This window comes from Moschus berezovskii, chromosome 23 (genome assembly GCF_049115385.1).
Source record: "Moschus berezovskii isolate FMDL1 chromosome 23, NW_MosBer_1.0, whole genome shotgun sequence".
NCBI lineage: Eukaryota > Metazoa > Chordata > Mammalia > Artiodactyla > Moschidae > Moschus > Moschus berezovskii.
The window spans coordinates 46,099,328-46,171,416 of NC_142482.1; the positions used below are offsets into that span (position 1 = coordinate 46,099,328).

The 72,089-nt window shown below is 39.3% G+C and overlaps 2 protein-coding genes and 1 non-coding gene across 3 annotated transcripts in view; 1 reads left to right on the forward strand and 2 right to left on the reverse strand.

The window, feature by feature from the left end:
- Nucleotides 1-763: 763 nt before the first annotated feature.
- On the reverse strand, nucleotides 764-12,351 carry LOC129543462 (placental prolactin-related protein 3-like). Its single transcript, XM_088831505.1, has 5 exons — nucleotides 12,297-12,351; nucleotides 5,789-5,970; nucleotides 3,513-3,620; nucleotides 1,578-1,757; nucleotides 764-949 (listed from the first exon to the last, which is right to left on the reverse strand). The coding sequence occupies exons 1-5, from the start codon at nucleotides 12,349-12,351 to the stop codon at nucleotides 764-766; spliced, it is 711 nt and encodes a 236-aa protein (XP_088687631.1).
- On the forward strand, nucleotides 7,930-8,036 carry LOC129543911 (U6 spliceosomal RNA). Its single transcript, XR_008683367.1, has one exon. It is a non-coding gene; the product is annotated as a U6 spliceosomal RNA (small nuclear RNA).
- Nucleotides 12,352-68,177: 55,826 nt separating the features above from the next.
- Nucleotides 68,178-72,089, reverse strand: part of LOC129543436 (placental prolactin-related protein 3-like) — a 15,040-nt gene continuing 11,128 nt past the window's right edge. The window contains exons 3-5 of the mRNA XM_088831408.1: nucleotides 70,932-71,039; nucleotides 69,000-69,179; nucleotides 68,178-68,369 (exon numbers count right to left, since the gene is read on the reverse strand). Of these exons, the coding sequence (XP_088687534.1) occupies nucleotides 68,178-68,369; nucleotides 69,000-69,179; nucleotides 70,932-71,039 (480 nt within the window). The remainder of the gene's footprint in view (nucleotides 68,370-68,999; nucleotides 69,180-70,931; nucleotides 71,040-72,089) is intronic.

Sequence of the window (72,089 nt, forward strand, 5' to 3'; positions counted from 1 at the left end):
TCCATAAGTGGGGCCTTTGTGAGGTGACGGAGTTATAAGGATGGAGCCTCTTCAATGAGGTGAGAGCTTTTATATATAAGCGACACACAGAGCTCCCGAACCCTCCCCCGTGTGAGGATACAGTAAGAAGTGTGTGACCAGAGAGGACCCTGCATGACCACGCTGTGGAACTCCATTTCCATTGTTTTTAAGCCTGCGATATTTTGTTACAGCAACACAGAAGGACTAAGACAGCATCCTAACACTCTTTAGACAGTTCAGTAAACCTCATGCTATTTATACAAAGGTGCGAAGCACTTATATTGCCTGGTGTAACACTGTGATCGTTGGCTGACAGTTCATGGATGGATTTCATGAGGAATCCTGAGAATTCAGTCTTCTTGGTAGCATGACCAGAACCATGAAGAAATGTCTAAGTCTTTGACTCTAATATTCTGACCCAGAATAATTGGTTGTGATTCTTAAGTAATCTCTTAAATGTTTTCTTTATAATGCAGATTCTGCTATTTGTGACTAATTTTAATAGGAGCTTCATTCTCTCGAATGTAGGGGTGGATTCTCTTTTGATTTTCTATAAAATGAAGACAAGAAATGTTAACAAATTGCCCGTTTAGATTTGTCATCTCTACAGTCTGTGTTTATTTTTTTTTTTTTAAGAGGAGACCTGTTTCACAGAGCATGCATTAAAAGCTGTACATTGTACGAAGTCTGCTATGGGTAGATCGTTATGACCACCTCAGAGCTGGATGGGATCGATGTGGATTCAGCACAATTTCTGGATTCGACACAGCAGGATCTTGCTGTACATGTCAAGTAAACTTGAATCCCTGTGCAGGCACTTGAACAGGTTATAAAATGCAGAAGGATGCACATCGTCGCTGGATTTCAGGTATTCGAGTCCTGACCAGGTAATGCGTTCCCTGTACATCTTCCTTACTGGAAAAATAATCTGAATACCCAAAAGATAATGACTTCTTATGTGTTTTATTAGGATTTGCTTATCTTATTTGCTTCTAATTATCAAAATAATATTTGAGGAAGACACACCAATATAAACTCCTCTAGATATGGATTTTGGAGCCAGCCTATGAGAAGACTATTAGGAATCTTAAAAGTAGAAACATAACTCAAGGTTAGTTTTAACTTTCTCTTTTCTTCCTTCCCACCCTCATCCTTTGATTTGAGGAGAACAGAAAAGAAAGACAAGTGAAACTTCAATAGCAGATAACCTGGGATACTTTGAAGAAAATGCTGATCTTGGAAATTCTGCTCTCTAGTCTCTGACTCTTGAAAATATTTCAACCACCTGTGCCCAGGAAGAGGCAAGCTTTTGGTGGAATTGTGTGCAATGCAGGGAAGCTGCACATGTCAAAAACTGCAGTGAAATGCTGATTCCTTTACAGTAGAATCTATCACTATGAATGACTAGGCTCCTGCTTTATGTAGTAGCAGTCTAGCATATGGAAGTCATGAATATTTTTCTTACAAAATGAGATATTTCCAAACACCTTACGCATTACAGAGGTCACCTCTTTCATTCATGAACAAAGCAAGAAAGCCCTCTGCAGGATGCTCACCTGGCTGAATTGCCTCTCTATGACTACTTTCAATTCTTCTATTTTTTCCACCATCTCTCCGGCTTTTGATAGGATAGAATCTGAGAGTTCTTTCTCATTCCTCTTGATTGTGATTAGAAGAAACAGAGGTCTCTCCCAGGAGTACAGTAACAGGAGTATCCACTTACTAACGTCTTCATTCTAAGCAACCATAAGAAACAGTCTCATTAAAATAATCATAATTCAGTTGTTTTGGTAACATGTGATCTTTGCTCAGAACAGCTGTCCTAAAAATCTTTTGGTTATTCCTATGTTTATGCGGAGATTTTTGAGGTAGTAAAAGCTGCAAAAATATAAAATGTAAGCTATTAGTTCACACTTTGCTGAATTATCAAAAATCTAGGTTATTTTGGGAACTAATTCTTCTGGTGGGTTCTAATTTATAACATGAAGGATTTTCTTTTTTCCTCTGAAATTCTACCACCACTCAGTGAGTTCTTTTATGTTTCTATATTTGCGAGAGAGAAATCTAAGTGTTTTATGGCAAGTCAGTATATGCCTGCAGTACCTGACCCAGAAAAGAGGGATTCTACCTGTGCCATCATTGTCACCCAGTGATTCATCCATATTAATGAATCAGATGAGTCACATGTATTGATTTTTGATCGGTAATTTCTTTCATGATACTACAACAAAGAGACAATGTAGAAGACATGCATTCCTTAACAGGATTCTCTCCTCAGTTTATCCCAACACCAGGCCCCATACTGATATCAGAACAGTCTGTTTTGTTGACATGTGTCCGGACAGAAAATGGCACAGCATTGTCTTTAGTAACAGCATCAGTGGGATTCACAATGGAGCGTTTTCCCCCCTAGTTCATTATCACTAGCAGAATTGAGCATGAAAATCCCGGGGGCTGAAGATCTCTAGATAATATGCTTGAATTCTTTACAACCATGAACTGTTTTACTGGTAAGGAACAGAGATCTGAATAGGATTAAATATACTAATGCATATAAAGTGCTTATTAAGATGTATGCCACGTCTTAACTCTCAATAAACTTTAAATTTAAGCTTATTGAAAAATCCCTCCTCTTTTTCCTCTTTGACCTTTTTGCTTTACTTGATCATCTTCATTATTAATGACCTGAACAGAGGAAAAGAATGCTGGTATCATTAAGAAAGTTGTAGAGAGAAAAGATAGTATTTTAAGAGGGATGCATGTGAAAATATTTTAAATAATATTAGGATGAAGGATAATGCAGGAAATCAGAAAGTAGAGATTATAACGATGAAAATTTGAGCTGCAATAAATGATTGAGGCTTGATATGTAAACTGTGCTGTCCTCAGAACAGAGGCAATTATTGTGGACATGAGAAGCAAAGCAATGTTTTATAGGCCATTGTGGGGGTGACTTACAAAATAAGAATAAAAGGTGACAGAGAAATCATTGATAATGACCGATGAAGGAGGTGTCAGAGAAGTAGAAGCAGAATCAGGACAGCCTTGAAAGGCAGACACGATGGCTCGAGTGGTGCAGTATAGGACTCCCACGTAGGAGTCACTAGTAACAGGGAGTACTCAAAACTGGGGTTTGTTTCTTACATATTCATGAATTTTGCAGTCTTATATTTTACACATGGAAGTTCTCATTCATTTCCTGTTTTCGTACAGTATAATAGCTGCAATCCTGTGTCTAATGCATTGGTTGAACTAAAGTAGTCTGCATGGACAATTTATAGATCTGTTATTTTTTTACTACTACAGATCTTTAGCCTTCCCTTGATTTTGCTCATGCTTCATCAACTGCATAATATAATTTCTCTTCAATTGTTTATGGTTCCTCCTCCTTTTTCTGCATGTACAGTTACCATTACCTCTAATAATCTGAAGCCTGGTAACCTACATACTCTTTCATTTGATCCAGTGAAAAACTCAGGTGAAAGACTCACGTTGAACCGTAGGGCTTTTTCTCTTTCTTCAGGATTATTGAGGGAATTGGTGTGGCAGCTGTTGGTGGCATTGATATCGTACAGTTTGCCCTGGGCAAATTTTTCTTCCTGAAAGTGATCAGGGAATTAGTTAGGGTTGTTGGGCCTTCAGTAAATGAACGTATTACAGGAACATTAACATGTTTGACAGTCGTGTAATTTTTTTAACGGGAGGCATCACAAAATTTGAAAGTCATTCTTTTCCTATTTTTCTATACATTGTCTCTATGCAAATGATTTTACATCTAACTTTTCTTATTTCAACATTTTCCCTTCTCTATATTATTATTATCTTTTATTTTTTAGTATTTGAACCTAATATAGTACTTTTGTACCAATACTTGGTGCTTCCCAGGTGATGGTGTGGTAAAGAACATTCCTGCCAACGCAGGAGATATAAGAAGACTCAGGTTTGATCCCTAGGTGAGGAGCATCCCTTGCAAGAGGGTACAGCAACATACTCCAGGATACTTGCCTGGTGAATCCTGTGGACAGAAGAGCCTGTTGGGCTACAGTCAGTAGGGTTGCAAAGAGTTGGACACAACTGAAGTGACTCAGATTGCATGCACGCACCTGTATTTCACCACTTAATCTCGTGGTTACAGTGGTTCAGAGCCAATATATTCCCTTATAAGGAATTACACAGTTATGACTCTGACTTATCTCTGAATCCACACACCAAAAAGCTTAGTGTTCATCCCAGGTGCAGAATACAATGTTGTTAATGGTGACAAAATGGTATGTCAGAAAAACATGGCATAAAGTTATAGGAAATACTAAGCAATGGACTGATAATAATAAGAGTAGAAAAATCTAGCTAAGACATTGATAGAGAAAAAATAACCTTTCACAAAAGTTATGAACATTTCAAGAGATTACTTGGAAGAGTTGTAAAAAATGGACAGTCAAACATGAAGGATGAAACAAAAAGAGTAAAAAGAACTGCGTAAATTTAGTGGAACCTTTAGCTCTGCCTTTTATAAGCTTCTACTCTACTGTGGCTCCCTGATTGACCTAAAAGAATTAACATGCAACTTTCAAACCTTCCTCAGAAAGAGAATAACTGTTTCCAATTGTAAACTCCCCTTCTACTGTAGCTCTAAACCTATTCACTGCAAATCTTAAAACAATTTGTAGCATTAAAAAAACTACCATTATTCATTTTTGTGACCAGCATTCAGCTTTGTTTAACATGTTCCGTGCACCCAGTTCACTGCAGAGCAGTTCTCATTTATTGGCTATTTACTCTGAGCCTGGAGAAGAAAGCACAGAGAGACAGTGAAGGACCAGAAAATCAACATGCTTCTCTTTCCCCCGTCCCTCCTAAAAGTGCTTTGTCAGGTAGTATTATGGACTGAATGTGTGTTCTTCAAACTCATGTGTTAGAGCCCTAACTGCCAAAGTACTGTGTTTTGAAAAGCGTTCTGACATTTTGGGAACCCGTGGGCTGTAGCCCACCAGACTCTTCTGTCCATGGGATTTCTCAGGCAAGAATACTGGAGTGGCTTGCAAGTCCCTTCTCCAGGGAATCTTCCAGACCCATGGATAGAACCCAGGCATCTCACATTGTGGGCAGATTCTTTACCATCTGAGCCACCAGTGAAGCCCGTTAAGGTTAAATGAGCTCTTAGGGTGGAACACTGATCCAATAGGTTTAGTGTTTCATGAAGCAAAACACCAGAGAGTTTTTCCATGTCTCTGCGTCTCTGCGTCTTTTCCTCTGTCTCTCTTCCCCACCACCCACCCAGTGTGAGGAAACACGGAGAATCCAGCCTGGGAGGAAATAATTCTTACCAGAACCTGACCTTGCTGGCACCCTGATCTGGGACTTCTAGCCCCAGAACTGTGAGGAAATAAACTTCTGTTATTGATTTGACTGCATCTATTGTGTTCTTTTCTGGCATTGTTGGCTGACAAATACAAAATCATTTATTTGGAAATATTCCAAAGAAAATGAATGAAAGGAAAGTGAAAAAGTTATTGCACTTCTTAAGAATCTTTGAGATTTCACGAAACTAATCCTTTCTTCAATTTCCACATCTTATGAGCTGACGGCTTCTTTGACCTAGAGACTGTGTTATTTGAAGTTTGGCTGATGCAGCCTTCTTGTTTAAAGGATAGTATAGGCCAGTCACTTACGCGAAGGTTCCTTCTGGGAGCCTAGCAGGCTACAGTCCGAGGGGTCACAAGAGTTGGACACGACTTAACAAATAAAACACAACCACCACAGTACTTACAAACTCATTGAACATTATCATGGAAAGGTTATGAATGCCATGGGACATCCAGCCAGCAACGGTAAACTGGTGTGCAAGGGAACTCAGGGGGATGTCAAACACATCAGGACAGCAGGCAGTGTGTAAATTGCCTTGGCACAAGAGCAGATTTGACATGACCAGCAGCAGGAGCAGGCAGGACCCTGTTTAAATAAAAACATGAGCCATTCTGAGATGATTTAGTCACCTGAGCTTATCAAATCCATCCTGTGGAGGGAAGCCTTCACTTTCCCTGTTGCTCTGACCAGGAGTTGGTGCTGTAGTAGCTGGGGTGGGGAAGAATGAGCGCCTTCCGTGTAAATTTAGATGGATGATGATATTTGCACAGATAGTTGGAGAAGTAGATTACTCCCTGTATTCTTGTATTGCTCCCAATACTTCTGTGTGCTGCAAACATTGGGAACTTAATTCTGACCCAGAGTGTTTAGGACATTCTTTTAAGACAGTTTAATGTTGGGATTCTGCAGACTCTCAGCAGTGAGGCCCTCTAGGAGTTTTTAATTTTTTCACTCTACATTGACTAATGCTTGCATTTTAGACACTGAAATGACAAGAAAAGTCCAGTTGATCTGTGTGGTTTACCGTCACGCTGGGTAGAGGTGAACACATGACTGACTGATCGCTACTATTGAGTACAGAGAGAATACTAAGAGAATCTAAGAGAAAAAGGATACTGTACCTTGGATCTGCTAACTCACCTTAGTAACCCCACGCATGTCTTTGATACTTTCCCAAAAGCTTTAAAACATCTTAAAATCTGTGTTTCATAGTAACCCTGTGAGATAGTCTTAACCTTCACTATGATCATCAAGTTGTGATAATGAAGATGCGATGACTTGGAGAAGGCAAGTGATTTTCCCCAGGTCCCATTATTAGCAGATGCAGGTGACTGGGCTCCAATACACTATCTGTCCTGATGTCATCACACATGCCTGTGGGCTCTCGGTCGGCATGCGTGTAACCAGGACCACATCAGGACCTGTGATGACTCTGCTTAAAGAGAAAAATATTTTGTCTTTGACTGCAAAGCAGCAGTGACCCTAGAACACTGGTTTTATCCACTTGTTCTGCTCTGTCTATAAAACACTCACTGTTAAAGTCTTTGACCATTATCAGGGTGGGGGCCTGGTTCTCCTGCCTAGCATTTCTTCTAGGCACCTTGGCAGCTCTTCCACTTTTATGCATCTTTAATCTTCTCATTACGTTTGTTTCTTTGAGAAAAGAGCAAATAAATCTCCAAATGGTAATACAAGAAAATTACCTGGTCAGCACCCAAGACAACATCATTGGCTCTGCAAACAAGGCCTGCCCTTTTTGACTATGACTTTTTAGGGAGAAAATTTATCTGTCTGGTCTGGAGTACATCCTGACAACCCATGGGGCTTAGTTTTTGAACCATCTCCAAACATCTCCTTTTTGATAGTAGAAATAGAACTTCATTATTCCGAGATGTGTTGTAATATTTCAGAAATTTTTCCTGTCACCACCTCTGGCCGACAGAAGCATAAATTCATAGACTCTTGCAAGCGTGATTTTAATATTACTTTTCCTGTCCATCTTTTGCAAGTTAGCAGAATTTAAGACTGATGTGAACAAGAATTGAGCTTGGACAAGAGAACTGACAAAATAGAGATTTTATCCTCCTTAATGTAATCGGAACATGATTCTAAAGAGTGGTAATTTAATTAAGGATAAGACATCAGCATTTACTAGGTTTTCTCTGCTCTTAGTTAGTGTAATGAGGCATGGTATCTAAGAATAAAATGGTTATTTAAAATTAGCTGATGAAAATAAAAGAACAGTCTCTCAAAAGAAAGACATATAATTTGGAGAAATTTGGGACTATCTCTCTCATCAACTAAAGAGCTTATTGTGACAGGCAAGGAGAATATTAGCTTTTATAACATAGACATATTTCTGTGCATATACATGTGTTATGAATAAATATATGCTTAATTCCTTCATGGAACTTTGGACCTTCTAAAATTCAATTTTATAAGAGGTGGTAAATATAGCAGAATACCCTAATTCCTAATGTAATTGATCATTTGTTGGTCGATGACTAACTATATGAATTTTTTTTCTGTTAAATTGTTATCAGTGTGTTCGCTTTGGTAGCACATATATAAAAACTGGAAAAATACTGAGAAGATTAGCATGGCCCCTGCCCAAGGATGACACACAAATTTGTGAAGCCTTTCATATTTTTCTGTAACAACTTCGAGGGTCGAGATGGGAAGGAAGGTGGGAAGGAGGTTCAAGAGAGAGGGGACATAGATATACCTATGGCTGATTCATGTTGATGTTTGGCCAAAAGCAGCACAGTATTGTAAAGCAATCACCCTTCAATTAAACATCAATAAATTCAATTATTAAAACTATTATTGGGGATCATATAACAGGTTCAGATATCCATTGTGTGACTAAATAGGATCTGACTGGAAACGAATGGTGTCTATTACCGTTGGTTAGTGATTCATTAACTTTATAGTTGACTGAGAAAAGTAAACTAACAAAACACTATTGTACTGATTCAGTGTCATAGTGAGCTATAATCCTTGTCTGCATTTGCTTTTAGGTGGTATAGTGCCCTAACATTGAGACTGAGGCTATTCCCAGAAGCGCACAGTCATGAGTCCTGCCCGGGGTTTTTGTTCCTGATGCGGGAGGCTTCTGTTCGCTGGTCCATTAAGTCCAAAATTTTTTTCCCTGAGCACTCTCTTGTTCTATCATGTGCACAAGTCTTTATATTCTGGATTTCTAGTTTGATTCTCTTATTCTTTGATCAGACTAAGAAGTCTCTGTACGATTTATTTTTCAGACCCTTTAGTGCTTTGATCTTTCTGACGCTCATTAGCGTATTTGCTTCCATGTCTACCTCTCTGAGTATTATCAGTATCTACATATACCCCACCCTACTCTCTTACTGTCTGGATTTTGGCGTTTGGCGTGGGCATATTTTCATGAACTTCCTGTCCCTTCTGGTGCAGTGTCTGGTGCACAGCTTAAGCTGGTGGCTCGCATCAGGCTTGTCCGTGTTCTCTCCAAACATTAGAGAGCTCTGCTTCCTTCTAGGCGGCACTGCCCCTTGTTTTGATACCATTGCTAATTTTCTGTGATTTCACTTCCTGCCTCATAAGCTTTGTCTTTCTCAATTTACTGTAACTTGAGTACTATTGTCTCTAGGTTGGTATCACTATTTTAAATAAATATCAACCTAGGGTACCTGAGACGTAAAGGGAATAAAATTACAATAGTATTAGTAATATTACATTCCCCCAAATTATAATCCAGTAATGCTCCCAATTACTGTTGAGGTTCCCTACTCATTTTTCCTTACTAGGTATTTCAATTTTCAAACAAAATGTAGAAAACAATGGAGTGGAAAATTCTGAAAATCACCTTGGATTTTAGATGCCTCGAGATCAAGTATGCAATTATTAGTTTGTTAGAGTTAGTCGGGTATTCTTAGCACATATAGCCCAGTGTCGGGTGATGGCTATGGAGTGAAGGAGGTATACTGTGAACTGCAGTCACCACACAGGTGATTGGAGATAAAGAATGCAATACCAGGAAGACACAGGCTCCTGTTTCGGAAGGAAAAGCTTACAGCGTCTGTCATCTACAGGCTAATCTTCAGATTTTTCAAAACGCTTACTCTTCCTTTGCTCATTTAATAATTTGGGTTGTTTGATTTCTCTTCCTACTGAGTTTCATCAATCTCTTCTATGTACCTGGATATGAAGCTCTTACAAAAATTGGATTTGCAAAGTATCTTTTTTTTTCACTCCATAGGTTGCCATTTCATTGTATTGATGGCTTCTTCTACTATGCAGAAAGTTTTGAGTTTGATGTGGACTCACTAGTTTATTTTTGCAGTTCTTGCCTTTGCTTTTGATGATTGAGTTTTTTGAGCTGTTTGTATTTTGGAAAGCAATCCTTTATCAGTTATTTTGTTTGCTATTATCTTCTCCCATTCTTACTGAAAGACACAGACTGGCTGAATGGATACAAAACAAGAGCCATATATACGCTGTCTACAAGAGACCCACTTCAGTCCTAGGGACACATACAGACTGAAAGTGAGAGGATGGAAAATTTTACATGCAAATAGAGAAAAAAAAAGAAAGCCGGATTGGCTATTCTCATATCAGAAAAAAATAGACCTTAAAATCAAAACTATTATAAGAGATAAAGAAGGACACTAGCAAATGATCAAGGTATCAGTCCAAGAAAAAGACATAACAATTTTAACTATTTATGTACCCAACATAGGAGCACCTCAATACATAAGGTAAACACTATCTGACATAAAAGGGGAAATTGACAGTAACACAATAAGAGTAGGGCATGTTAACACCGCACCTATACCAATGGACAGATCATCAAAACAGAAAATTAATAAGGAAACATAACTCTGAAAGGAAGTATTAGGGCAAACAGACCTAACTGATATCTTCAGCACATTCCTTCCAAATGCAGAAGAATACACTTTCTTCTCAAGTGTGCATGGAACATTTTCCTCATCTTGAGTCACAAATCAGATCTCAGTAAATTTAAGGAAACTGAAATTATATCAAACATTTCCTCTCACCACAACACTATGTGACTAGACATCGATAATAGCAAAAAATAAAATTAAAGAACACTAACACATGGTGATTAAACACACATTTCTAAATAATGAACAGGTTACTGAAGAAATAAGGGAAATCAAAACATTCCTAGAAACAAAGAACAATGAAAATATGATGATCTAAAACCTAGAGGATGCAACAAAAGCAGTTCTAAGAGGGAAATTTAAAGTAATACTTATCCTACCTCAATAAATACATTGAATCGACCACCTAACTTTACAAAGCTTTAACTTTTTTTAAATTTCTCTTTTCAATGTCTTAAAGGTTTTGCATAAAATTTTTCAACACCTTCCTTAAATTTATTTCTAACTGCTTTATCTTTTTGTGATGCAATAGTAAATGGGATTGTTTTCTTTATTCCACTTTATGGTAGTTTGTTGTTGATATATAGGTAAGCAACTGAGTTTCGTATATTGGAATATAGTAAACATAATGTATGCTACATTTTCAAAGAATAGACATTTTCCCACAAATAAGACATATAGATGATCAAGAGGTATATGACAAGATGCTCAGCATCACTAATAATCAAAGGAAATGCAGATCAAAAGCACAAGAGATATCACTTCATACCTGCTTGAATGGCTAGTACCAAAAGTGTAAGAAATGACAAATGTTATTGAGGATGGGGAGAAAAAGGAGTGCTTATGCACTGTTGGTAGGGATGTATACCAGTGCAATTTCCATGGAAACATACTGTGGAGTTTCCTCAATAAATTTAAAAAAGAACAGTTATGTGATCCTTTATCCCACTTGTGGATATATAGTCAAATAAAATGAATCATTGTCTCAAAGAGAGATCTGTATTCCCATGTTCATTACAGCAGTATTCAGAGTAGCCTTGTTATAGAAACAACAATCTTTCAACAGGTGAATGGATTAAAACAATGTGATGTGACATATATAGGTAAATATTATTTAGCTGTTAGAAAAAGAAAGAAATCCTTCCATTTGTGGCAACATGGATGAAACTGGAGGGCATATGCTAAGTGACCTAAGTCAGAGAAAGACAAATACCATATGATCTCAATTATAAGGAGTTTCAAAAAAAAAAAAAAAAGAAATATGGAACTCAGAGTAAAATAATGATTACAAAGACTGGAGGGTAGTACAAATAGGGAGAGATTTTTAAAGGTTACATATTTTCATGTGCAAAAAATTAATACAGTCTGAGGATCTAAGTATGAGCTTCATGATCTAATCATGGGATCTAATCATGAGGTTGAACAAGCTCTGGGAGTTGGTTATGGACAGGGAAGCCTGGGTTGCCCCAGTCCATGGGGTCACAAGGATTGGGACGGGACTGAATGACTGACTTAACTGAAGACAGTGGAACTCACCTGTGTTCTCCTCAAAAAGCATAAGTTAAACATGTGTGGTGATGGCAGTGTTACTTAATACAAAGGGAGACTCGTTTCTAATACATGCACAAATGGGGGTGGACTAGGTGATGGACGGGTAGGTGGAAGTGGGGTACACCTCTCTCCACCGATGAATCTAGAACATCTAAAGATGCAGCAGTTCTCACAGAAGACCAGGTGAACACTGGCAGGACTCCCTGAATACTGAGAAGGAATATCCGGATCCATACAGAGCTCAGTAGGACAAAGGAAAGGGGACAAGAAGGAAGGGGAAAGAAGGAACAGAGCAAGTGGGACCAGCCTGCACCCGGGGGACAGGGAGCTGAAGAGCAGGGGAGAGACCCCCGCGTCCGTGGCCGTCCACTGGGACAGGGGAGTCATTTGAAGCGGTTGGGGAGTGAACTAACTAATCTGTGACAGTCTGAACGGAGAGAGAACCACAGAGACAAGCCATGCTGCAACCTTTCATACCTCGGACAGGGTTGTAAGTCCACTGGTGTCCACGGGAGCTGGGAGCTGGAGCCATGGGGATTGAGGAATGATCCCAGGGTGAGGACTCCTGTTGACCGTGGGGAGTCAGCCCGATGGGATGGGATGGAGAAAATCTGCTGCATGGATGCTTCTTAAGGAAAGCCATGAGGCCATAAAAGCAGGGTTCAACTGCCTGTGGAGTAAAGATATCTCTTTCTGCATGCTGGTACCTGTAGGTTGAGCAATAGAGAAAGACTTCAGTGAGGGTGGTCCTTGAGTGCCTGATGCACTAAGCAATGGAGAATTTTGAGTCTATATACCCTACCCTACCCTATTCTCTGTCTTAATTCTGGGTTTTAGCATCGTTCATGGGGTCACAAAGAGTTGGACACAACTGAGCGACTGAACTGAACTGACCTGAATGTTTTTATGCATTAAATTTCTTCTGGTAGAGTTTCTGGTTTAAAATTAAGCTAATTCTTCACATCTGGCTCATTCTTAGTGTTTCAAGAAACCTTGAGAACCTTCCTTCGTCTCAAGGCAATACTGTCCTTTACTGTACAACCATTGCTGACTTCCCATACTTTCACTTCTTGCATAATATATTCTATGTCTTTCTCTATTCACTATAACTTTATTAGTATGTGTTCCTATGTTTATTTATAATAAAGTATTACCCTGATGCAGCTGAGAATGAAAAAACCACTACAGGTACAACAGTAGTAAATAAATTGCCCCCAAATTATAATCTATTAATGCTCCCATTTAAAACTCATTTTCTATCTATATATTATTCAGGTCTCTTAACTCATTTTCCTGTCTAGGTGGCTCAATTTTGAAATGAAATATAGAAAACAATGGAGTGGTAAACTCTGGAAATAACCGTCCATTTGATATGCCTCATTGGTAAGTATGCAAATATTAGGTTCCCCCCCCCCACAGTGGGGCTGTCTTAATGCATATCATAGCTCACTGTGGGGTGATTGTTATTGACTAAAGAATGAACACTGTGAACTGTAATTGTCAAACAAGTGAGTGGAGATGGAGAAAGTAATGCCAGGAAGGCATAGGCTTTTGTTGTTCTAGAAGGAAAACCTCGCTGTGTCTCTCATCTACAGACTAATCTTCAGATCTATTGAAACTCTTATTTTTATTATGATTCATTAAAATTTTCAATTATTTGGGGTGTTTTGCCCTTGAGTTGTATGTCTCATGTATTTTTGGATATTAAGCCCTTATCAAATATATGATTTGGCAATATCTTCTGTCAATCTGTAAATTGCCATTTGATTTTGTTGATGTTCCTTTGGTTGGAGTTTGATGTGGTCCCACTTGTTTGTTTTTGCAGTTGTTGCCTTTGCTTTTGGTGTGAAATCCAAAAACTCGTTGAAAAGACCGATGGCAAGAAGATTACCTCAATGTTTTCTCCTAGGGGTTTATTCGCTTAAAGTCTTATGTTCAATGTTTTCAACCCTTTTTAGTTGATTTTTGTGTATGGTAAAAGACAGGGGCATGGTTTCATTTTTTCATAGGACTATCCAGTTTTCACAGTGCCATTTTTGAAAGGCTTGTCCTTTCCCCACTGGATATTCTTGGCTCCTTTTTCATAAGCTAACCGACAATATATAGGTGTGCATTTCTTTCGGGCTTCACTGTGCTGCTCTGTTGATCTATGTGTCTATTTTTGTGCCAGAAGCAAATCATTCTGTTTTGATTACTATAGCTTTCTAATACAATTTGAAATCAGCAATCCTAGTCTCAAACTCTGTTCTTCTTTCTCAATATCACTTTGACTCTTTGGTATTTTGTGATTTAATACAGCAGAACAGACCAAGATGAGATGGAAAAAGTACACAGAAGAACTACACAGTAAACTATCTTAATGGCCCAGATAATCACCGTGGTGTAGTTTCTCACTCAGAGCCAGACGTTCTGGAATGTGAGGTCAAGTGGGTCTTAAGAAACACAGCTGCCCATAAAGCTAGAGGAGGTGATTGAATTCCAGCAAAGCTATTTAACATCCTAAAAGATGATGCTATGAAAGTGCATCATGCAATATGTCAGAAAATTTGGAAAAGCCAGCAGTGGCCAGAGGACAGGAAAAGGTCAATCCTCATCCCAGTTCCAGAGAAGGGCAGTACTAAAGAATGTTCAAGCCACTGAACAGTAGCACTCATCTCCAATGCTAGTAAGGTTGTGCTCAGTTTCTCCAGGTTAGACTTCAACATTGTATGAATGCAGAAATTCCAGATGTTCAAGCTGAGTTTAGAAAAGGCAGAGGAACCAGAGATCAAATTGCCAACATTTGCTGGAACATAGAGAAAGCAAGGGAATTCCAGAAAAACATTTTCTTCATTGACTTCAGCAAACTGTGTGGATCACAACAAAGTGGAAAATTCTTAAGGAGATGGTCATACCAGACCAACCTTACCCATCTTCTGAGAAACCTGTATGCAGTTCAAACAGCAACAGTTAGAAGCAGACAAGGAACAATAAACTGGTTCAAAATTAGTGAAGGAGTTCGTCAAGGCTGAATATTGTCACCTTGCTGAGTTAACTTATATGCAGAGCAGTCATGTGAAATGCTGACTTGATGAGTCCTAAAAGCTGGAGTCCTAAATTGCTGGGAGAAATATCAACAACCTCAGATTTGTGAATGATACCACTCTAATGGCAGAAAATGAAGAGGAACTAAAGAGACTCTTGATGAGGGTGAAAAAGGAGAGTGAAAAAGCTGGCTTAAAACTCAATATCAAAAAAGCTAAGATCATGGCATTGGGTCCCATTATAACATTGGGAAACAGAAGGGAAAAAAGTGGAAGCAGTGACAGATTTCCTCTTCTTGGCTCTAAAATCACTGTGGATGGTGACGCAGCCATGAAATTAGAAGATGATTGCTTCTTGGCCAGAAAACTATGACAAACCTAGACAGTGTGTTAAAAGCAAAAAAAACACTTTGCCGACAGAGGTCTGTTTAGTCAAGGCTAGGCTCTTTCTAGTAGTCATGTACACATGTAAGAGCTGGACAGACATTAAAGAAGGCAGAATGCTGAGGAACTGATGTTTTCGAACTGTGGTGCTGTAGAAGACTCTTGAGAGTCCCTTGGGTACCAAGGAGATCAAACCAGTCAACCTTAAAGGAAATCAACCCCAAATATTCTTCGAAAGGACTGATGCTGAAGCTGAAGCTCCAATACTTTGGCCACCTAAAGTGAATAGTTGACTCGTTGGAAAAGACCCTGATGCTTGGAAAGGTTGAAGGTTGAAGGCAGAAGAAAAAGAGGGTGAATTGGATGGCATCACCAATTCAATGGGCATGACCTTGGGCAAATTCTAGGAGATGGTAAGAGACAGGGAAGTCTGGCATGTTGCAGTCTGTGGAGTCACAGAGTCAGACATAACCTGGCAACTGAACAACAATACCAGTTTTATACAAGTTGTAGAATTTTTTTTTCTGTTTTGTGAAAAATGCCTTGGAATTTTGAAAGAGACTGCCGTGACTATGTAAATAGCCTTGGGTAGTATGGATGTATGAGCAATATTAATTCTTCTGGTTAAAAAATATGAAATATGTTTCCTTTTGTGTCTTTTAAACATTTCTTTCATGAGTGTCTTGAATGTTTTCATTCATAGATCTTTCAACACCTTGCTTAAATTTATTTCTAAGTATTTTATTTTTTCTTCTGCAACTGTAAATGGGATTATTTGTATTTCTGTAATTTGCTTTGGTGTAGAGATAGGTAACTGAGTTTTATATATTCAAATACAGTATACTAAATGCATGCTATTTTTTACAGATTAGACAACTTTCCCCCCAAAGGAGGCATACAGAATGCCCAAGAAGAATAGGACAAGATGCTCAACATCACTATCAGGGAGTGCAAATCAAGTACAACGTATACCGCCTCATTCCTGTTTAAATGGCTTTTACCAAAAAGTCAGAATAAGTGTGGCTGAGCAGGTGTAAGAACTGGAGGTCTTAATGGATTATTGTTAGGAATGTATATTGGTCCAACTCCCATGGAATACCTTCTGGAAGTTTCTCACGAAATTTCACAAAGAACTGTTATGCGGCCATTAATCCTCTGAATATATATTCAAAGGCAATGAAAAAATCATCTCAAAGAGAAATCTGTACTCCCATGTTCATTGCATCAATATTCAGAGTAGCCTAGAAACAACCTATTATAGGAACAATCTAAGTATCTGTCAGCAGGTGAAGAGATTAAAACAATGCGATGTGATATATATATGTGTGTGTGTGTGTGTGTGAATTATATTTAGCCACTTATAAAGAAAGAAATTCTTCCATCTGTGGCAGCATGCATGAAATTTGAGGGCCTCATGCTAAGTGAAACAAGTTAGAGAACGACAGTTACTGTATGACCTCAATTGTAAGAAATCTAAAAAAAAAAGTGGAATTCAGAAACAGATAGGAAAGTGATTGCCAAGGCTTAGAGAGTAGGGGAAATAGGGACGGGTTTATAAAAGGTTGTACATTTTAACATATGAAAATTATAAGGTCTGAGGATCTAATGTAGAACATGATGACTATAACTGATAAAATTGTGTTGTATAATTGATGCTGTCTAGTGTTGGAGAAGACTCTTGAGAGTCCCTTGGACTGCAAGGAGATCCATCCAGTCCATTCTAAGGGAGATCAATCCTGGATGTTCATTGGAAGGACTGATGCTAAAGCTGAAACTGCAATACTTTGGCCACCTCATGCGACGAGTTGACTCACTGGAAAAGACTCTGATGCTGGGAAAGGTTGGGGGCAGGAGGAGAAGGGGACGACAGAGAATGAAATGGCTGGATGGCATCACCAACTCTGTGCACATGAGTTTGAGTGAACTCTGGGAGTTGGTGATGGACAGGGAGGCCTGGCGTGCTGTGATTCGTGGGGTCGCGGAGAGTCGGACACGACTGAGCGACTGGACTGAACTGAACTGAACTGAACTGAAGAGAGTGGAACTTATCTGTGTTCTCTTCAAACAACAAAAGGTAAACATGTCAGATGACAGCTATGTTACTTAATAGAAAGGGAAAATCTTTTCTAATACATATGTAAATAAGAGTCAGCACTATGGCTGAGGAATAGGTGGAAATGGCAAGTATACTGGAGTGGGTTGCCATTTCCTCCTCCAGAAGAGCTTCCTGACCTAGGGTTTGAACCATCTCCTGTGTCTCCTGCATTGCAGGCAGATTCTTTACCTGCTGTGCCATCAGGGAAGTCCTAACAAAACTACCATATGACCTAGAAATTCTGCTCTTGAGAAAACTATAATTCAAAAACACACGTGTACCCCAAAATTCATTGCAACAGTGTTTACAATAGCCAGGATATGGAAGCAATAGAGATGTGCATTGAGAGAGGAATGGATAAAGAAGTTGTGGTACACCTATACAAGGGAATTTTAATTAACCTTAAAAAGAAGTGAATTTGGGTTACTTGAGCTGAGGTGGATGAACATACAGCCTGTTATGTAGAGTGAAGTAAGTGAGAAAGAGAAAAACCAAATATTGGATATTGCTGTATATATCAGAGAAGGCAATGGCAAACCACTCCAGTACTCTTGCCTAGAAAATCCCATGGATGGAGGAGCCTGGTAGGCTGCAGTCCGTGGGGTCGCTAAGGGTCGGACACGACTGAGTGACTTCACTTTCACTTTTCACTTTCACACATTGGAGAAGGAAATGGCAACCCACTCCAGTGTTCTTGCCTGGAGAATCCCAGGGACGGGGGAGCCTGGTGGGCTTCCGTCTATGGGGTCACACAGAGTCGGACACGACTGAAGTGACTTAGCAGCAGTAGCAGCAGCAGCTGTATATATGGAATCTAAAAAAATGGCACTGGTTAATCTGTTTTCAGGGCAGGAAGAGAGACACAGACAGAGAACAGATTTGTGGATGCAACGGGGGGAGAGGGCAAGTTGAATTGAGAGAGCAGCATTGACACATAGTCCGTCACCATATGTAAAGTATTAATAGATTGCTAGTGGGAAGTCGCTGTGTGACACAGGAAGTTTACCCAGTGCTCTGAGACAGCCTAGAGATGTGGGACGGGGTGCACGATGGGGGGGCTCAAGAGGGAGGGGATACATGTATACTTACAGCTGATTCACGTTGTTGTCCAGCAGAAATCAACACATTGTAAAGAAATTATACTCCAATTAAAAGTAAATTTAAAAATAATATATATATATCAAATTATCATGTTATTTACTTTAAATATCTTATAGCTTTTTTTGCCAATTCTGTCTCAAAAAATACTCTGCTTGTTAGTCACTATTCATGACATTTGATTTATATATGTTGGTGTCTACATAGGAAAAAGACAACTTTGCAGTATCTACTGAGAAAGGCAAAATGGAGACTTTCTTGATGCTTAAATATCACTTAAGCAAAAAGATTAATAATTAAGTAGTTATCAGGGGATGAATAGCCCCTCATCCTCTGGCCTCACTTTTAACTGGACCCTTCTTCTCTCTTTCTAGTTCTTTGGTAGGTTCCTTATCTTCGAGGGCAAACTTAACAAGTCAGCTTCCTTACAAATGCTATCACTTGGTGCTTAGTCCCCAGTGGTGACAAAGTCCCTTATCACTTGAAACAGCTTGTGTGGAATAAAAGCCTCCCCCTGTATCATTTGTGTTTTTAAGGAGATCCAAAATGCTGAGGGTAGCTCTGAGGGAGAGGTTTTGTTTTCCAAGCTTGATTCCTCTTGTCAGGACTAGATCGGTGGTGTATGAAATTTTTCAGGCTGCTTGAGCAGCAGTGGCTGTCTTATGCTTGCATACATATGCCCATCACACACACACACACACACCCCACATGATAAATGACTGGCATGCAAAGGAAAGTCAGGCTTCCAGTTTCCAGTGCCTGAAGATAAAAATTTAGACTGATCTTATTGCCCTAATTCTCTTCTTTGCAGAGTAAAATGAGAATAAAAAACGTGACAATCCCACACAAAACCTTCAAATCAGAAGAGAATATTAACATTCCTTCTTCATTTTCTTAAAATAAAGCTATTCGACAAATAAAAATACATAGACATCAATATATGCATACAGTTATATATAAAGGGTAGCTGAAGGATCTTCTAAGAAGGATGTCATTAACGTTGGTGTGGAAGGTCTATGACTGTGTTTATGATGACCAGTCACTGAAAGGTTTGACATTTTTCATGTGGCTGAAATATATTTTGTCTTCTGGACACTTCAGATCCTAAAGTCTTTGTGGGGCTACACGCAAAAACTGAGATACTTGCTCTTATGTTGCTATCACCACCTCTAATTTTTGAACCTCTGGGGGTGTCTTATAAACAGAAGTCTCATCTCAAATGGCTGCTGTTAAAATGTCCATATGTTGCATTTGAAAAGATATTTTTATTATTTGTTACCATACCATAATAGCTGGAATTTTTGACTAATTTTCCATTGTGTAGACATTTTACATTTTAAAATATGAGTGTTTGTATTAAAGTTATAGGGACTTTGCATAAGAGTTTTAAAAATTAATGCTTTGATCAAATTTTGGAACTAGAAAATAGGATTGGGGTGACCTAATTTCCCTCAGTCCTTTTGCTTGGTTACAGAGTGAGAACCACATCAGATGGTGACCATTCTGCTCCTTATAAAATTCCTGGGAAGTCAGTCCACAGTCTCCTTTAATCATCCACCCCAGGACTCAACAGCCTAGATTGTTGAAATTTCCTATTATATGTACCTTGAAGCTTGAAGTCATTCTGTGTTTTGTTTTCCGTTTTCCATGGAATTTGAAATTTCTCTAGTCTAAAAATTCCTAATGCACTTTGATGTGATTATTAAATGATCTTGAACATAATTTTCTAAGGGTAAGCCATCTTAAGCATTTAGCATTTCTCATGTCTGCCTTTGAACTTTATCTTTTGTATAATTCTTTTTTTTTTTTACTGTACATGGCATTTTTTTTTTAATTTATTTTTTAAAAAACAATTTTAGGAATCTTTACTTAAAAACAACCTTATCTTAAAATGGAGTAACTTTGGTTTTACAAGCAGCAAGCAAAGTAGAGAATTAAAAGTGCATTACAGGAGCGTTAAGTTCTACATTAGGTCACAGCGTCTAATCTGAAATCACACCCATAATATCATTTTTCAGGATATCTGGGAAATAGTTATTTCCCAGGATGTCTGAACCATAGCTACTCTATTTTGACTTTTAATTGTAAAAAAAAAAATTTTTTTAATAGCCAAAGCAGATTTCATCACTAATGATGTCAGTGTTTTTCTAGGTATGAGAAGATGCAAGAATTGGAACTCATAAAACCTTTTTCTGAAAAGATCTAACTATCTGAAGGCCTGTTCTGCCAGTTTTGTTTTTTTTTTTTTTCAGAGCACAGAGTGCCTCATTCCTGATTTTCACCCTGAACTTCTTTCAGGGGATGTTGAAGGTCAGCAGCTTGCAATGGTTATGATGTAATCTTTGTAGAGGCAGCTGGCAAGTACCAACTTCCAGTCAGCAGGGTCCCTTCATAGCCACATATCTGACCATGTGACACCATTTCATGGCCATTGTGTCCCGCGGTGCTGGAAAGGCACATTCCCAGGTTTAGGGAAGTGATGTGCCACTCAGTGTGCTAAAATTGGACCAGGCCTTGCAAGTAGCAAAAGTCTCTGGACCACTGTCTTACTAGCCTCCTGGTCCAGGAAAATATTTCCTCTTGTTGCTTTTTCCCATACCCAGAGTCACATTATTACAATTATTGATCCCATATGGAACTGTCAGTTCAGCATTATAGCACAGGCTCAGTGAAACAAGTGACATAGAAAATAATATAGCCATAGCTAGCAGTTATTAGTCAAATAAGAATTATAAGTCAAGAACTTTCATTAGATAAAACCTGGTATACCCTAAGTCACCTGACTTCATTTGTTAAATGATTATAGTCTGGTGTTAATCTCCTGGTTGTACATTATGGAGCATCCGACCTTTATCTGAAGATTGGTTACTGCGATAAGCCTTAGAAACTAACCTAGAGAGTCCTTTTTAATAACTTAATTAAATCTTTTAGCAGTATCACGTAACAAGGAATTGTCTCAGCAGTGTGTCTTAGTAAACACTAGACATTAACAAAACTAGAAACTTAATTTAACAATTTATAAAATTTAATATTCCATGATTTTTCATTATGGAGGCCTTGTAGCCAGGGAGGCTTTAACCTATCAAATAAAAAATGAGGTTTGTCAGGGAGCTGGGAAAAGCCAAGCAGCCATCTTGGATTTCCCATAGCCCTGACTCTGATTTCCAGCTATTGTTTTTAATTTTCCAATTTAGAAGCAGACTGTTGCCATGGTTTAAGGACATTAGGATGGCATAGTCTAACAGAGTTTTTGTATAAGCCGAATGAGCTTTTACATGTCTACAAACCCGACAATTGGATTAATTTCTAAAACTAGCATAAGATCAGGCCTATAGTAGAAAAGCATTTGATTTATATGCAGAGGGCTAAGAAGTCAAGAAAACATTACAAATGATCATACGAATCAGGTCCAGCATCTTGGGCAAGCTGTCTACCTCTGATGTCGTCGTCTTCTCATCCTGGTGTAGTGTAGTTTCTTCTGAATATTTCAGCATATGAATAACTAATCATGACTGAAATTGTTTCAAAGCTTCATAATTTACAAAGCAATTTTTATATCCATTCTGGTCTTTGTCTCATTGTGATAAACAAGGAGACAAGGCTTCATGCACTTAAGGAAGAAAGAAATCTAGGAAGGAAGGAAGGAAGTTAAGGTGATGTGTAATGAAGGGTTGAATAGAGCAGGAAATGGATGTAAGAAAATGAAATAATAGGATACTTACGTATTTCAGTGGCCAAACTATGTAAGATAGGTGGGTCTGCCAGGAACAGTTGCCCTTTTCTGATTCACTAATTTTTGTAGCAAAATCAAAGCCTCATATTTTTTGCAGACTCTTGCCTGATTGAATCCCATCCTGACAAATTTGGCACACAGATGCTCCACACATAGGTGTACACAGACCTTGACAAGTGAAATGAACCGATTTGCATTGTGTCTACCAATCGCACTTTGATCTGTTCCTCTTTCCCTCCAATTTTCTGTACTCTTCATGCATGTTCTACCAGGTAGGATGTGGGAAATGGGTAGCTCAAACACATCCGTTACAAATTAAAGTTACACTGCTGGTTCAGCAGTAAAGAACCCACCTGCCAATGCAGGAGACCTGGGTTTGATTTCCTGAGTGGTGACGATCCCCTGGACAAGGAAATGGCAATGTACTCCAGTATTCATGCCAGGAAAATCCCATGGACAGAGGAACCTGGTTGGTTAAGGTCCATAAGGTTGCAAAAGAATCAGACAAAATTAGTGTTAAATAACAAAATCAGCTTCACAGCTGAATTCTACCAAAAATTTAGAGAAGAGCTAACACCTATTCTACTCAAACCCTTCCAGAAAATTGCAGAGGAAGGTAAACTTCCAAACTCATTCTATGAGGCCACCGTCACCCTAATACCAAAACCTGACAAAGAAGCCACAAAAAAAGAGAACTACAGGCCAATATCACTGATGAACATAGATTCAAAAATCCTTAACAAAATTCTAACAATCAGAATCCAACAACACATTAAAAAGATCATACATCATGACCAAGTCGGCTTTATCCCAGTGATGCAAGGATTCTTCAATATCTGCAAATCAATCAATTTAATACATTACATTAACAAAATGCAAAATAAAAACCATATGATTATCTCAATAGATGCAGAGAAAGCCTTTGACAAAATTCAACATCCCTTTATGATAAAAACCAATTATATATTAATAAAGTTGGAAAAATAAAAGTATTTCTGTAAATTTTGAAAAAAAAAAAAACCCTCCAGAAGGCGGGAATAGAAGGAACATTCCTCAAAATAATAAAATCTATCTATGACAAACCCACAGCAAGCATTATCCTCAATGGTGAAAAATTGAAAGCGTTTCCCCTAAAGTCAGGAACAAGACAAGGGTGCCCACTCTCACCACTACTATTCAACATGGTTTTGGAAGTTTTGGCCACAGCAATCAGAGCAGAAAAAGACATAAAAGGAATCCAAATTGGAAAAGAAGAAGTAAAACTCTCACTGTTTGCAGATGATATGATCTTCTACACTGCTGCTGCTGCTGCTAAGTCACCTCAGTCGTGTCCGACTCTGTGTGACCCCATAGACGGAAGCCCACCAGGCTCCCCCGTCCCTGGGATTCTCCAGGCAAGAACACTGGAGTGGGTTGCCATTTCCTTCTCCAATGTGTGAAAGTGAAAAGTGAAAGTGAAGTCGCTCAGTCGTGTCCGACCCCTAGCGACCCCATGGACTGCAGCCTACCAGGCTCCTCCATCCATGGGATTTTCTAGGCAAGAGTACTGGAGTGGCTTGCCATTGCCTTCTCCAGATCTTCTACACAGAAAATCCTAAAGACACTATGAGAAAATTACTAGAATTAATCGATGAATATAGTGAAGTTGAAGGATATAAAATCAAAACACAGAAATCCCTTGCCATCCTATACACTAATAATGAGAAAATAGAGAAATTAAGGAAACAATTCCATTCACCGTTGCAATGAAAAGAATAAAATACTTAGGAATATATCTACCTAAAGAAACAAAAGACCTATATATAGAAAACTATAAAACACTGGTGAAAGAAATCAGAGAGGACACTAATAGATGCAGAAATATACCGTGTTCATGGACTGGAAGAATAAATATTGTGAAAATGAATATATTACCCAAAGTAATTTATAGGTTCAGTGCAATCCCTATCAAGCTACCAATGGTATTTTTCACAGAGCTAGAACAAATAATTTCACAGTTTGTATGGAAATACCAAAAGCCTCGAATAGACAAAGCAATCTTGAGAAAGAAGAATGGAACTGGGGGAATCAACCTGCCGGACTTCAGGCTCTACCACAAAGCCACAGTCATCAAGACAATATGGTACTGGCATAAAGACAGAAATATAGATCAATGGAACAAAATAGAAAGCCCAGAGATAAATCCATGCACCTACGGACACCTTATCTTTGACAAAGGAGGCAAGAATATTCAATGGAGAAAAGACAATCATTTAACAAGTGGTGCTGGGAAAACTGGTCACCCACTTGTAAAAGAATGAAACTAGAACACTCCCTAATACCATACACAAAAATAAACTCAAAATGGATTAAAGATCTAAATGTAAGACCAGAAACTATAAAACTCTTAGAGAAGAACATAGGCAAACACTCTCCGACACAAATCACAGCAGGATCCTCCATGACCCACCTCCCAGAATATTGGAAATAAAAGCAAGAATAAACAAATGGGACTTAATTAAAATTAAAGTTTCTGCACAGCAAAGGAAACTATAAGCAAGGTGAAAAGACAGCCTTCAGAATGGGAGAAAATAATAGCAAATGTAGCAACGGACAAAGGATTAATCTCCAAAATATACAAGCAGCTCCTGAAGCTCAATTCCAGAAAAATAAATGACCCAATCAAAAAGTGGGCCAAAGAACTAAACATACATTTCTGCAGAGAAGACATACAGATGGCTAACAAACACATGAAAAGATACTCAACATCACTCGTAATTCAGTTCAGTTCAGTCGCTCAGTCGTGTCCGACACTCTGCGACCCCATGAATCACAGCACACCAGGCCTCCCTGTCCATCACCAACTCCAAGAGTTCACTCAAACTCATGTCCATCGAGTCGGTGATGCCATCCAGCCACCTCATTCTCTGTCGTCCCCGCCTCCTCCCACCCCCAATCCCTCCTAGCATCAGACCCTTTTCCAGTGAGTCAACTCATTGCGTGAGGTGGCCAAAATATTGGAGTTTCAGCTTTAGCATCAGTCCTCCCAATGAACACCCAGGACTGATCTCCTTTAGAATGGACTGGTTGGATCTCCTTGCAGTCCAAGAGACTCTCAAGAGTCTTCTCCAGCACCACAGTAAAAAAGCATCAATTCTTTGGCGCTCAGCTTTCTTCACAGTCCAACTCTCACATCCATACATGACCACAGGAAAAACCATAGCCTTGACTAGACGGACCTTTATTGGCAAAGTATTAGAGAAATGCAAATCAAAACCACAATGAGGTACCATTTCACGCCAGTCAGAATGGCTACTATCCAAAAGACTACAAGCAATAAATGCTGGAGAGGGTGAGGAGAAAAGGGAACCCTCTTACACTGTTGGTGGGAATGCAAACTAGTACAACCACTGTGGAGAACAGTGTGGAGATTCCTCAAAAAACTGGAAATAGAACTGCCATATGATCCAGTTATCGCACTCCTGGGCATACACACTGAGGAAACCAGAATTGAAAGAAACACATGTACTCCAGTGTTCATCGCAGCACTGTTTATAATAGCCAGGACATGAAAGCAACCTAGATGTCCATCTGCAGACAAATGGATAAGAATGCCATGGTAGATATACACAATGGAGTTTTACTCAGCCATTAAAAAGAATACATTTGAATCAGTTCTAATGAGGTGGATGAAACTGGAGCTTACTATACAGAGTGAAGTAAGTCAGAAAGAAAAACACCAGTACAGTATACTAGCGCATATATATGGAATTTAGAAAGATGGTGATGATAACCCTGCATACAAGACAGCAAGAGACAGCAAAAGAGATGTTCTATACATCTGTATAGAACAGTCTTTTGGACTCTGTGGGAGAGGGCGAGGGTGGGATGATCTTGGAGAATGGCATTGAAACTTGTATATTATCATATGTGAAAAAAATCACCAGTCGAAGGTTGATGCATGACACCGGATGCTCCGGGCTTGTGTACTGGGATGAACCAGGGGGATGGGATGGGGAAGAAGGTGGGAGGTGGGTTCAAGACGGGGAACACATGTACACCCAGGGAAGATTCATGTCAATGTATGGCAAAACCAATACAACAATGTAAAGCAATTAGCCTCCAATTAAAATAAATAAATTAATAAAAAAGAAAATAACAAAATCAGGAAAGTCTTTCCACCATCATGCCCTCTTTTTTTTTTGGTAATTAATTTATTTTTTATTGGAGGCAAATTATTTTACAATATTATATTGGTTGGTTTTGCCATACATTGACATGAATTCGCTCCGGGTTTACATAAGTTCCCCCTCCTGAACCCCCCTCCCACCTCCCTCCTCCCTTTATCCTCCCTCTGGGTCATCCCCACATGCCAGCCCCGAGATCCTAAAACATGCATCGACCCTGAACTAGTGATTCGTTTCACATATGACAACATACGTGTTTCAATGCCATTCTCCCAAATCATCCCACCCTCACTCTCTCCCACAGAGTCCCAAAGACTGTTCTATACATCTGTGTCTCTTTTGCTGTCTCTATACAGGGTTATCTTTTGCATCTTTCTAAATTCCATATATATGTGTTAGTATACTGTATTGGTGTTTTTCTTTCTGGCTTACTTCACTCTGTATAATTGTCTCCAGTTTCATCCACCTCATTAAAACTGATTCAAATGTATTCTTTTTAATGTCTGAATAATACTCCATTGTGTATATGTACCAAAGCTTTCTTATCCATTCGTCTGCAGATGGACATCTAGGTTGCTTCCATGTCCTGGCTATTATAAACAGTGCTGCAATGAACATTGGAGTACATGTGTCTCTTTCCATTCTGGTTTCCTCGGTGTGTATGCCCAGGAGTGTGATTGCTGGATCATATGGCAGTTCTATTTCCAGTTTTTTGAGGAATCTCCACCCTGTTCTCCATAGTGGCTGAACTAGTTTGCATTTCCACCAACAGTGTAAGAGGGTTCCTTTCTCTCCACATCCTCTCCAGCATTTATTGCATGTAGACTTTTGGATAGCAGCCATTCTGACTGGTTTGAAATGGTACCTCATTGTGGTTTTAATTTGCATCTCTCTGATTATGAGAGATGTTGAGCATTTTTTCATGTGTTTGTTAGCCATCTTTATGTCTTCTTTGGAGAAATGTCTGTTTAGTTCTTTGGCCCATGTTTTGATTGGGTCATTTATTTTTCTGGAATTGAGCTGCAGGAGCTGCATGTATATTTTGGAGATTAATCGTTTATCAGTTGCTTCATTTGCTATTATTTCTCCCATTCTGAAGGCTCTCTTTTCACCTTACTTATAGTTTCCTTTGCTGTGCAGAAGCTTTTGATTTTAATTAGGTCCCATTTGTTTATTTTTGCTTTTATTTCCAATATTCTGGGAGGTGGGTCTTGGAGGATCCTGCTGTGATTTATGTCAGAGAGTGTTTTGCCTACGTTCTCCTCAGGGGTCTTATAGTTTCTGTTAGCTCTCTAATCCATTTTGAGTTTATTTTTTTGTATGGTGTGAGGAAGTGTTCTAGTTTCATTCTTTTACAAGTGGCTGACCAGTTTTCCCAGCACCACTTCTTAAAGAGACTGTCTTTTCTCCATTTCATATTCCTGCTTCCTTTGTCAAAGATGAGGTGTCCATAGGTGCGTGGATTTATCTCTAGGCTTTCTATTTTGTTCCATTGATCTATATTTCTGTCTTTATGCCAGTACCATACTGTCTTGATGACTGTGGCTTTATAGTAGAGCCTGAAGTCCGGCAGGTTAATTCCCCCAGTTCCATTTTTCTTCCTCAAGATTGCTTTGGGTATTCGAGGTTTTTTGTATTTCCATACAAATTGTGAGATTATTTGTTCTAGTTCTGTGAAAAATATCGTTGGCAGCTTGATAGGGATTGCATTGAATGTATAAACTACTTTGGGTAGTATACACATTTTTACAATATTTATTCTTCCAATCCATGAACATGGTATATTTCTCCATCTATTAGTGTCCTCTTTGATTGCTCTCAGTAGTGTTTTATAGTTTTCTATGTACAAGTCTTTTGTTTCCTTAGGTAGATATATTCCTAAGTATTTAATTCTTTTCGTTGCAACAGTGAATAGAATAGTTTCCTTAATTTCTCTATTTTCTCATTATTAGTGTATACGAATGCAAGGGATTTCTGTGTGTTGATTTTATATCCTGCAACGTTACTGTAACCATTGATTAGCTCTAGTAGTTTTCTGGTAGAGTCTCTAGGGTTTTCTGTGTAGAGGATCATGTCATCAGCGAACAGTGAAAGTTTTACTTCTTCTTTTCCAATTTGTATTCCTTTTATGTCTTTTTCTGCTCTGATTGCTGTAGCCAAAACTTCCAGAACTATGTTGAATCGTAGTGGTGAGAGTGGGCACCCTTGTCTTGTTCCTGACTTTAGGGGAAATTCTTTCAGTTTTTCACCATTGAGGATAATGTTTGCTGTGGGTTTGTCATATATAGCTTTTAATATGTTGAGGTATGTCCCTTCTATTCCCACTTTCTGGAGGGTTTTTATAAATGGATGTTGAATTTTGTCAGTGGCTTTCTCTGCATCTATTGAGATAATCATATGATTTTTATTTTTCAGTTTGTTAATGTTTTGTATTACGTTGATTGATTTGCGGATATTGAAGAATCCTTGCATTCCTGGGATAAAGCCCACTTGGTCATGATGTATGATCTTCTTAATATATTGTTGGATTCTGATTGCTAGAATTTTGTTAAGGATTTTTGCATCTATGTTCATCAGTGATATTGGCCTGTAGTTTTCTTTTTTTGTGGGGTCTTTACCAGGTTTTGCGATTAGGGTGATGGTGGCCTCATAGAATGAGTTTGGAAGTTTCCCTTCCTCAGCAATTTTCTGGAAGAGTTTGAGTAGAATAGGTGTTAGCTCTTCTCTAAATTTTTGGTAGAATTCGTCTGTGAAGCCGTCTGGACCTGTTTGCTGGAAGATTCCTGATTACAGCCTCTAGTTCCGTGCTTGTGATGGGTCTGTTCAGATTTTCTATTTCTTCCTGGTTCAGTTTTGGCAAGGTGTACTTTTCTAGGAATTTGTCCATTTCTTCCAGGTTATTCATTTTATTACCATATAATTGCTGATAGTATTCTCTAATAATCCTTTGTATTTCTGTGTTGTCAGTTGTGATCTCTCCATTTTCATTTCTAATTTTATTGATTTGGTGCTTCTCCCTTTGTTTCTTGATAAGTCTGGCTAGTGGTTTGTCAATTTTATTTACCTTCTCAAAGAACCAGCTTTTGGCTTTGTTGATTTTTGCTATGGTCTCTTTTGTTTCTTTTGCATTTATCTCTGCCCTAATTTTTACAATTTCTTTCCTTCTACTGACCCTGGGGTTCTTCATTTCTTCCTTTTCTAGTTTCTTTAGATGTAGAGTTAGGTGATTTAGTTGACTTTTTTCTTGTTTCTTGATATGTGCCTGTATTGCTATGAACTTCCCCCTTAGCACTGTTTTTACAGTGTCCCAGAGGTTTTGGGTTGTTGTGTTTTCATTTCCATTAATTTCTATGCATATTTTGATTTCTCTTTTGATTTCTTCTATGATTTGTTCATTATTCAGCAGCGTGTTGTTCAACCTCCATATGTTGGCATTTTTAATAGTTTTTCTCCCGTAATTGAGATCTAGTCTTACTGCATTGTGGTCAGAAAAGATGCATGGTATGATTTCAACTTTTTTGAATTTACCAAGGCTAGATTTATGGCCCAGGATGTGATCTATCCTGGAAAAGGTTCCGTGTGCGCTTGAGAAAAAGGTGAAATTCATTGTTTTGGGGTAAAATGTCCTATAGATATCTATTAGGTCTAACTGCTCTATTGTATCATTTAAAGTTTGTGTTTCCTTGTTAATTTTCTGTTTACTTGATCTATCCATAGATGTAAGTGGGGTATTATTATACCACTATTATTGCATTATTGTTAATTTCCCTTTTCATACTTGTTAGTAATTGTCTTACATATTGCGGTGCTCCTATGTTGGGTGCATAAATATTTAGAATTGTTATATCTTCACCTTGGATTGATCCTTTGATCATTATGTAGTTTCCTTCTTTGTCTCTTTTCACAGCCTTTGTTTTAAAATCTATTTTATCTGATATGAGTATTGCTACTCCTGCTTTCTTTTGGTCTCTATTTGCATGGAATATCTTTTTCCAGCCCTTCACTTTCAGTCTGTATGTGTCCCTCGTTTTGTGGTGGGTCTCTTGTAGACAACATATATGGGGGTCTTGTTTTTGTATCCATTCAGCCAGCCTTTGTCTTTTGGTTGGAGCATTCAACCCATTTACGTTTAAGGTAATTATTGATAAGTACGATCCTGTAGCCATTTTCTTTATTGCTTTGGGTTCGAGTTTATACACCCTTTCTGTGTTTCCTGTCTAGAAAAATCCTTTAGCATTTGTTGGTGAGCTGGTTTGGTAATGCTGAATTCTCTCAGCTTTTGCTTGTCTGTAAAGCTTTTGATTTCTCCTTAATATTTGAATGAGATCCTTGCTGGGTACAGTAGTCTGGGCTGTAGGTTATTTTCTTTCATCACTTTAAGTATGTCTTGCCATTCCCTCCTGGCCTGTAGAGTTTCTGCTGAAAGATCAGCTGTTATCCTTATGGGAATCCCCTTGTGTGTTATTTGCTGTTTTTCCCTTGCTGCTTTTAATATTTGTTCTTTGTGTTTGATCTTTGTTAATTTGATTAATATGTATCTTGGAGTATTTCGCCTTGGGTTTATCCTGTTGGGGACTCTCTGGGTTTCTTGGACTTGGGTGATTATTTCTTTCCCTATTTTAGGGAAGTTTTCAACTATTATTTCCTCAAGTATTCTTTCATGGTCTTTCTTTTTGTCTTCTTCTTCTGGGATTCCTATGATTCGAATGTTGGAGCGTTTAACATTGTCTCAGAGGTCTCTAATATTGTTCTCATTTCTTTTAATTTGTTTGTCTTTTTTCCTCTCTGTTTCATTTATTTCTACAATTCTGTATTCTAGCTCGCTTATCCTGTCTTCTGCCTCTCTTATTCTACTGTTTGTTCCCTCCAGAGTGTTTCTGATCTCATCTATTGCATTATTCATTGTATATTGACTCTTTTTCATTTCCTCTAAGTCCTTATTAAATCTTTCTTCCATCTTCTCAATCCTTTTCTCCAGGTTATTTATCTGTAACTCCATTTTACTTTCAAGATTTTGAATCATTTTCACCACCAAAATTCGAAATTCTTTATCAGGTAGATTCCCTATATCTTCCTCTTTTGTTTGTGTTGGTGGGCATTTATCTTGTTCCTTTACTTGCTGGGTATTTCTCTGCCTCTTCCTCTTGCTTATATTGCTTTGCCTGGGGTGGCCTTTCCCTCTTCTGGCCGTTTGTGGAGTTCTCTTTATTATGTAGTTTCCTCGCTGTGTATGGGGTTGGACAGGTGACTTGTCAAGGTTCCCTGGTTATGGAAGCTTGTGTCGGTGTTCTGGTGGGTGGAGCTGGATTTGTTCTCTCTGGAGTGCAATGAAGTGTCCAGTAATGAGTTATGAGATGTCAGTGGGTTTGGAGTGACTTTGGGCAGCCTGTATATTGAAGCTCAGGGCTAGTTTCCTGTGTTACTGGAGAATTTGCATGGTATGTCTTGCTCTGGAACTTGTTGACCCTTGTGTGGTGCTTGGTTTTAGTGTAGGTATGGAGACGTTTGATGAGCTCCTATCGATTAATGTTCCCTGGAGTCAGGAGTTCTCTGGTGTTCTCAGGATCCGGGCTTAAGCCTCTTGCCTCTGGTTTTTGGTCTTATTCTTGGAGTAGCCTCTAGACGTCTCTATCTGTCATTTCCAAGGTGGTTCCCTCTGTTTTAGCTTCTGTTTGCTGGTCTCTTCAGTGTCTAATTTCCGCCCTGATACTAGGGGGTGGGTGGACACTTTTTAAGGCTCAGTTGTTCAGTCCTGTTCTGGGAAGAGAGGAACGCTGCAGACAAATATCTCTGGCATCTGTGGGGAGTGCTCTCAGCGTCTCGGCCACACTGGGTTTGCCCCCGCTCACAGCACGTATGCTGTCCCAGTCTACACTGCACAGGCTCTAGGTTGCTCTGCCGGGAACTGTCCGAGGCCGGCGCCAGGTTGTATGCACTTCCCAGGTCTGAGCGGCTCAAGTTCAGGTTCTCAGGTACTCCACAAAGACGCAGACTTGGTTGGGCCTGAGTTTTGTGCCTTCACTGGTCCAAGCAGCTCAGGGGACCAAGTGTTTGGCGAGCGCGGTCTCTGCGACTTATAGCCTCCCCAGTCCCCGCCACTCAGTTTTCTGGGTGTACAACCGGCGCACCTTCTCAGGTGGATATCGACCGGCCCGAGCCCAAGTCCTGATTAGCAACAAGCCTGTCTGAAGTTTGTATCAGATGCCTTTCTGGGGCCGCGGTTGCCCCCTCCAGCTCTGGCTGCCCTCCCTGCCTGTCTCGGTGGGGGATGGGGGATGGGCCGACCGCAGCCGGCTCGCTCTGCTCAGTCCTTTATTCTGTGAGCGGGGCTGGCCGAGTCTTAGGCTAGAGCTTTCCGCCTTTTCGTGGGGAAGCTATCCCACAGTCTGCTTTGCTCTCCCTAGTTCTCTCAAATTGTTCTCGCGGCATTCAAGCCCAGTCCTCTCTCTAAGCAGTTCAAACGTCTCCTCCCTGCCCAGCCCCCACTTGCTAATGGCGTATGCAGGCGTCTGCGCTGCTTCTCTGCTGGGTGTTACCGTTTGGCGGGTAATCTGTGGGTTTTAAAAAAATCTTAAAAAAAGAAAAAGAGGGTTATGTGGCCCTCTGAGCTTCCAAGGCTCGCCACAGATTCGCCAGTGAGAGTGTTTCCTGGTGTTTGGAAACTTCTCTCTTTTTAAGGCCTCCCTTCCCGGGACGGAGCTCCGTCCTTACTTCTTTTGTCTCTCTTTTTATCTTTTATGTTTTTTCCTACCTCCTTTCGAAGACAATGGGCTGCTTTTCTGGGTGCCTGACGTCCTCTGCCAGCATTCAGAAGTTGTTTTGTGGACTTTACTCCGCATTCAAATGTTCTTTTGATGAATTTGTTGGGGAGAGAGTGGTTTCGCCGTCCTATTCCTCCGCCATCTTGTTCCTGGATATCACATACTTGTACTTCTCTTCCAAAGCACGCTTCTCAGTTTACCTTTCTGACCTCAGTTTTCTCATCTGGTTATCCAACACTCGTTTGCGTACCTCATCTTGCGCATTTCCTGTCATTAAGGCCAGAGAGGTACTGAGTTAAGAGAGTTGGGAGGAGGTGATATCAGAGGTAAAAAGAACGGTTTAAAAGCAGGCTAGAGGCCATAACACTCCTGAAAGGGAAGAGCCCGTTTCTTGGACAAAGGTCCCAAGGGTATTCACAGCCCTGGCCCCTGGTGTTTCACTGCTTTGGACCCTCTCAAGGTCCGGAAGCTAGTGCAAGACCCTACAGCACAGCGAGAAAGCCCATCATTCCCTCTTTCTGGCCACTGCTGAACATGATTTAAAAATTGGTGATTTCGAGTTGTAATTGAAAATCAGAAATATATATTAATTTTCCAGTTGAAGGAGGAATCTGTAAACTCAGTCAATGAATGTTTAAAATTTTAGAACTTCATTACGTTGTGATGACTACAATGAGACAGTCAAGGTTGAGAAATAGAAGCTCAGCCTTCTCTCCCCAGCAAGACAGCTGCCAGATGATGCTGTGCTCTGAGCTTGTTCTCTTGGCCTCTGCTCTGCTTGTCTCCTGCACGCAGAGCAAGAAAACTTAAAAAGCTATTAGGGTTTGGGGGGCTCAGATACCCAGTGGCAAAAATTTCCCCCAGTCCCACAAAGAAAACAACCCTTTTTTTTTTCTTTTGGAAACTTTAAGGGAAGATTTATGGACCTTCAGGTTTATAAAACCATCTGGTGCTTCGTCGTTTGCAGGCTGGTTGCTTTCAGATTTCAAAGTTTGGACAGACCACACAACTATTGTTACCACTCCCTCCTCCTTGAATAGCTCAGTTTAGTTTCTACATTGATACCTAAGAAGCTAGTCTTTTAAACTTATTGGACAACTTGTAAAAATCAGTAGGATTTAGGAGAATGTACCTGTTGCTTTTTAAGGGCATTTTTACTGTTTGACCCTTGCTTCATTCAGGAGTTCAGTTGGTGACCTCTGAGTTTCCACTCACTTAGCTTCCTTGTGGAAACACTGCATAATTTGGTTTTTGATTTAGCAGTTGGTGACCTTTGACCCCTCTCAATAAAGTGTTTAGGCTGAGGAGGACTGAAAAGAGCTTTCAGATCGGATATTTCCAACCTCTTCCAAGCTAGAGTAGTCTTCCTCTCAGCACAGCAAACCCTTATACAGAAATGGTTTCCAGCCTCTATAAGAGTGTTCTGGTGGAGCAACTCAGATCAAAGCCTTGATATTTGAAAAATGTACATTCACATTGCAGAGCTCCCCCCCAAAAAAATGTTATGCAACTCAATAATATCACTTCAAAGTGACTCAAGTATTTTCTCAAATTCAAAATAAAATGGAGAAAATGAGAACAGGGTGTATAAGTTTTCTCTGCCTAATTCTATTTGTAACTGACGTGAAATCTCAACTATCCCTTTACTGCTAGTGATGGGACCCCAAGGACGCTGGGTGTAGGGCAATCTGTTTATTAATTGCCTATACCTTGTGAAAAACTTGTACACTTAGATTACAAGGATGACAAATTTTTATCCACTTCACACTTTTGGAATGCAAATTAATTGCACTGTACTAAAAGAATAGCATTTTAGGGAAGAATATAAAATGAGAAACAGAGATAATGTGGATTAGCCCTTTAGATACCTTTAGCTCCAGAAAATTAGTTGTATTCACAGGATTATTTTACTGTTGTTGTTATAATATTTGTTGATTACCTATTTTATGGGTGTCTGTCATTCTCCTAGGTATAGTATAATTGTATCTTTAGATTACATAACATTTTTGGATAGGGCTCTTTATTTTTCTCTTTGCATGTTCAACATGCTTTATGATAACAATAGAAAAAGATTTCTGTGTGCATCTATGCATGCAAATGTTTTAACGTACTATATCGGTGCTGACTTGACATATGTATCTTGCATACATTATCTGATTTACTAGAAGCTAAATATCAACCATATTGTAATGAAAATTAACTGTCCCAATAACTCTTTCTTTCGCCATATTCTTTCCTGAAATGATGATGGTGAACTAGAATATTGTGGAAGTCTATGTTCAGAATGTAAGGCTCAAAACATGAGACTCAGAGATTGAATCATGATTTCTGATCTATTCCTTAACTTTGCCTTAATCCGTTAGACATTATGTCAGTGGTTAGGCAAGACAATATTTGCTCTTCCACAACAATAGCTCTTATTTTCTTCTTAACCTCTGATAAATCTACTTGTTTGCATCCTCTTTCCAACACAGTGCTAACATGTCAAAGTTCATATGTAGACTTAGATTAAAAACTGAATTGTGGATCTTAAATGATACCACACAGTCATTTGTTTGGAAAATGGGGAGACTCCAGACTGAGCAGATATGAAACACAGTATTTGTCTAAACTGGTTCTGGATCTGACTCATCTGTGACTGAATCTTGGTTGCCAGACCTGAATTTCATTTCTACTTAAACTCCGAAAGTGCTTCAGAGATTTTGATCAGGTTCTTTTTAATTTACTTTAAGTTAATCCCCTTAGACACAGTTTACAGACTAAGGGGAAGCTCCCAACACTTTGCAGAATGAAATTGCGTCCCCTCACATGGTTACTTCTTGTATTGCTCAGTGACTGACTGGTGTAAGAAAGCAGGCTGACTTGGGCTGTTTTCTTTCCTACTGCTTCGTAGTCAGTAGAAAAGCAAAGGGCTCTGTAAGCACAGTTGAGTGAATACACAGCTAGAGGCTCAAGATTTTAGAGTCACCTTTTGCTTACTGACTTCTCCTTTCCTGTCCTCATATCACATCTGTCACCAGTTTTCTCTGACAGTTCCTCTAGAGAGTGGGCGTTTCCACTTGCCTCTGATGTGAAATGCACTGAAAATAGTTTTGAGCTTTGACAGACTTATCAACTTCAGTTTTTCTAACTAGCAGCACCAAATAAACTCTGACATGGGGATTACTGACTTCATGTCTGCCAACTGGGGCTGATCCGTGGTTGCCATCACCATTTAGAAAAGTACATTTGAATATATCACATGATGTGAGTTTCAGTTGCAAATTTTGTGAATCTTCAATCCATCTGTTGTCATAACTGAGAAATTTTAAAAATGTCTGAAACTGTATATATGCAATTTTATTTACTGTTTTATATACAGATATAATTTATGTATATAAACTTAATATATATAAAAATTGTGAAGGTTATTTGTATTAAATAGTTTTTACCTGTATCAAGAAAGGGCAAAACAAATTCAGTCTTTCATGTTATTGTGTTTAGTCTTTCCTCTTAACCTTCTGAATCAAGTTCTAATTTTCACTCTAAATTGAGTGGAATCCACACCAAGTTTGCTTTCTCCCTAAGCTTATTAAACACTTCATCATGGGGTCAACTTCATGTATATTCTGATCACCAAATTTCACCAAAGCAAACCCACAGTTTCCCTCAAAACCATCATGATTGTCTGCCAGTCTTGGCCTCTTGATCATTTATTTGAGATTTTTATATTAACCATGTATTTCTGGGTAAGTAGGACACATTTCCATGCTTTTCTGCAATATTATGGCAAAAGCCTTGGTCAGTGGTTTCACAGGGAGTGGGGCAGCTATATTTTTAATATTAGAGTTACCCACTGGGGCCTGGACAAAATGCAGATTGCAGAAAAGTAAACATGACCATTCCAAGAACTTTGGCCTTTGACCCAGAAATATATCCTAATGGGTCTCTGGCTGAATTTCCACACTGATTCTTCACACAATAAAACTGACAACCATGAGTTCTTCTGAAATGTTTACACAGTAGTTTCTTAACCACATGTGAACACCACTGAAGCATTTATAAATAATCTTTGGATTCTCAAAGTTCACAAACATTTGTCTGACCTTGAAATGGCCACAGGCAAAGTATACGGAATTCTGAATCTGGAATAACTGAATTAAATGAGATAATGTATGTGATAATTCTCTGTGACTTGTAACTACAAGACTAATGTTGATCGTTGGTATGGACAGTTTGATTATTTTCTTTAGGTTCCATGGATTAAGATTTAAGTTAGGTCAGATTATTTGGTTTCTGTATGTGTCATGCTGTTGCTGCTAAGTCACTTCAGTCGTGTCCGACTCTGTGCGACCCCATAGACGGCAGCCCACCAGGCTCCCCCATCCCTGGGATTCTCCAGGCAAGAACCCTGGAGTGGGTTGCCATTTCCTTCTCCAATGTGTGAAAGTGAAAAGTGAAAGTGAAGTCGCTCAGTCATGTCTGACTTGTAGCAAGCCCATGGACTGCAGCCTACCAGGCTCCTCCATCCATGGGATTTTTCTAGGCAAGAGTACTGGAGTGGCTTGCCATTGCCTTCTCCGGTATGTGTCATAGTGAAACATAAATTGAATTAGGTTCAGATAACTGATTCTGTTCTTGCTTTGGTATACCAGTCACCTGTTTGTTCTACACCACTTCTATTCCTGTTTCTAGGGAATGTTTCTTTCTTCTGCTTTCTGTCTGTCTCTTTCTCTTAGAAATCATCTATTCCCCACCTGAGACTATGTTTGGTGGGTGGGGCTGACCCTATTTCCTCACTCCAGCTTTCTTGATCTGAGCACTCAGGCTTCACTTAATTTGTTCCTGGTGGGTTTGTGAATAGTGCTAACTTAATTATACTTGCCTCTGCGACTTTGCTGGAACTTTTGGGGTGAGTAAAGATACAGCTTCTAGCAGTTGCATTTTCTGTCCTGTGGGGACAGCCAGCCTGTCAACCTGGAGCTAAGGAGAGGGATGGAGAAAAGAAACACATGCCTGATAATAAAGGTTGGACTCTGCATCCTCCCATTCTCCAACTCAGTCACACTGATCTTCCCTGCTCTGTGGTCCAAAGAACATCACCAATTTTTGTCTGTTTAAATTTCTTCAGAGAAGCTTTTATTCCTGGCAATGGAATGTTCTGGTTTCTTCCAACCGTCATTCACTGGCTGGCTAGAGGTTGTGTTACCTCTTTTACCTTGAACTTGACAGCCGTGTTTCCTCAGGTTCATTGTTTTCATGTGAAAAATTAAACTATAGCATTGAGAAATCAATCAAACAGTATACAGAAATGAAAATATTTCTGGAGTGTTATCAAGTTGTGGGAGTTGGGTGCTATTAAATGAGTTGTTATCAGCCTAGATCCAAAGAAATGGGAGAAGGGAACATCTGTGGAACTTAAACAGAATTTTGCAGAGGAGGACACCTTGAAGAAACTGTGATTGTATCTGGGAAAATTAAAGAGGAGGGAGCCAGGGGAATAAGTTCACTGATCTCATTCTGTTTCTTTCCATCCATCTGCTGCCAGGGCTTCCCATTTGTTGATCCCAACAGGAAGACAGAAAGTAAGGGGGACTGTTGATGTGGTCCCTAGGCCATCCCACAGAGGCCATAAACATGGTGAAGAAGGAAGAAAGTAATTCCAGAAGGGCAAAGAGAAGGTATCTGGCATGGCAGATAATCTTGGACTTGTCTTTCAGTTCTAAAATTAAATGAGAATGAATAAAAGGCTAGAAGGACAAGACACTGGGATTCGTTTGGATTAATATACATATATGAGTGAGAAAAGAGGAGGGAAATCTTACATTACTCCCACCTCTTTTCTGCACATTTAATATTTCCATTCATTAAAAGCATGACTAATTGGGCCAATGATGTTAAACTGTTTCAAAAGACATGGCAAAAGCGTTAGGTAATTTAATAGTTAAATTAGACAATAAACTGATTCAAAATATTCTTCAAAGTTGATTTTAAATGTTAGAATAGGACTTTGAATGTTGATTTTGAAAATAGATTTAGAGAAGTACTTTTCTTTTGTATGCAGTAGAGTTGAATAGCTTTAACTTACTCAACTAACATTTGCTTGAGAAAAAAATCAGAAAAGTAGACTCACAGATGTGGAGAACGAACTAGTGGTTAGTAGTGGGTTGGGGGTTATTTAGTGCTGGGGAGTGTACAAACTACTGGATATAAGATAGGCTGAAGGATGTTTTGTACAAATGGGTAATGTAGCCAACGTTTGTAGTAAATATAAATAGAAAGCAACCTTAAATGTTTTATATATATATATATATATATATATATTTTATGTTTTTTTGAAGCAGATGGATTTTTTAAAATTTTTATTTAATAAATGGTAAAAAGCACAATGCCAAAAACATTAACAGTTATAATTTCACCAAATGAAAAAAATACTATAGAATACACAGTTGTAAAAAGCTACATTAAGTTATTTTACAACTGCCTCAAGCTACAAAAAAAAAAAAAAACCCCAATGACATACTTAAGTTATCCCTCTCTCAGAATAATGCCATTTATGTTATATATAATGTATATATATATATATATTTTAAAACATAATTTAGACAATCATTTATTTTTAAAAACTAACCATTAAATTGAGGCCTAGTGTTTCATCTGGTTTCTCCACTAAAGAGATAGGAATTTCTCTAAATGCTTGAGAAGGCCTGACCATGTTAGGATTATTGCAAGACCACAAGTATGTATAAGCCACATATACCACTCTTTGTGGAATGTTCAAGAGTAAGTTTTTCTCCATACAAAATTTCCCCACTTCTTTAATTCCTGAGTAAGACACAGCTCCATTGTAATGACACAATATAATATTTAGAGTTGTTTTTCAGTCCTAAATCATGTACAACTATTTGCAACTCTACAGACTTGTAGCACACAGACTTCCCAGACTTTCAGAATATTGAGAGAATAATTCTGTATAAATATGGAGGTCTTACCAATTTAGAAAAAAAGCCTGTTCAACTCCCGTTATTTTGTTAGAACTGCATCCTTGTAGATATGAAGTCTAAATGTATGCATGTTGACCTATAATACAGAAACACCACCCTCCTCCTTGGTGATAGTGATGGTCTGTGTCTATAGTTAGGGAAGTAAAACAGGCTTCTTCTGTTGTGGGATGGTTCTCCTGTGCCTTGCCCACCAGAGAGGTCTGTGTGTGTCCATCTCCATCTATGCGTACCTTGTGTGTGGGTCAACTGCAGTTCTATAGCAGCCCCGCCGAGAACTTTGTCTTGGCCACTGGAGGTGCAAACTGCAGAGTCTCAAGATTTTATTCCATCCCAAAGGGTTTCATCAGAAAGGTATAACCCATAGGAGTAAAAACAGAATCCAGAGAAGTAAAAAACAGATCAAGATCATGCTCTTGATCATCTTCATAAATTTAAGAGAAAAATCTCACCAAACTGATTGATATATATTTTCAAATAACATTTTGTGTTGGCTGCCAACATGGAAAGGTGGAGCATTCATAATCTGAAGGACACAGTGTTGACTCTTTCCAAGTACACAGCCTCTGGCCACATTCCTTTCCATTTACATTGGTGACCTGCAGTTTTTGCACCCACTGGTAGAGTGCAAAATAAGGATTTGACCCAGAATAAAGTTCAACCTCACATCACTTGTAGGAAGTGTGAATTGCTTTTTCACTCTAAAGATAGCCGTTTTTTGAGTTTCTTCTATGCATTAGGCAGTATAAGAGATGCTTAATGTAGTCTACAGTGTCACATTTATATTTTTACTCACACGATCATGCATGGCAGGGATGATTCTCTTGTTATTTTATAGTTAGAGAACTTCTTTCTCTCTTGCTTTGCTTATCTGTCCTACATATTAAATTTTGCTGTAACTTTTAAACATTCTTTTACTTAAATCTTTTAAAGATTTCTTTTCTTTCCAGACTTTTTACCACAAACTGCTTCATCAATCTCGTGGAGTCCCCAGTCCGCAGTCCCTGAATTAATATCCCTGGAATCCCCTTCTGCCCCTCTAATACTGGCTCCGTTCTTCAGTGGGACTTTGTTTTAAACATAGACGTGTAATTGTGTCTCTGTTCCCTAAACCCTTGTATGGCTACCCCTTTTCCCTAGAAAAGAGCCTACTTTTCTTCCCACTGTTCCTGGGTCTCTCCTAGTCTGGCCCTTGCCTGGGCTAGGCTTCACTCCTTCCCTGTCCTCTCCTCTCTCCAGTCCAGCTACAATAGGCCTGACCAGTTCCCTGAACATACCATCATCCTGCACTATCTTCCTTGCCTTGTTTTGCTCTGCCCAGAACGTTTTTTCCTATAGTTTGTTCAGCTTCCTCCCATGTACCTTTTAGATTTTTAGCTTCTGCGTCAGTTCCTTGGACAGTGACTCCTAACCCTTTTGACTAGGAGCCGAGTTCCCTTGCTCTCTGCTCCCACAGTGTGAATCCTTCCTGTTTCCCCATCTCTTAGTGCTTGCATTACTTGTTCAAATACCTGTCTTTTCCACTAGAATATAATCTTAATGAAATCAGTGACCTCACCTGTCCCATTTATCAAAGTATTTTCTTTCTGTAATGTAGAATCTGGTGCTGGAGAAGCATCAGTAAATAGTTGTCAAACACTTAAAGATTTTTAAGAAAACAGAAGACTGGAGAGGTTGAATCTCCTCCCCTGAGTCATACAAGTTATCCCTCTGGCCACACCTGGGTTAGAACCCGTGTGTGTTTATAAAGAGAGTCCAGTGTTCCCCCATTTGACTGCTACCTTGGGGAAGGGCTGGTGTGACTGGAAATGTTCGTTTATACTGTTTCCTGTTTTCTTCTCTAGGAACAGTATTTTGGATCCAGTTTTATATAATGGATGGTTCTAAGATTTTGTGATAATAGAACATATACTTTAAAAGAGTATTTTGAAAATTATAGATGCCTGCTTATTGATATTTCTACATGTTTCAGAAAGTTGTATAATCTAGAATGTTCTTGTGAAATCTATCATTAACTACTTTTTTTTCATCTTGAATTTTATGTTAAAAATTAAAGTAAGTTGGTTTTTTTTTTTTTATCATATTCTAAGGGTTTCCTTGGTGGTTTCAATGTTAAAGAATCCACTTGCAATGAAGGAGACCTGAGTTCGATCCCTGAGTTGGGAAGATCTCCTGCAGGAGGGCATGGTAACCCACTTCCATATTCTTGCCTGGAGAAGTCCATGGATGGAGGAGCCTGACGGGCCACAGTCCATGGAGTCGCAAGGAGCCACACACGACTGAGCAAATAAGACATACCTACCACTATCAACTGGATCATGGAGAAAGCAAGAGAGTTTCAGAAAAACATCTATTTCTGCTTCATTGACTATGCCAAAGCCTTTGACTGTGTGGATCACAATAAACTGTGGAACATTCTGAAAGAGATGGGAATCCCAGACCACCTGACCTGCCTCTTGAGAAACCTGTATGCAGGTCAGGAAGCAACAGTTAGAACCGGTCATGGAACAACAGACTGGTTCCAAATAGGAAAAGGTGTACGTCAAGGTTGTATATTGTCACCTTGCTTATTTAACTTATATGCAGAGTACATCATGAGGAACGCTGGGCTGGAAGAAGCACAGGCTGGAATCAAGATTGCTGGGAGAAATATCAATAACCTCAGATATGCAGATGACACTACCCTTATGGCAGAAAGTGAAGAGGAACTCAAAAGCCTCTTGATGAAAGTGAAAGAGGAGAGTGAAAAGGTTGGCTTGAAGCTCAACATTCAGAAAACAAAGATCATGGCATCTGGTCCCATCACTTCATGGGAAATAGATGGAAAAACAATGGAAACAGTGTCAGACTTTGTTTTTTTGGGCTCCAAAATCACTGCAGATGCTGATTGCAGCCATGAAATTAAAAGACGCTTGCTCCTTGGAAGGAAAGTTATGACCAACCTTGATAGTATATTAAAAAGCAGAGACATTACTTTGCCGACCAAGGTCCGTCTGGTCAAGGCAATGGTTTTTCCCGTGGTCATGTATGGATGTGAGAGTTGGACTGTGAAGAAAGCTGATCGCCAAAGAATCGATGCTTTTGAACTGTGGTGTTGGAGAAGACTCTTGAGAGTCCCTTATACTGCAAGGAGATCCAACCAGTCCATTCTAAAGGAGATCAATCCTGGATGTTCATTGGAGGGACTGATGCTAAAGCTGAAATGGCAATACTTTGGCCACCTCAAGAGACGAGTTGACTCACTGGAAAAGACTCTGATGCTGGGAAAGGTTGGGGGCGGGAGGAGAAGGGGACGACGGAGAATGAGATGGCTGGATGGCATCACCGACTCTGTGGACATGAGTTTGAGTGTACTCCGGGAGTTGGTGATGGACAGGGAGGCCTGGCGTGCTGTGATTCATGGGGTCGCGGAGAGTCGGACACGACTGAGCGACTGAACTGAACTGAACTGAACCACTATCAACTATTTATTCACTATAAGTGTGTGTAGGGTGTGGAGGTAGCCCAAGTTTATACATCAGGATTATGCCGGTACTTTTAATGTATTGGTTATGGACTAACCATAAAGAAATCTTGCTATTTGTGATAACATGAATGAATCTTGAGCACATTATGCTATATGAAATAAGTCAGAGAAAGACAAATGCTGTATGATCACACTTAAATGTGGAATCAAACAACCACAAAGAACAAACATAAACACAGAGAAAAGATCAGTGGTTTCCAGACGTGGGGTTTGGGTGGGCAGCCAGCATGGGTGAAGTGGGTTCAAAGGTCCAAATGTACAGCTACGTATAAGTCATGGGGATGGAACTCAGAGCATGGTGACTCTAGTTAATAAGTGTATCGCACACTTGAAAGTTGCAAAGACTGTAGATCTTAAAAGTTCTCACCACAAGAAAGAAATCATAACGATGTGTGCTGATGGATGTTAACTAGATTTACTGTGGTGATTATTTTCCATCTGAGCCACCAGGGAAGCCCCTGTTTGCAGTGTATACAGATACCAAATCATTGTGTTGTACATCTAAAACATGTATGATGCTATATGTCAATTATATTAATATCTCAATCTAAAAAATACACCATGAAAAAAAAGGAGAGAGAGACTTTGATCATATGCATTCCTATGTTCCTTATGGTCTTATTTCACCTATATTAATCGACCTAATAGTCTATGCCCACATAGTCTGAATAACATGATGACTTGAGAAATTTTACTGACAAGAAGAGAGAAAAAGAAGAGAGTATTTTAATATTCATCAGGCATTTGACTTTAGAAAGCAGAAAATAACTCCCCAGATTTTACTGATAAACCCTCTGCCCTTTGTCCCAGAGGTGAAAAATGAAAGTGAAAGTCGCTCAGTCATCTCTGACTCTTTTTGACCCCATGGACTGTATTCTTCAGGCCAGAATACTGGAGTGGGTAGCTGCTTCATTCTCCAGGGAATCTTCCCCACCCAGGGATGGAACGCAGGTCTTTCGCATTGCTGGCAGATTCTTTACCAGCTGAGCCACAAAGGAATATGCCAAGAAATGAGGAAATGCTCAGTTTTCCACTCTTATTTAGTCAGGGTAAAGCAACCCAGGAATATGCTTGTGTATTCTGTGATGTGTTTCATTACTTATGTTATTTGTTATTTTTTTTTTGCATTTTAATATATGTGGTATAATATAAGAGATGGGGTTACCTTTTAGATGTGTACAATTCCATGTAGTAATATGATAATATTTTGTATTTTTACCGAAGAAGATAATTATTTTCTAATTCTGTCTTTTATACAAAGTAAAATTCCTATGTCTCACTGTAAGAAATAATTTCTGAAGCATATTCAAGACATATATATCTATATAGATGGTCATCAGTGATGTTAAAATGGAGTTCTTAAATATCTATTATCTCATCTACCACATATTTGACATTCATTATAAATTGGACAATATTATTATACATTATTAAATGAAATGAATAATGTGAAATGAATGAGTTATACTTAAAGATGCAACTAATTTACAAGTAATGCATTTGTAACCCTATTCTATTATGTGTTTATTGATATGAGCAAAATATAAATTGAGATGTAGTATTCTGTGGTGTTGGAGAAGGAAATGGCAGCACACTCCAGTGTTCTTGCCTGGAGAATCCCAGGGACAGGAGAGCCTGGTGGGCTGCCGTCTATGGTGTTGCACAGAGTCGGACACAACAGAAGCAACTTAGCAGCAGTAGCAGCAGCATTCTGTGGTGATTTAAATTTAGGAAGGATAAAAGAAATGGAATTTTTGATTGAGAGGAATTAAATTATTAATTTATTGCATTAAATATATTGATTTTTCCTTTGAATTTTCTTTATGTATAGACTTCATCATAGGGCTTCAACTAGATAGAAGGGAACCATTAAATAAGCTAGAGTTAGAAATTCATTTTAAATATTGAATGATTTAATTAAGTTTTATTAGTGTCTCATCTTTTTTTTCCCCCCATGATGGTTAGCATCCTGTATAGATTTCCATTGTATTTTTATAAACAGTGATAAATATTCATTACTTAATATATTTTTTTACATAAACTGAAATGGCCAAGGAAAGAAATAGTAAGCAATTGTGAAGCATTAATATCCACAAAATTTAGTCACTGCATTGCATTATTGATTTTAAAACCAATATATTATACAGTTTCTCTAGTGAAAATTGTATTTGATTCACTCCAGTTTTATTTTTATATAATCGTTACGGCTTTTGCCAAAGTATAGCAAGTATTTCATGTCCCACCTCTCAGGCCAGGTGCAAATGATGCTTGTCATCTGCACTGATTTTGGAGCCCAAGAAAATAAAACATGTGAGGCCTATCAAATACCTAACTCAAACTTTTCATCAATATAAATGTGGTTAAAGAATTATATAGCCTTAGGATAAACACATTTTGACTTCTTTTAACTAATTACCATGTTTCTTTAATGATTCTGATTTATATCTCAATGTTGTATTCTTTATCATAGAGCATGACTCAAATTTACACTGAATCTAGTATGTTCGTTAAGAAATCCTGGGGCAAATGACAAAATAGGGGAACAAAATTAAAACAAAAATTAGGTGGTTAAAGCTGACATTGGAGTAAAAGAAGAGAATCATAAATAAATGTAAAAATGTGCACTGAATAAAGTTCTGGATGGTAGGAAAGAATGGCCATTTGGGTCTTTAAGAATAGTAGCCATATGGGGACACTTTATATTAAGTCAGGGTGCTCAGTTTTCCATAAAGCTTCTAATTCCTGGGGACAGTGGGTATCAGTTCAGTTCAGTGCAGTTCAGTTGCTTAGTCATGTCTGACTCTTTGTGACTCTTCCTGGGGACACTGGGTACTAAGAAATTAAAAATTAAAACTTACGTTGCTACAAGAAATCTAGTGAAGAAGATGACCCATTGGGTGTGGTAGGGAAAAAGTCACTTTTCTCAGCAAAAGACATTTTAACCTCAGGGCATATTCTACAATAATCAAGGTAATTAAATAACAGGCAGCTGTACAATCTTTTAAAAACAATTTCATAATTATCTGTTTCTAAGATTTACAGGCAGTACAAGAGAAGGACATCTGTATTTAATATTTCTTTAAAATCACGATTGTAACTGCTGTTTCCAAGGCCACCCACTTGAGGGGTGGGAGACACAGTATTGTAGAAAAGTGACTCTAGATGCAAATGGTAATTCCATGGCTTAGACTCCCCAGTTGGCTTCCTGGAAAGAGTGTGAACTCCTATCCTTGGAGGAACTTTTCTCACAGACAAAAGTAGAACTAAGAAGTAAGGGGTCGGGAGACCATCAATATTTTCCCACTAAGACACCTTGGGTTGCTTAGAACAGGTCTGTGTTGCTCCTCCATTGCTTGGTCATTTCTATTGCTGTTGCTAGTATCCTATTTTGGATACCATTGCCTACAGAGAGCTCATTCTGTCTGTAATGAAGGGCTGTGGGCTGAAACACTTCTGTCTTGCCGCCAGAGCTTAGACTCCATCCTTTCCCTGTCCTCAGTTGAGGCAGGGAGGGGGCTCCTTCACATAGAACCTTGAGGACCACATCTCACCAACCACCATTCCTCAGAAAAGTTAAAATTCCTTTCTCCCTCTGTGTATCGAACTCCCTTCACTTAGACTTCAGATTACGTTTCTTATCTGTCCACTCCATTTTCAGGAACCTCATTCCAGTTGAGTTATCAATGATCAACACCATTGGTCACATGGGAAGTTGATGAAACTTCACCCAAAATTAAGAAAATCATTCTAATACTGGATCAGTAAGACTGGGTTAACAAACCAGGGTATTCTGGGGTACAGGAAGTTTTCCATGGCATATGTTCATGGGGAGAGTTTTATGGGAAACAGTTTTCAGAATCTCAACATTCATGTGAATTCTTTTCTAAATTTTTCTCTCTGAGAAAGCATTTGTATCTGAAGGCTTAACACTGGTCTTCTTTCCCGCCTCCCATTTCAGAATTGCACAGTCCCTCTTTGATAAAGAAAGGCATGCCTTTCTCTATCTGGAATCTTATTGTTCTGTGATGTCCCAGGGTGTACAGATTTCTGTCTTTTATTTATTTCTGTTATATGGATAGCAAGAAGAGTTAATGTTGTAACTTTCTTCATTCATATATACTGTGGAACAGAATGACAGGACTGGACAATATTGATTCAACAACCTTCTTTAGATGTGCACTTGCATGTGAACATTTCCTCCAAATGGAAATGGTATTGGGCTTTCCTGATTGTCCAGGGCTTAAGAATATGTGCTCCTAATACAAGGGGCCTGGGGTTCAATCCCTGCTTGCAGATCTAGATCCCACATGCCACAAGAGAGTTGGAAGATACGGATATGCTACAATTAAGACACAACACAACCAAATAAATAAAATGCTTAAAAAAGAAATGTTGGCATCTTTGAAACATAATGGCTTTAAGTATGAAACTTGGAGTCCCGTAACCCTTGTACATACCTCCACTCCACCACTCATTAACTCTGAATCTTTAGGCCAGCCTTAATTTACTTCTCTACATAATGCCATTCAAACTAGTGTCCACCACATGGAGTTGCATAAGAATTAATAAAGATAATGCAAGAAAAACATTTCAGAGAAAGACCAGAAGACAAATGCTTGTTTGTCACTTCACATTTTCTTAGTGTAAAGTTACAACGAGGGAGCCTTGTCAAGCAAAACCAGGCACCCGGCTGTATAGTGAAGGGCTCAGCCTCACCCACAGGGAAGTCTGGACTTTGCCCTTGTTTCCTGGGAGCTCCTCTCGAAACACTTAGGTTGTTTCCTCTGGGAAAAGGCAACTAAAGGTGTCAAAGGTTGACACTGAGAAAAGTGCTATTGTTTATGTGAGGGTCTTGAGTCAGCCTGATAGGGATGTCAACAGTGTGATTTAGAGTAAAAACTTTGGGCCACAAGAATGATGTGATTCAGGATTGGGGCTTTGGTCATGCTGTATCAGCTGCACCTCTAGAGAGGTTTGAACCTGAAATCAGCTGTATGAACAGTCAATCCTGCCTACGAGATGGAGACCCAAAAAAAGCTCTGGACACAGAGCCTGGAGTGAGCTCCCGTGTCTGCAAGTGCTCAATGCCGGCACACTGGTGCTGGGAACACAAAGCTGCCCATGACACCCTAGGAATAGGAAACCAAAGTTCCATGTTTCACACTTTTTTGAGTCTGCCCTATATGCCTTTTTCCTGGGGATTTTTTTATCTGTATCTTTTAAAAAGCTACAATCCCCTGGATATATACCAGGAGAAAAATCATACTTTGTAAAGATACGTGCACCTCATTGTTCCTTGCTTCATCAGGGCTTCCCAGTGGCTTAGATGGTAAAGAATCTGCCTGTAATGAGGGAGACCTGGGTTCGACCCCTGGGTTGGGAAGATCCTCTGGAGGAGAAGATGGCAACCCTCTCCAATCTTCTTGTGTATTATTGTCCACAGGGACAATCCCCATAGACATGGGTGCCTGGCAGGCTACAAACAACGGTGTCGCAAAGAGTCAGACACGACAGAGCAACTAAGCGCAGCAGTGTTCACTGCAGCACTGTTTACAATAGGCAAAACATGGAAGCAACCTAAATGTCCATCAGCAGAGAAACTGACAGAGAAGATGCAGTGCAGATATACAATGTAATGTTAGTCAGTCATAAGAAGGAACAAAATAATGCTATTAGAAGCAATATGGATGGACCTGGATATTGTCATACCAAGTGAAGTAAGTCAGACAGAGAAAAACAAGTGCATGTGATATCACTGATATGTGGAATATTAAAAAATGGTACAAATGAACTTATTTACAAACAGGAAGCGAGTCACAATGTAGAAAATAATCTTAAGGTTCCAGGGGTAAGAAGGGAGGGATGAATTGTGACATTGGGATTGATATGTACACACTAATATATATAAGATAGGTAACTAATAAGGACCTACTCTGTAGAACAGGAAACTCTACTCACCTCTCTGTAATGACCTACATGAGTTCCGTTCAGTTCAATCGCTCAGTCGTGTCCGACTCTTTGCGACCCCATGAACTGCACATGCCAGGCCTCACTGTCCATCACCAACTCTCAGAGTCTACCCAAACTCATCTCCATTGAGTCAGTGATGCCACCTAACCATCTCATCCTCTCTTGTCCCCTTCTTCACCTGCCCCCAATCTTTCCCAACATCAGGGTTTTTTCAAATGAGTCAGCTCTTTGCGTTAGGTGGCCAAAATACTGGAGTTTCAGTTTCAACATCAGTCCTTCCAATGAACACCCAGGACTGATCTCCTTTATGATGGACTGGTTGGATCTCCTTGCAATTCAAGGGACTCTCAAGTGTCTTCTCCAACACCACAGTTTAAAAGCATCAATTCTTCAGTGCTCAGCTTTCTTTATAGTCCAACTCTCACATACACTTATGACTACTAGAAAAACCATAGCCTTGACTAGATGGCTCGATAAAGGACAGAAATGTTATGGACCAAACAGAAGCGGAAGATATTAAGAAGAGGTGTCAAGAATACACAGAAGAACTGTACAAAAAATATCTTCACAACCAAGATAATAACGATCGTGTGATCACTGACCTAAAGCCAGACATCTTGAAATGTGAAGTCAAGTGGGCCTTAGAAAGCATCACTACGAACAAAGGTAGTGGAGGTGATAGAATTCCAGTTGAGTTATTTCAGATCCTAAAAGATGATGCTGTGAAAGTGCTGCACTCAATATGCCAGCAAGTTTGGAAAACTCAGCAGTGGCCATGGGACTGGAAAAGGTCAGTTTTCATTCCAATCCCAAAGAAAGGCAATGCCAAAGAATGCTCAAACTACCACACAATTGCACTTAACTCATACGCTAGTAAAGTCATGCTCAAAATTCCCCAAGCCAGGCTTCAGCAATATGTGAACTGTGAACTTCCAGATATTCAAGCTGGTTTTAGAAAAGCCAGAGGAACCAGAGATCATATTGCCAACATCCATTGGATCATGCAAAAAGCAAGAGAGTTCCAGAAAAACATCTATTTCTGCTTTATTGACTATGCCAAAGCCTTTGACTGTGTGGATCACAATAAAATTGTGGAAAATTCTGAAAGAGATGGGAATAATAGACTACCTGACCTGCCTCTTGATAAACCTGTATACAGGTCAGGAAACAACAGTTAGAACTGGACATGGAACAACAGACTTGTTCCAAATAGGAAAAGGAGTACGTCAAGGCTGTATATTGTCACCCTGCTTATTTAATTTATATGCAGAGTACATCATGAGGAACGCTGGGCTGGAAGAAGCACAAGCTGGAATCAAGATTGCCGGAAGAAATATCAATAAGCTCCGATATGCAGATAATACCACCCTTATGGCAGAAAGTGAAGAGGAACTAAAGAGTCTCTTGATGAAAATGAGAGATGAGAGTGGAAAAGTTGGCTTAAAACTCAACATTCAGAAAACTAAGATCATGGCATCCAGTCCCATCATTTAATGGGAAATAGATGGAGATACAGTGGAAACAGTGTCAGACTTTATTTTTTTGGGCTCCAAAATCACTGCAGATGCTGATTGCAGCCAGGAAATTAAAAGACGCTTACTCCTTGGAAGGAAAGCTATGACCAAACTAGATAGCACATTAAAAAGCAGAGACATTACTTTGCCAACAAAGGTCCATCTAGTCAAGGCTATGGTTTTTCCCGTGGTCATGTATGGATGTGAGAGTTGGACTGTGAAGAAAGCTGATCGCCGAAGAATTGAGGCTTTTAAACTGTGGTGTTGGAGAAAACTCTTGAGAGTCCCTTGGACTGTAAGGAGATCCAACTAGTCCATTGTAAAGGAGATCAATCCTGGGTGTTCATTGGAAGGACTGATGCTAAAGCTGAAACTCCAATACTTTGGCCACTTCATGCGAAGAGTTGACTAACTGGAAAAGAGTCTAATGCTGGGAGGGATTGGGGGCGGGAAGAGAAGGGGACGACAGAGAATGAGATGGCTGGATGGCATCACCAACACCATGGACATGAGTTTGGGTGAATTCCGGGAGTTGGTTCTGGACAGGGAGGCCTGGCCTGCTGTGATTCATGGGGTCGCAAAGAGTCGGACACGACTGAGCGACTGAACTGAACTGAACTGACTAGATGGACCTTTGTTGATAAAGTAATGTCTCTGCTTTTTAATATGCTATCTAGGTTAGTCAGAGCTTTTCTACTAAGGAGCAAGCATCTTTTAATTTCAATCACCATCTGCAGTGATTTTGGAGCTCAAAAAAGTAGTAAGCCACTGTTTTCAGTTTCCCCATCTATTTGCCATGAAGTGATGGGACTGGATGCCATGATATTATCTTTCTGAATGTTGAGCTTTAAGCCAACTTTTTCACTCTCCTCTTTCAGTTTCATCAAGAGGCCTTTTAGTTCTTCTTCACTTTCTGCCATAAGGGTGTTGTCATCTGCATAGCCGAGGTTATTGATATTTCTCCCAGCAGTCTTGATTCTAGCTTGTGCTTCATCCAGCCCATGATTTCTCATGATGTACTCTGCATATAAGTTAAATAAGCAAGGTGACAATACACAACCTTGACACACTCCTTTTCCTATTAGGAACCCGTCTGTTGCTCCATGAGAAAAGAATCTAAATAAGAGTGGATATACATATATGTATAACTTATTCACTGTTTAACAAAAACTGATATTTATATCATTGTAAATCAATTACACTGCACTAAAAATAAAAAAATGAATGAAAAATAAATCAAAGATCTGAAATAAACCATAACCACATGTATAATAGCTTTCAGTGAGCTCTTGGAGTCCTAGCTGATTTGGAACTCAAGAATAGTCTTGAGAGATCCCCAAATTGTAATTGCTATCTGAAGTGAATAAAGTCTTGAGGACTTTCCACTCTGAAATTTGCATCTTTCTAAGTCCCTTTTCTTCATATGCATAGCCATGATGTTTCCATGTTAGTCAACTGGTACTTTGTCTAAGAACTCAGTAATCAACTCATATTTCAAATAGGAACATGTATAGCAGGGGGGATTTCTCAATGACTGATAACCATGGAAGACCCTGGAGACACTCATATACTGTTGTGAAGTCCATCAAGGAGTTTTCTGTCTCAGACCCTCCACCTGGGGCTGCTGGTCCTTATTCAGCTTCCTTGGTCCTTGGCTTCCTATCAGCACCACAGAGCATTCAGTATGGGTGAGGCATTGGGTTGGCTTAGAAAAGTCAGTCTCCTCATTGGGTGCCATGGTCTAAATGCTTGTGTTCTACCAAATTTCATATGTTGAAAACCTAATCCCCAAAGTGATGATTTTAGAAGGTGGGACCATTGGAAAATGATTAGGTCATGAGGGCAGAGCCCACATGAATGGGATTAGGGCTCTTGTGAAAGAGGCCTGAAATACATACTCATCCCTTCTATTTAGGGATATGTCCTGGAAGAGGCCCTCACTCACTCAACCATGGTGACATCCTGATCTTGGACTTCTAGCCTCCAGAACTGTGATAAATAACATGGTTTATAAACCACCCAATCTCTGGCATTTTGTAACAGCAGCCTGCATGCACTAAAACACTGGACATGACTACATAGGGGAAAAAAAGTGTCAATCTTGTTTTCCCTTCCAAGAGCATGAATGTGGAACAGGGGGCATAGATATTCAATTCCTGAGACACATGGTAACATACTCCATAGAACTGTATATTTCTTTCCAATTGTAGTTCTTTGACATGCTCACCTGGGAAGATATTTTCTTAGAGGTAATTAACATTTAAACCAATAAATTGTGGATTTTATGCGATCAGTTGAGGGCCTTAAGAGCAAAGATAGAGGAGTCCCAAACCAAAGCAATTCAGCCCGAACACAGCACCATTACTGGTACCCCAATCACCAGCCTATCAGCCTAAAATGAAGCAAATGGACCCTAAGACCTGTCACTGGGCATTCATCAGAATCCTAACATAACTGCTCTTTGACTTGGAAAACTTATTTTCACTTCTCTCAATTCAGTTCAGTTCAGTCGCTCAGTCATATCGGACTCTATGCAATCCCATGAATTGCAGCACGCCAGGCCTCCCTGTTCATCACCAACTCCCGGAGTTTACTCAAACTCATGTCCATCGAGTCGGTGATGCCATCCAGCCATCTCATCCTCTGTCGTCCCCTTCTCCTCCTGCCCCCAATGCCTCCCAGCATCAGGGTCTTTTCCAATGAGTCAACTCTTCGCATGAGGTGGTCAAAGGATTGGAGTTTCAGCTTCACTAGGGCTTGGTTTTCTCAACTTGAAAAGGAAACTTAGAGTAGAAACTCCTTTACATTTCCAAAGATTATACAAATCTCTGTATAAAACATGATTCCAAACTAAGGTTTTATTCTTTTTCTTGAAAAGATTATTATCGAAAGGTTGTGCAGCTTCCCTGTTTGGTTCTCTAATACTTCTCATTATCTGCTCTATCTCACAATGTATTTCTCTAGCTTAGTTTCAAGAAAAAATCCTTGATAGAAACAATTACTTGGTTATTACAGAATATTATTTTTATCTTTGATCTTCCACTGAAAAACAGGAGTTGCAGTTAAGCACACTAATAAGAGAAACTGTTTCTAAATGTCAGTATGTCACATTGGGAAGTTTGCTGTGTTTAATTGTTCATTTGTGTCCAACATTTTTATGACCCCATGGACGGACATCACATTGGACTGCAGCCCGCCAGGCTCCTCTGTCCATGGGGATTCTCTAGGCAAGAATACTGGAGTGGTTTGAAATGCCGTCTTCCAGGGATCTTCCTGACAAGGGATGGAAACCAAGTTTCCTGTATGCAGGCAGACTCTTTTTTGTCAGAGCTGCCAGCTTCTAAGAAAATGGGTCTTGAAGTATACAAAAGATGCTTGATTTGCCTACTTTTGTTTCCTTCAACGCTAGGTTTTTTTCAAGCTAACAAATCAGTCCTGTTCCTATTTACCTGAATGCTATCTAGTATGAAAGTTCTCTCTAAAAGAAAAAAAATCAACACAAAAGGAACTTTTATCTGGAATAGCAGTAAAGATGTTATCCAGTTGTCAGTTTATCCAAATACCAGAGGCTAGGTATTTGCTCTTAATTATAATATTTACCTCAGAAAGAACAAATGTCTGGCCAGTTTCTGCTATGCTTGATACTCAATAAATGGTAACTTCAGAGCAGTTGGCTTACCCCTGTAGCCCCAGTGGAACTGCATTAAAGGAGTGGGAATTGGTGTTGTTCAAATAATTAACTATAATATAAGTCAGAATGTGGTCAGTGAGATAAAAATGGTGAGAATGAAATTAGGAAGCCATAAGGAGGAAGACGGTACTTTCATCTGGGAAAAGTAGGTAACAATTCATCAAGGAGGTGAATTTCTTTTGTACCTTCGAAGAGAGATTAGGTGCTTGTGTACAGTGTATGAATATTTGATTTTTAGGCTCTCCTTAAAGTATTTTTAACTGTCATGGTCAGAGAGTACAGCTAAAAAACTGAACTCCTCTAGTGAAGTTGAGAATCCTGTGTAAAAAAGTAGACTCAAGTGGCAGGTTCAGAGCACTGTCTCTAGTTCTGTCCTATTCATCCTTTTAGTCAGTGACTCGATTATCACATTATCTTAGGACATGAACTGCAAGGGTTAGTGTATGTGGAATAAAAGACCAAAAATCCAGTGCTTTCCATCGAATAGAGTAACAAATAAAAGCAAATGCATCCACAGTTCTGTGAAAATGAAAGTCGTTGAGTCATGACCCACTATTTGTGATCACATGGACTATACAGTCCATGATTTCTCCAGGCCATAATACTGGAATGGGTAACCTTTCCCTTCTCCAGGGAATCTTCCCATCCCAGGGATCAAACCCAGGCCTCTCACATTGCAGGCGGAATTTTTACCAGCTGAGCCACAAGGGAAGCCCCCACAGTTCTAGTTTTGTAATTATGTCCAAATACTCTAAAGGAGATCAATCCTGGGTGTTCATTGGAGGGTCTGATGCTGAAGCTGAAACTCCAATACTTTGGCCACCTCATGCGAAGAGTTGACTCACTGGAAGAGTCTGATGCTAGGAGGGATTGGGGGTGGGAGGAGACGGGGACGACAGAGAATGAGATGGGTGGATGGCATCACCGACTCGATGGACATGAGTTTGAGTGAACTCCGGGAGTTGGTGATGGACAGGAAGGCCTGGCGTGCTGTGATTCATGGGGTTGCAGAGTCAGACACGACTGAGCAACTGAACTGAACTGAACTGAATCACAGTATGAGGGTCTGGGTGGTGAGAAAAGACCTTAGCGGTTTTAGTTCACTATATGCTGTGAGAGCAGCATCAAAAATTCATTTAAAATTTATTCTGCACGAATAAAATTGTTTCATTGATCAAACACATAACAAAGGCCTGTTGGATGCAAAGAATGGACAGCAGTGAAGAGCACACACGTTGACTTTGTAAATCAGGACTTAAATTTTAATAAAAAAACAGAAAGAGGTAAATTTCAAAGTTAAATGTTGCACCGCAATTGGGACACGTGTCGAGAGGGAAAAGCCTGGAATGCCATGTGTCCACATAACAAGGAGACCTGAGCTGTGTCAGAGTCAGGAGAGGCTGCTTTGTGGAAGTGGTTTATACCGAGATCTGAAAGATGCCGAGAAGTCATGAGGTAAATGACCGAGGGTCTCACAGGGGGAGAAATGGCATTGATAAAGAGCTTTAGCCATAGGTGAGAATATAGAGTGAGAAGAATAGACATGCCAAGATTGAACCTTCAAAGAATTTAATTTACTTGGTAAAACTTATGCTAACTGGACAATGAATACAAGGTGGAATATGATCAGTCTGTGAAAGAGATAAGGATCAAGTTTTTCAGAGCATAGGAGATATTTCCATTTGCTGGGTAATTCAGTAAAGATTCACCTAAACCTAGGAACCTGGTTTTTGTTGCTAATTTTGAATCTAGTTTTATAGGTTTAGATAAGTGACTTAATCATTCTTGGATTTACTTATATATCCTTAACATGGGGGGATTGTGTAGATAATTTCCAAGGTTTCTTCCTTTTCTGAATATCCAATGAATCCCACTGGTTATTATCTGGAATTAAAAATACCCTTATACATACCAAGAGTAATGGCTGAAATATATACAGTTTTATATAAAAAAACATTGAAATTCTTGGGTTTTTTTCTTTTTTCAGTTTTTTAAAATATATTTTCCAGTAAAATGCAAGATATTTAAAGTATACATGACAATATAAATAGGTATACATGATTAATAGATTCCCTCATTGATTTAATTAACATATCTATTTACATCACCTCACATATTTATCTTTAAAGATCTTTTTGGTGAGAACTTTAAGTTTTACTCTCTTACATGTGTGCTAAGTGACTTCAGTCATGTCCTACTCTTTGTGACCCCATGGGCTTTATAGCCTGCCAGGCTCCTCTGTCCATGGGGATTCTCCAGGAAAGAATACTAGAGTGGGTTGCCATGCCCTCCTCCAGGGGATCTTCCTGATCCAGGCACTGAACCTGTCTCTTATGCATCCTGCAATGGCAGGAGGGTTCCTTACCACTAACACCACCTGGGAAGCCCCACAAGTGTCAAGAACACATTACAAACCATAGTCACCATGTTACACATTATATCCTTAGACCTTATTCATCATCTTACAGCTTAAAGTTTGTGCACTTTTACCAAATCAATTCTTAAATCATTGATTGCTCAGCACTTATTTTTACATTACCTGTGACATGTTTTGTATTTATGATATTGGTGTCAGGAAGAAAGATGTCCCCCTCCTGTTGTAAACAGTTTACTGATAGTTCTTTGAGGGACCATCTTTATCTAGCAGCTCCATAGCCACCCCTATCATTGTCAGAAGTCAAGATGATTTACACAGATAAGGAAAATATAGAAAACTGGCTTTCCAGGTGGCTCAGGTGGTAGAGAATCTGCCTGCAAAGTGGGAGACCCGGGTTGCACCCTTGCGTCAGGAAAGACGCATGGAGAAGGGAATGGTTACCCACTCCAGTATTCTTGTCTGAAGAATTCTTTGGACAGAGAAGTCCGGTAGGCTACAGTCCATGGGGATCACAAAAAGTCACACATGCCTGAGTGACTAACACACAATGAACTTTAAGCATTTGCAAGTTGTATTAGAGCTAAGGATAGTTTAAAAGAGAAAGCAAAACTCTTTGAGACAGGCAAGAACAGGAGTACGTGAACAATTTTAGGCCAACAGGGCAAAGAAGAGAAGGGATATTGCAGTCTTTAAAGAGTCTTGTACATAGCCACAGCTAAAAGCGAGGGTCTCTCACCAGAGCTCTGTGCTTCAGTGGAGAAACTTGGCCACTTCCCAGCAAGAAAGGAGTCAGAGGAAAGAATCAAGCCACTAATCTCTTTCTCCATTGACTCACCAATTACTTTTGTCCACCCCTGGCCAAACTCAAGAAGAAGTCAGAGGCCAGAAAAGCTGGAGGTATAAAATCTGGTCTTCTCAGCCTCTGATGGTTCATAACGTAATAGAAAATGATCAACATGGTTCCTGAGGGGCATATAAAGAATATCAAACACACCCCCCATTTCTATGTAGTAGATATGTTTTCTTTATTATGAATCTAATTGTAGTTATTTTTGATAGACATTTAGGATGACTGGGTAGGATTAACTTTAAAGGGAGAAGTCAGTTTTTGAATCGACCTCAGTTCAGTTCAGTTCAGTTCAGTCGCTCAGTCGTGTCCGACTCTCCGCGACCCCATGAATTACAGCACGCCAGGCCTCCCTGTCCATCACCAACTCCCGGAGCTCACTCAAAACCATGTCCACAGAGTTGGTGATGCCATCCAGCCATCTCATTCTCGGTCGTCCCCTTCTTCTCCCGCCCCCAACCTTTCCTAGCATCAGAGTCTTTTCCAGTGAGTCAGCTCATCGCATGAGGTGACCAAAGTATTGCAGTTTCAGCTTCAGCATCGACCTAGACTAGAGAATTTTCACTGTGTTTCTGGTATTATAATATTATTACTGGGACTCTAAATAACTGTATCCTTGATTCACTTAAAGCTTTTGAAGAGATAGGTAATGTAACCAGACTTAGGAAGGCACCAGAAACTATCAAGAGATGTTTTTATACGTTGTTGAATTCATTTGGTTCATTTGCATGTGTGAAAGGGAAACTTTTAATTCCAAATTTGTGAGAAACGTTTGTCTGAAATTACCTTTTTTACTGCCTTTGTCTGATTTTTATATATAGCAATAGTGACCCCATCTAATTAGATGGGAATGATTTCTTACACTTCTATTTTCTTGAAGAGATTATGTTAAATTTATCTTAATTTTTAAAATATTTGTTAGAATTCTCTGGTCAAACTATCTTGGATTGATGATTTCTTTTTCAAGTTTTATGTCATAGTTTCAATCTCATTAAAGTTTATAGGAGTATACAGATGATGTATCTAATTTTGCTTCAAATATTTTGAGATTATGCTGTTTGGTGTATACATATTTAAGATTATTATGTATTCCTGCTGGATTGACTCTTTTTTCCTTATGTAATGTCCTTGTATTCCTTTGTCCTTAGATATTTTCTTTGCTCTAAAGTATACTTTATCTAATATTAACATAAGGTTTTAATGTTTTATTTTCCAAATATCCACGCCATTATTGAATTTCTTGGGCTTTCCTGATGGCTCAGACAGTCAGGAATCCACTTGCCTTGTGAAGACCTGGATTCCGTCCCTGGGTTGGGAAGATCCCCTGGAGGAGGACATGGGAATCCGTATTCTTGCCTGGAGAATTCCATGGACAGAGGAACCTGGGAGGCTACAGTCCATGGGGTCACAAAGAGTCAGACATAACTTAGCAACTAAACCACCAGCTGGTGTTCCTTCACATTTATTCCATGGGAGGAACAGCCCTACTCAGGCTGCCTTCTGATGCTAGGTTGGACGTCAGGAATGCTGGGCCTGGGTTATCTTCTCTTAGCTGCTGCTGTGTTGCTCTTGCATTCTTCAGGCCCTAATCTAGTTCACTTTCTTCTTGCCAAATATACAAGGTCTTCTTTAGTGGTCTCTTCTTTTTCCAGAACAGAGGAGTGGGCACAAAGAGATCAAGGCCATCTTGTCTGAACCAGAAGGCCAAGGTGTGTTTTATAACCTAGGGAAGAGATTTCATGTGGGGAAGTTGAGGAGGAAAGTGGAAAGGAGTCCACAGCAGGCTGGAGATGAAAGTCATGGAGTCCCCTTCTTTAGAAGTCATCAGAAGCTGAGAAAGTATTTTTTCTAGGTGATGTGTATATTCAGCTCTGAGTGAGTACACTTTCTGTTTCAGCGAACTGTAAGTCTTCTGTATTTTTTCATTAATTTTCTTTATAAATGCATATATATTATGATATCCATACATTTTATTTATTCTTCTAGGCCATTGCAGTTCAGTTCAGTTCAGTCACTCAGTTGTGTCTGATTCTTTACGACCTCATGAACTACAGCATGCCAGGCCTCCCTGTCCATCACCAACTCCCAGAGTCCACCCAAACCCATGTCCATTGAGTCGGTGATGCCATCTAACCATCTCATCCTCTGTCGTCCCCTTCTCCTCCTGCCCCTAATCCCTCTCAGCATCAGAGTCTTTTCCAATGAGTCACCTCTTCGCATAAGTTGGCCAAAGTATTGGAGTTTCAGCTTCAACATCAGTCCTGCCAATGAACACTCAGTACTGATATCCTTTAGGATGGACTGGTTGGATCTCTTTGCAGTCCAAGGAACTCTCAAGAGTCTTCTCCAACACCACAGTTCAAAAGCATCAATTCTTCGGCACTGAGCTTTCTTTATAGTCCAACTCTCACATCCGTACATGAACACTGGAAAAACCGTAGCCTTGACTAGACAAACATTTGTTGACAAAGTAATGTCTCTGCCTTTTAATATGCTGTCTAGGTTGGTCATAATTTTCCTTCCAAGGAGTAAGCGTCTTTTAATTTCATAGCTGCAATCACCATATGCAGTGATTTTAGAGCTCAGAAAAACAAAGTCAGCCACTGCTTCCACTGTTTCTATGAAGTGATAGGACAGGATGCCATGATCATAGTTTTCTGAATGTTGAGCTTTAACCCAAATTTTTCACTAGGCCACTTTTTTCTAGGCCATTACTGTTCTTTTATTTTGGTTTGAGATTTAAACTTTGAAAAACAAAAATCTATTGTGGAGTTTGGTTTATTTACCAGTAAAAAAAATGATGGATAACAAAAGAACTAAAGATGATTACTTAATTGAGCTCACAAAATGTTATATATGCATATGAAGTGAGTAATTCACATATAACTGTATTCTTGGCCCTTTGTGGTATTCGGAGAACTTTGATTGAAGCTATATATAAAAGAAGTCACTTTATTATGATAGCTAAATAACTGGTATAATTATGTGTGTACACTCACAATCCATTAGAGCAGTGGCCATAAAAATTAGTGTCCTCATCACCTGGGGAAGAAAATGTTAGCATTTCCATTTCCATTTATTTTTATCTCACTGCCATTTAGTTTATATTTTGTGTATATTATTTAAATGTCATAATATATTAGAATAGCAATGCATATATAATATTTTTACATAATATAATTAGGTAACTGATAGTGTGTTGAAAAACGGAAAATAATTTGGAGATTAGTTCTTCAGGAAACAGAAAATTATCAAAATTTCCTGCGTAAAATGTTACTTAATTTGGGGGAGTTTACCAAAGATTTTTATGAAATCAGTTCAGCGGAAGAGAGGCAAAATGTTCAGAATATCCCTGTTTGCATGAGTTTGCATAGAGCCTTATAGATGGAAACAATTTTGAAGTTGGGTAGAAGACCAAGAGACCTGATTGGACAGAGGAAAACGTGAATCTTGAATGCAAGAAAGCATGTTTGCTCCCCTCAGTTTATTCTAAGTTGTTTTTCTCTAAATCACCTCCCTTTCTTCATCTTTATTCCCTAAACCCTGTCCTCTGCTTTACTATTTCTTTTCCCATAGTACAGATCACCTGTGAACATACCATATAATGTACTTGGATTCATGTTTATTGCAAATTATCTGTCGTCTGCCTGCTTTGTTTATTTGTGCAAACTAAGCACCTATAAGAGTATCTGAGTCAAGGAGGAATTAAGTCAATGATCAATTGGTTAAATGACCAATAGCAGAGTACTGGGCAGGCCTGTAGGTTTCAAATTTTTGTGGTTTTGATTAGCTATTCTAAATAAGCTGTTATGCAGTTACTGTTACAAGGTTGACACGTTTCTGTATCTTTTATCAGCATAAACATAAACATTTGAAGATAAGGTTTTAGACCCAACATGATAGCTAAAATGCACATTTGAAAAAAAAACTATATACTAGTTGATTTGTTTTCTTTATACAAAATATGATTATATTCCGTTTCAAAAACTTTTCCTTACATAGGTGTGTCTACCTATATATTTACACATACAAATACAATTCTATATAGTCAAAGCTATGGTTTTTCCAGTAGTCAGTATGGATGTGCGAGCTGGACCATAAGGAAACTGAGCACTGAAGAACTGATGCTTTTGAACTGCAGTGTTGGAGAAGACTCTTGAGAGTCCCTTGGACTGCGAGGAGATCAAACCAGTCAATAATAAAAGAAATCAGCCCTGAATGTTCACTGAAAGGACTGTTACTGAAGCTGAAGTTCCAATACTTTTTCCACCTGATGCAAAGAACTGACTCATTGGAAAAGACCCTAATTCTGGGAAAGATTGATTGCAGGAAGAGAGGGAGATGGCAGAGGATGAGATGGTTGGATGGCATCACCGACTAGATGGACATGAGTTTGAGCAAGTGCCAAGAGATGGTATAGGACAGGAGAGCCAGATGTAATGTAGTCCCTGAGTTCTCAAAGAGTTGGATATGACTGAGTGACTGAACTTAACTCAAGGTATGCATATGTGTTATGTATATAACACAATGATTATATGATCATTATACATAGGTCACATTGACAAATATGCTATTTCAGTTTCAGGCATCATTATACACAGATAATGTTGATATATAATGTTATTTTCCTTTCAGGTGTACAATGTAATTATTTTATATATATTGCAAAATGATCACCGCAATAAGTTTGGTGAACATCAGTCACTAGAAATAGTTACGATTTTCTTCTTGCGATGAGAAATTCTAAGATCTCTTGCTGCTGCTGCTGCTAAGTCACTTCAGTCGTGTCTGACTCTGTGTGACCCCACAGACGGAAGCCCACCAGGCTCCCCCGTCCCTGGGATTCTCCAGGCAAGAACAAATGTAGTGGGTTGCCATTTCCTTCTCCAAATGTGTGAAAGTGAAAAGTGAAAGTGAAGTTGCTCAGTCATGTCCGAACCTTAGCGACCCCATGGACTGCAGCCTTATCAGGCTCCTCCATCCATGGGATTTTCTAGGCAAGAGTACTGGAGTGGCTTGCCATTGCCTTCTCCGCTAATATCTCTTAGGAGTATTCAAATAGGCAATAAGTATATTCCCGTTTTGACTTAGTGCACTTCAATGAGACAAGTCGCTTTGAGTCTTAGAATCAAAGGATCATGTTGAAACAGTTGAGTTGAATCAAACTTCTCAGTGCCAACTCATATAGAGCTTTCTTAAAAATCCATCCCTGATTAGGCCCACCAGACTCCCATCACACATGGTATAGTGTGCAGGCATATATTGGTGTTTAAGGCTTATGCTATCTTTTCCACTTGTCCATGCATTTCATTCTCGATTCATCCGTCTCCTGTCTTCACTATCCAAAAAAGTTATAATTGTGGCAGAAGAGGTCTAAGTAGCTAGACTTGAAATTGCTGCCCTCTGGGCATTTTGGAAAGAGGCCGGGAAGGAGTCCTTCCAGTTTTCGAGTTTTAATTTCAGGGGATTAGAAAGCTTTTCAGTTTGAAGACTCCATCAATACAAATATATCTCAGGAGTGAACACTGTTTAATTATTTATTTGATTATGATTAGCTGACCATCTGCTGAGAGTAAGGCAATGAAGGGTTAGGAAATAAGGGAGGATTCAGGCAAAACGAAGGAGAAACTCTTGGAGAAAGTGGACACATGATTAAGGAGACCATTACCTCTATTTTGTTAGATTTTAAGTTTTGTTTAGGCTGACTCTGTAAAGGTATGATTTGTTTCCAATTTATTTCCATTCATCCTCTATGCTTTACAATGTATGTCTGATTTAAGTATTGAAAGTGACGAGTGACTTACTGCTTATTATCACTGGGTAGTTGTGCTTTGATTCTGGTATCCCATAGGGCCTAGCAGAGGCTCCGTAGAGTACTTATTTCTATCATCTGCTGCAGAACCTTAACATTTTTTGGTGATTTCTGGTACTAAATTGATGAAATACAGGAAAATAGAGCTCAGATGCTTTTGAATAAAATCTTAATTTGTCTCTTCCCTTCTCTCTGACTTTTCAGTCATTTATTGACTCAACTCGTTCCATATTGCTGGATGACTTTTTTGACTCTTATGTCTTCCTCATTCCTTGCATGTGGTCAAAGTCTATTTCATTTCCTGTGTCTCTCACATCCTTTGCATCTTTTCACTTGGCAGAGCCCTCTTTGATTTTTAGTGTCATAATATTCCCAGCTCTTTCTGTTCTCTTTCTTTTTCTACCATCCCCAACAGCAACAATTCCTCAATCCACATTAAAGTTTCTCTTTTCTAATTCTGGACATTCTTCTCTCTTGGACTAAATGTTATTGGTTTCTTGTTGCTTTGTAGAATAAAGACAAACTCTCCAAATTGGCATATATGATTCTTCCTAATGCATAAAACGGAGAAGCCTGGTAGGGTGCAGTCCATGGGTCGCTAAGAGTCGGGCACAACTGAGCGAGTTCACTTTCATTTTTCCTTTCATGCATTGGAGAAGGAAATGGCAACCCACTCCAGTGTTCATGTCTGGAGAATCCCAGGGACAGGGGAGCCTGGTGGGCTGCTGTCTATGGGGTCACACAGAGTCGGACACGACTAAAGCGACTTAGCAGCAGCAGCAGCAGAATGCATAAAATTCCATACAAGTATTTCTCCATTCTAACCCTACAACAATATATACAGTATATCATGGGAGCATAATCATGAAATATACAACATTTATGGTAAAAAATGAACATTCTGTTTTTGTCAGACTTGATTATTCATTGATACCTTATAATGATATACGTATTAATATCTCAGTTGCCTTGATCTAGGATGTCAGAGATCCTTACTTCATAAGATGATCCTAAATAAATTGACAGATATACTGTCTTCCTATTTTTGCACATCAATATCCCATCAACCTTTCAAAACTCCATGGTAAAGCCATCCCATTGGCGTCACTCCTATGACACACTCAGATGGATCATAGCTCTACTTCAATCCACTGTAGCACCGTGTTGGCATCACATCTTACCCTTCTTCACTCTACCCTGTAATATAGCCATTTGTGTGTTTATATCAACCTCTCTTTCTCCACAAGTTGCGGGCCTGCTTCTGGAAAATAGACACTTTTTTAAACCTCAGTTTAAGTCCTCACTGTATCCATGACATGTGACTTATTAATCTATAAGGTCAGTGAACTTCAAAGGTTTTTCATTTCTCTGTTTCCATTCGGTAGCCACTGCTGCTATTCTTGATATAGCAGGGCCATTTCTTCAAATGTAATCTTACATGGAAACCAGTAAAAGAGGGAAGAATCGATGCTTTCTGGATGGCAAGGCAGTGATTGTTAAATCCTGTCCAAACATCCCAGCTTGGGCTATTCCTGTCTGACTCTATAGAATATCTATGGCTCTGTTCAATATTGTCTGAAATGTACTACTGTATTCACTTTATATGTCACATTCAAGCAAGGAGAGAGCTCTCAATGTCACCCCCTCTGTTCTTGATGTAAAGTTCTAAATTTATTCTTGAAATAAATTTTATGAGACAAACACATGAAGATGTGTGTGGTCTATTGGAGCGTGTGTGATTCCTCCAATTGCATTGTGCCCCTTTTTGCCAAATTTTCCCTCTAAAATACCATCCTCTGCTGGAAATATCTAGACATTGATGGAAAGAAAGTTAAGCAAGTAACAAAATAGAATTAGATGTTTTGGGCAGTAAACGACTTAGAAAGTGCATACAGGGTTTTTTCATGGTCTTTTGCCTTTTGTAAGAAAAAGTGAAAATACAAGAAAGATGACACTTTACATGCATGGAGCAGCCAAAGGACAGATTGACAGGTTGCTTTTGGGCAGAGTATTCTGTCATGTTCTGAAAGCTTTGGGTCATCCCAGGAAGAGACAGGAGCAGGACTCAGGCAAGAATAACCCTGCCTATGAGGGAAGAGGTTGGTTTTGCTGGACAGTGTTCCTGTATATGGGTCAAAGTTGTCTTTGCCTAAAAGAAGATAATTTGGCTGTATTCTGCCCTGAAGAGTTGCCAAGCTTTGTTCATCTCTAGAATAATGGCCTTTAGTAACAACAAAAGAATGCTCCTAATATAAAGGACAATTTCAGAAAAAAGAGGAGAGAAGAGAAAATGGAAATAAAAGGGAATATGAGATATTTGCTCTTGGGATATTTAAAAAAGCGTATATATTTGGGTCCTTAAAAATAAAGTATTCCAACAGCATTTCATGCTTCACTACCCAAGTCCTTGACTCACTTTCCCTTTGCTGCTTTTCCTTCTTTCTCTCTTTCTCTTCCTTCTCTCTTATTCATCCCCCTTTCCCTTCTACCTTTTGACTTCCCAGTGTCTGTTTGCCAGGAATTACTATTAAAGCCCTAAAGATGCTGCAAAACCAGCCCAGCAACATCACTGACTTCTTGGGAGAGCCAGTCAAGAGATTGGCCCTCATCCCAGGTTGTTTGGAGGCTGTTGAACCAGCTGAGCAACCTTAATCCAGTCACATTCCTCCAGTCTCAGTAGAAAATTGGTCTATTTGGAGGATTTTATAATTCGGGAACTACTAGGGCATATTTGTAAGGCCATGTAATTAACGACAATGATAGTTACTCTAAAAGGAAGAGAGAATGGTATCTCACTTCTCAGATAAATGTGTTTTAAATCCAGCTTTCTGATCTACTCGGTGTCTATGTGACAAGTTGGACAATTGTCCTGAAGCCTCAGGCAGGGGACAGATACACACCAGCATTTCTGCCATTCAATTGTTCAGAGTGTTTATGATACTTGGGTTTCCTGTGGGTCAGCTAGTAGGCAGCTGACTGTGGGCTACTTAATTTTCTCCAGATGGTACTTGCAGAGTGTGGGAAACAGAGAGGCTGTGGTGAATACTGCAGGTGGGAAGCTGAGGTTACCAGAACATTTCCCCTGATTAAAAAAGAAACTATGAAGTTGGGGATCCCCAACTTGTGAATGGCCTGGAAAATCACAGATACCCCACAAGGGAAACATTTGTCAGTCAGGGAGAATTTCAGATCAGTCCATCTGAACCAAGAAAAGGCTACAACAACGCCATGTAAATCAGTGATGTCGGAACTTTCCCATCTCGGTACCATCCACCCTGTTCAAACATGGCCCAAGGAATGAAGATCAAGAGAGAGAGAGAGAAGGAAATGGACACATCAATGTTTCCTGTAGGTCCCCTGGGCCTCTGGAGAGGAGAGGGAAACATTGAATAGGTTGAATATGAGATGGAGTTGACACTTGACTGACCTGGATTTGTGAAACTCAGAGATAGAACGTATGGAATGGTTGCATGGTGATGCAGGAAATGAGGATGCAGTGGAGTGTGGGTGAAGACAGCCACTGGAGGAGGATGGAGCCAGTTCACCGTTGTATCTGCTATGGTCTCAAACTTTGTGTCCTCCAGAAATTTCATATGATGAAATCCTGATTCCCATGGTTATGGTATCCATAGGTGGGGCCTTTGTGAGGTGATGGAGTTATAAGGATGGAGCCTCTTCAATGAGATGAGAGCTTTTATATATAAGAGACACACAGAACTCCTGAGCCCTCCCCGCATGTGAGGATACAGTAAGAAGTGTGTGACCAGAGAGGACCCTGCATGACCACGCTGTGGAACTCCATTTCCATTGTTTTTAAGTCTGTTATATTTTGTTATAGCAACCCAGAATGACTAAGACAGCATCCTAACAATCTTTAGACGGTTCAGTAAACCTTGCTGTTTATACAGGTACAAAGCATTTATATTGCTTGGTGTAACACTGTGAGAGTTGGCTGACAGTTCATGACTGGATTTCATGAGGAATCCTGAGAATTCAGTCTTCTTGGTAGCATGACCAGAACCATGAACAATTGTCTAATTCTTTGATTCTAATATCTTGACCCAGAATAATTGGCTGTGATTCTTAAGTAATCTCTTAATGGTCTTATTTGTAATGCCAGCTTCTGCTATTTGCGGCTAATTTTAATAGGAGCTTCATTCTCTCAATTGTAGGGGTGGATTTTCTTTTGATTTTCTATTAAATGAAGATCAATGTTAACAAATTGCCCTCTTTGATTTGTCATCTCTACAGAGTCTGTGTTTATTTTTTTAAGAGAAGACCCATTTCACAGAGCATGCATTAAAAGCTGTAAATTTCAAAGACGCTTGCTGTGGGATAGATCATTATGACCATCTCAGGGCTGGATGGGATGGATGTAGATTCAGCATGATTTGTGGATTCGACACGCCAGGATCTTGGTGTACGTGTCAAGTTTACTTGAATCCTTGCGCAGGCACCGGAAGAGGATATAAAATGCAGAACGACGAGTCTCTTCATCGCTGGACACCAGGGATGGGAGTCCTGACCAGGTAATGCGAGCGTCAATCAACTTCTGTCTTACTTGAAAAATAATCTGAATACCAAAAAGATAATGACTTCTCATGTGTTTTATTAGGATTTGCTTATCTTTTTTTGCTTCTAATTATCAAATTAAAATTTGGGGAAGACATACCAATATAAAACTCTCTAGATATGGATTTTGGAGCCAGCCAATGAGAAAACTATTAGGAATCTAAAAAGTAGAAACATAACTCAAGTTGAGTTTTAACTTTCTCCTTTTCTTCCTTTCCACTCTCATCCTTTGATTTGAGGAGAACAGAGAAAGAAGACAAGTAGAACTTCCATAGCAGATGGCCTGGGATACTTTGAAGAAAATGTTGATCTTGGAAATTCTGTTCTCTAGCCTCTGACTCTTGAGAACATTGCAACCACCAGTGCCCAGGAAGAGGAGAGCTTTTGGTGGAACTGTGTGCAATGCAGGGAAGGCTGCACATGTCAAAGACTGCAGTGAAATGCTGATTCCTTTACAGTAGAATCTATCACTATGAATGACTAGGCTCCTGCTTTATGTAGTAGCAGTCTAGCATTTGGAAGTCATAAATATTTTTCTTACAAAATGTGATATTTCCAAACTCTTGTGTATTACAGAGGTCACCTCTTTCATTCATGAACAAAGCAACAAAGCCATTTGCAGGATGCTCACCTGGCTGAATTGCCTCTCTATGAATGCTTGAAGTTCTAGCAGCTTTTTCAGACTCTCTGCGGCACTTGATGCGATAGCATCTGAGACTTCTTCCGTACTCTGCAGGTCCGTGGCTATATGATTCAGAGGTTCATGCCAGGAGTACAGTAACATGAGTATCCACTTACTAAGGTCTTCATTCTAAGCAACCATAAGAAACCGTCTCATTAAAATAATCAGAATTCAGTGGTTTTGGTAACATGTGATGTTTGCTCAGAGCAGCTGACCTAAAATACTTTTGGTTATTCCTATGTGTATGCAGAAATTTTTGAGGGTAGTAAAAGTTGCAAAAGTATAAAGTAGGCTATTAGTTCACACTTTGCTGAATTATTAAAAATCTAGGTTATTTTAGAAACTAAGTCTTCTGATGAGTTTGAATTTGTAACATGAAGAATTTTCTTTTTCCCTCTGAAATTCTACCAGCACTCAGTGAGTTCTTTTATGTTTGTATCTTTGCGTGAGAGAAATCTAAGTATTTATGGCAAGTCAGTGTGTGCCTGCAGTTCCTGACCCAGGAACGAGGGATTCCACCTGTGCCCGCATCATTGTCACCCAGTGATTCATCCGTATTAATGAATCAGAGGAGTCATTCGTATTGATTTTTGATCGGTAATTTGTTTTGATATTACAACAAAGAGACAATGAAGAAGACATGACATTCCTGAACATGCTTTCTTTCCTCAGTTAATACCAATACCGGCCCCCATGCTGATATCAGAAAAGTCTTTTTTGTTAAACTGTGTCCCGGCAGAAAATGGCACAGTGTTGTCTTTAGTAACAGCATCAGTGGGATTCACAATGGAGGGTTTCCCATCCTAGTTCACTGCAACTAGCAGAATTCAGCATGAAAATCCCAGGGGCTGAAGATCTCTAGTTAATATGCTTGATTTCTTTACAGCCATGAACTGTTTTAGTGGTAAAGAACAGAGATCTGGATAGGATTAAATACAATAATGCACATAAAGTGCTTAGTAAAATGCATGGCCATGTAGTAGCTCTCAATAAACTTTTAATTTAAGCTTATTGAAAAATCCCTCCTCTTCTTCCTCTTTGACCTTTTTCCTTTGCTTGATCATCCTCATTATTAATGAGCTTAACAGAGGAAAAGAATGCTGGTATCATTAAGAAAGTTGTAGAGGGAGAAGGTAGTATTCTAAGGGAGGATGCATGTGAAAATATTTTAAATAATGTTAGTACGAAGGATAATGCAGGAAATCAGAAAGGAGAGATTATAACGGTGTAAATTTGGAGCTCCCATAAATGATTGAGGCTTGATATGTAAACTGCGTTGTCCTCAGAACAGAGGCAATTGTTGTGGCCATGAAAAGCAAAGCAATGTTTTATAGGCCATTGTGGAGGAAAGTTACAAATTAAGAATAAAAGGTGACAGAAGAGTCATTGAGAATGACAAATGAAGGTGTCAGAGAAGTAGAAGAAGAATCAGGAGAGCCTTGAAAGGCAGACGTTATGGCTCGGGTGGTGCAGTACAGGACTCCCATGTATGAGTCACTAGTTACAGGGAGTACTCAAAACTGGGTGTGTTTCTTACATAACCATGAATTTTTCAATCTTATATTTTACACATGGAAGTTCCCATTCATTTCCTGTTTTCATACAGAATAATAGCTGCAATCCTGTGTCTAATGCATTGGTTGAACTAAAGTTGTCTGCATGGACAATTTACAGATCTGTTATTTTGCTACTACAGATCTTTAGTCATCCCTTGATTTCACTCATGCTTCATCAACTGCATAATATAATTTCTCTTCAATTGCTTACCATTCCTCCACCTTTTTCTGCATGTACAGTTACCATTACTTCTAATAATCTGAAGCTAGGTAAGCTACATACTGTCTCTTTTGAGCTGGTGAAAAACCCAGGTGAAAGACTCACATTCAACTTTTCGGCTTCTTCTCTTTCTTCGGGCATATGGAGGGAATTGGTATGGCAGCTGTTGGTGGAATTGATATAGTACAGTTTGCCCTGTGCATATTTTAAATCCTGAAAGTGATCACGCAATTAGTTAGGGTTGCTGGGCCTTCAGTAGATGAACCCATTACAGAACATTAACATGTTTGACAGATGTGAAATTTTTTTAATGGGGGGCATCACAAAATTTGAAAGTCATTCTTTTCCTATATTTTCTATATATTGTCTCTATAAAAATGATTTTACATCTAACTTTTCTAAGTTCAACCTTTTCCCTTCTTTATTTTATTATTATTATTATTTTATTTTTTAGTATTTGAACCTAATATAGTACTTTTGTACCAATACTTGGTGCGTCCCAGGTGATGGTAGTGGTAAAGAACATTCTTGCCAATGCAGGAGATATAAGAAGACTCAGGTTTGATCCCTAGGTGAGGAGCATCCCTTGCAAGAGGGTACAGCAGCATACTCCAGGATTCTTGCCTGGTGAATCCTATGGACAGAGGAGCCTGTTGGGCTACAGACAGTAGGATTGCAGAGTTGGACACAACTGAAGTGACTCAGAATGCATGCACGCAGCTGTATTTAACTATTTAATCTCTTGTTTACTGTGGGTTAGAGCCAATATCGGAGAAGACAATGGCAAGCCACTCCAGTACTCTTGCCTGGAAAATCCCATGGATGGAAGAGTCTGGTAGGCTGCAGGCCATGGGGTCGCTAAGGGTCGGACACGACTGAGCGACTTCACTTTCACTTTTCATTTTCACACATTGGAGAAGGAAATGGCAACCCACTCCAGTGTTCTTGCCTGGAGAATCCCAGGGACAGGGGAGCCTGGTGGGCTTCCGTCTATGGGGTCACACAGAGTCAGACACGACTGAAGTGACTTAGCAGTAGCAGCAGAGCCAATATATTCCCTTATAAGGAGTTATACAGTTATGACCGACTTATCTCTGAATCCGCACACCAAAAAGCTTAGTGTTCATTCCAGGTGCAGAAAACAATGTTGTTTATGGTGACAAAATGGTACGTCAGAAAAACATGGCATAAAGTTACAGGAAATACTAAGCAGTGGACTAAGAATAATAAGAGTAGAAAAATTTAGCTAACACATTGATAGAG

Excerpts from the sequence above, each read along its gene's own strand:
- LOC129543462 (XM_088831505.1), bottom strand. The coding sequence starts at position 12,351 with ATGGCTCCAGCTCCCAGCTCCCGTGGACACCAGTGGACTTACAACCCT. Across the intron at positions 1,758-3,512 it reads AAAAAGCCCTACGGTTCAAC|AATGAAGACGTTAGTAAGTG; the intron begins GTGAGTCTTTCA and ends ATGGTTGCTTAG. Across the intron at positions 950-1,577 it reads TAGAGAGGCAATTCAGCCAG|ATTATTTTTCCAGTAAGGAA; the intron begins GTGAGCATCCTG and ends TTGGGTATTCAG.